This window comes from Leptonychotes weddellii, chromosome 15 (assembly GCF_054177405.1).
Source record: "Leptonychotes weddellii isolate Sample4059 chromosome 15, ASM5417740v2, whole genome shotgun sequence".
NCBI classification, from domain to species: domain Eukaryota; kingdom Metazoa; phylum Chordata; class Mammalia; order Carnivora; family Phocidae; genus Leptonychotes; species Leptonychotes weddellii.
Genome location: NC_138383.1, coordinates 7,462,908 through 7,534,282, shown reverse-complemented (window position 1 = coordinate 7,534,282; position 71,375 = coordinate 7,462,908). Strand labels below are relative to the sequence as shown.

At 50.7% G+C, this 71,375-nt stretch overlaps 2 long non-coding RNA genes across 3 annotated transcripts; both read right to left on the bottom strand.

The window, feature by feature from the left end:
* Positions 1–27,341: 27,341 nt before the first annotated feature.
* On the bottom strand, positions 27,342–32,610 carry LOC102733653 (uncharacterized). Its single transcript, XR_014140399.1, has 3 exons — positions 32,506–32,610; positions 29,857–30,015; positions 27,342–29,043 (listed from the first exon to the last, which is right to left on the bottom strand). It is a non-coding gene; the product is annotated as an uncharacterized LOC102733653 (long non-coding RNA).
* Positions 32,611–32,622: 12 nt separating this feature from the next.
* Positions 32,623–69,709, bottom strand: LOC145717289 (uncharacterized). 2 transcript variants are annotated; one of them, XR_014140406.1, is made up of 3 exons: positions 41,377–69,695; positions 35,688–41,155; positions 32,623–34,856 (listed from the first exon to the last, which is right to left on the bottom strand). It is a non-coding gene; the product is annotated as an uncharacterized LOC145717289 (long non-coding RNA). The 2 variants fall into 2 exon arrangements; XR_014140405.1 differs by lacking the exon at positions 32,623–34,856 and having other exon boundaries at positions 39,181–41,155; positions 41,377–69,709.
* Positions 69,710–71,375: the final 1,666 nt, after the last annotated feature.

Here is a 71,375-nt window from a genome sequence, read left to right as displayed (position 1 = left end):
GAAAGTGTACCTCTTTAATAATTGTTTTATCTGGCAAATTGACTTTTAACCTACCTGTTTTCAAAAACCATCTGAGAAAGAGGATATTGAAATAGACCTATAACAAGAGATCAGATTAGTAATTTAAACCGCCCCCTCCCACACACACAAAGTAAAGCCTGGAGTCAGATGGCTTCCCGGGTGAAAGCTACCAAACATTTAAATCTCCACAAATGCCTAACCTTCACAAACTCTTCCAGAAACCTTGTTACCAAGACAAAAGAAAGAAAATTACAGAACAATACCCCTTGTGAATATACATGCAAAAATCTTTAACAAAATGCTAGCAAACCACATTCAGCAACATAAAAATCATAGTACACCATGACCAAGTGTGATTTTTACCCCCGGAGGGCAAAGTTGATTTAACATAAGGAAATCAATCAATGCAATTCACTATATGAATTGAAAAAAAGAAAGAAAAAGAAAGAAAGAAAGAAAGAAAGAAAGAAAGAAAGAAAGAAAGAAAGAAAGAAAGAAAGAAAGAAAAAGAAAAGCTACCTGATCATTTCAGTTGACACAGAAAAAGCATTGGACAAAATCTAAAACTTTTTCCTAACAAAACACTCCACCAACTAGGAATGCAAGGAACTCCCTCAGCCTGATTAAGGCCATCTATGAAAAACCCACAGCTAAGAGCACACTTTGGGGTAAAAGACTGGATGTGTTCTGGTCAGGAACAAGACAAGCATGCCTCCTCTCACCACTTGTCCTCAACATTGTGCTGGGGTTTGCAGCCATGGCAATTAGGCAAGAGAATAAAGGTATCCAGACTGGGAAGGAAGTAGTAAAACTATCTCTATTTAAAGTTGACATGATAATAACAAGTGTTAGTGAGGATACGGAGGAACTGGAATGCTCAGCCACCACTGGGGGGTACATAAAATGGTCAGTCACTCTGGAAACAGTCCAGCAATCTTCCCATGATTACACATATTGTTCCCATATGACCCTGGCATTCCACTGCAAGGTATCTACCCAAGAGACGTGAAAACGTATGTCCACACAAGAAAAACTTGGACACAAATACTCATCGCAACATGAGTCATAACAGCAAGAAGTAGAAACAGCCCAAACATCCATCGACAGATGAATGGATCGATAAAATGTGTTATGTTTATACAATGGAATATTATCCAGCAATGAAAAGGAGTGAAGTTTTGATACATGCTACAACATAGAGGAACGTTGAAAATATGCTAAGTAAAGTAGTCAGACACAAAGGCCACTCGTTGCATGATCTCATTTGTATGAAATGTCCACAACAGGCAAATCCATAGAGACAGAAAGTAGGTTGGTGATGGCCAGGGGCTTGGGGGAGACATGGAACTAAGGAGAGAAGGGAAACGTAAGTCCTCCCTGTGGAATGAGATGCTACATCCGAGAGATGGGCTGGCTACATTCTGGCATTCCCTCTGGACCTTGCAAATGCAGGCACATTTGGGAAACACTGCAATTTCACTGTCACCTAAAGTGGTAATGCCATAAAACCAGCATCACTGAAAATATTTAAAACAGTTGGAATACATATTTAATGGCAAATGGTGAGACCCAGAAATTTCTAACACAAGCCAGGAACTGAGAAGTCAGTCTGCCCTCCATTCCTGGCCATCTGAGTTCCCTCCACTGAAGTGCACTTGATTAACTCACGTTAATCAAGTCTTGCATTTCTAGTCCACCATGTGACTTCTGGCTCGGCATTCAGAACTCACCGATAAAATGAAAGTGGTGGTGGTGGGGGGGGGACATTCTTTCCTGATCTAAAACATGCAGCCTCAACTGCCAGGTGCAGCCACCTTGCAATCATGCCAGTGACCAGCCTCAGGACAAAGGTGACACTGGGGCTGGGAGAACCGGAGTCCCAGATGACATCATTGATCTATCGAATCGACTAGTCCTGGAGCCCATCCTACCTCTGGACTTCTTGCTATGTGACGTAGGATGAGTCCTCACTGTTTATAGGCTATGGCAGGATTTGTGTGACTTGCCCACAGAAGGCATCCTTGACTGATGACCAGTCACGTTGACTATACCAGGCTGAAGTCTGGACATGTAGCCCACTCTGGGACTGACTCCGCTGTGAGATCTTCAAAAAGTCACCCAACCTTTCTGGACCTGTTTATTCCATCTCAAACACGGGGATAATTTTTCCCATCTGTCCTTATTTTGCAAGGTGACTCTGAAAACCAATGAGAAGCAAAGGGTCTACAGAAACCTGAGTGGTGCTGGGATGTACCGATCACAGTGTCTTCCCTCTTCTATCTTAAACCCTAAGAGGCTTTGCAACACCACTTTACAAACATTACATCATTCAAACTTCACGTCAGCACTTTGAGGTGACAGTACCGTTATTCCCATGTTTGTAGATAAGGAAACAAGGTCAGACATGTTGAGTGACTTGCCCAAGGTCACATAAGCCAAGGCTTAAACCTGTGTGATCTCATTTATGGTCCATTTATCGTACACCCTCAATCACCACCCTATCAAATAACTAAGGCGCATCCATCAACAATCAGAAAATAATGACATTGCCAATTACCTGATTTATTTATTTGCTTAACTGATAACTTCTGTCTATTAAATTGTGACTACGTCAAATGGTGTTTGTGGAGCCTTAATGTTCATTACTTTGCTTCTAAAAATAACTGCTGTTGGACAATGCCTGTGATGAACGTTAATTTGCCTCTTACCCCTCCCTTCTTTGAGAACCACTCCTCTTCCTACCGCATGGAGAAAGCAGATCTGCGACAAGAGGCAAGCTCACGTGCAGAGCAAAGCAGTGCCATGCGTGTTCTGCACATGGACTACATCCTTTCCAACCTTTTGATATGTCAGTCTTTCGTTTGGGTTTAATTCTTTTGGCCCCAAATCCTTCCAGTAAATTCCTCTTTGGGCCCATGTTAGTTCCATGTGGGTGTCTATCACTTAAAATGAAAAAGGCTATGAACTCCCAGACCACGTGTGAAGAGGTCACAATAAGAGAGCCACGGCAACCACCGAGGCGGGACAGCAAACATCGCAGGATGGGCACGCACGCATTTTAAAATAGACGGATACTTAGAGGCTATCTTCCAGCTAGAAATTCACTGAGTTTTGGAAGAAGTTTTAATAAACTTGAACAAAAAAGCAAAAAAGCAAATGCTCCTGCTCAGAATCCCTTTCTGCTTACGGGAGGCTGGCTCCACTCTAGGGGGCTCGCCATAGCAAAGAGCATCTCCGTGGGCACCGTGGAAAGAAGGTAGAAGCTGCTCAAAAGGCAGAGCTGTGACTTAAAACAGCAACTCATCTCAGTGTTAAGAAGAAACTTTGAAGTTGCCTGGTGAAGTTGGGAACGGACACAGTATGACAGAGAAGAATCTAGAAATGTTAGAAAGCAAAAGACCAGGAACCGATCCATTAATGTTCAGAATGATGGACAAATCCTAGAAAATGGGTGAATCATTTCAGCTTGTAGAGCTTTTCTCAGTTGTAATGATTATTTGTCCATTTCTTAGAAGGTCTCTGTTGGTTAGGAATATCATCCAGGAGAGAGAGATAGGATGTGTTCCTTGTGTCCCTGACTCTTTAGTTTTTGTATTATTCAGGGTCCTGATAGGATACAGATGGCCATCCCAATTGTAGGGTTGAAGAGAGTTCAAGGCAGGGACTGGGCACAAGGGGACGGGTGAGATTCAGGAAAACCAGTGAGGGAGAGCACAGGGCCTCAGCACCAGCCAGTGATGAGGCTTGACCCCCACTAAGGCAGAGGACACAAGGGGAGCAATGGTTTCCAGAATCTAGAGAGGGCAGCTACACAGGGAGACCCCTCCCTGCTGACAACTGTTGCTACTTTCCTCTTATGGTCCACCTCTTGCCCGTTGTTCTGCTGGCTGCTGAATCCAACTGGAATCCAGAGGCCAAGAGAGCCTGTTGATGCCATCCAGATAGGGCAGCTCTTGGGGCAGGGAGCAGGGTGGGGAAGGGTGGAGACAGGATCATGACAGGCCAAGGGAAGAGATCCAGTCCCCTGTTTCCCTCATCAGGGAAGCGTTAGAGTGGAAAGCTAGTGAGTGATGGCAACCCTGACTTCCCATCCAAGCTCTAGAGCTCCATTTCCAACTGGCTATTGGGCAGGTGCTCCTTGGTGTCCTGCTGGCTTCTCACAGCCAACACATCCAAACCACACGGCTCATCTTGCTGCTCAGTTCTGATCCTTCGCTGGACCTCCTGATTTGTTATGTTTCTCCAGCTCTGTCCTCCCGGCCACCCAGGCTAAGAGCTCAGCGCCCCTCCATGCTGTGGTCTCCATGGTTCCTCACCTCCCGCCATCTTACTGCTCACTGTCTTGCCCACCCTTTCTTTTCTTGTTTGCTTCTGTCTTGGAGGATCTCCTTCTAACTGGTTTCCACATTGCTAATGTCTTCCCCTTTAAATGCATCTTACACACCATAGCCTCATTAGTTAAAACTGAACGCAGATCTTGATTCATGTGCCCGTGACTTAACTGACCCAGCCCCTCCTTGTTACCCAAATATGCTCCACGCCTGCCTGCCTCAATTTCTCCGCTAAAGCTTTTCCTTTGCCTGGAGGACGGACCACCCTTCATCGTTACTTCCTGGAGCCTAACCTCCCTTCATGCTACCAAAGATTTTGATCTTTTCCCTCCTCCACTCTCCTAGGATATTTTGTTTGTACTCCTCTTAGGGCATATAACCCATTCGACTTTATATAACCCTAATCCATGAGAGTTCTTTCCTCTTTTCCTTACCACTTTGTAAACTTGAGGGCAAGAATCATGCCCTATTCATTCCTATAGATGTCCCTAGTACCTAGCGGCTGGCTTGGTGTAGATATTTAATACCCACACACTGAATGAATGGATGTGACTATCACTTGGGAGATTTGCCAAGGGCCAAGGGGGCAATATATTTCTTGGTCTGTCTCTCTGGTCTCCACAATAATACGGATCAAGTACAGCCCTAATGAGCCCCACAGTGATTGTGGTGCATATGACTAAGCCCATAATATACTTGAACTGCTTTATGGAAGCACTTTTCAAACAGCTTTATAGCACAGCCAGGCACACGGGGTTGGGAATAGATATCTAGAGATTTATTGGATCATTAAATGAACTGGACGACAATGGGCATTGTGTTAGTCTACACAGTGAGAGAGGGACCCAGGGCACCTAAACCATCCCCACGGTAAAAATCAGCCCTCAGGCTCCATGTCATCTGCAACTCACCAAAAAGTGCCCCGCAAGGTTTGGATGAGCCAGCGGGGAAGAATCTGAAAGGCTCGAGTCCACGACGGTGGGTGTAGGTGGGAGGAGGATGGGGGCAGGGGTGGGGAGGAGAGAAGAGAGGAATTGTCAAAAGTGCAGTGATTTAGTGTCTGTCTCTTTCTTCCTCCCGGCCTCCCTCCCTCCCTCCCATCACCCTGCCTCCTGCACAAGGAACTATTGAGAAGGGATAGAACAAACGCTCCCTTATGCAGCTCCCACAGGCGGCTCTGGGTTTGTCCGAGACAGCTGCCTGTAGCACGCTATGGTTACTCATTACCCGGGTCCCCAGGCAGGAAAAGGAGCAAACTTAATAGACCCGAACTAACCCTCCGCTCAAATACTCGGGCCGTAAATAAATAAATAAGTCAGGTGTACCAGGACTCCGGGGACGGGGTGGGGGAGGGGTGGCGGTGCCAGGGGACGGGATGGGAAAAAAACAAGAGTCTCTGGAAGGCGAGGGGGAGGAGGAGGAGGAGGAGGAGGAGGAAGGCGGACTCCCTCTGGAGAAAGGACAGAGGGGCGCTTGTGCTCGTGCCCGTCCTTGCCTGCAGCGCGGCCTCGGGTCTCCGCGGGCCACTCTTGCGGACCTTGCAGAGAATGAGGACTTTGAGCGAAGAGAAAAGAAAGCCCCATTTCGGCCGCTGCCAGGCCCGGCCCTCTGCAGCCCGGCTTGCTTCCTGAAATTACCGACGGCCACCACACTTGCTGGTGGTGGCAGCTCTGTGAGGTGGAACAGGAGCTTTGCTATCCTGCGGACCCCCAAAGCAGAGGCTCCGTCCTCTGCCACCACGATGCCCACTGAACAGATGGGGAGGGCAGGGGTGGATGGAGAGGGTGAAGGGATAAGAGGTGGGGCAACGGTGGGCGTGAAGACAGCCGTGCCCCCCAGTTTCAATATATCGATACCACTAGTTCTCAAAGGGGGCATCTCTCCCACCCCCCCATCGCCCAGGGCCCATTGGGCAATGTCTGGAGACAGTTTTCATTGTCACCCCTGGCAGGGGGGTGGTACTAGCGTCTGGTAGAGGCCAGGATGCTGCTCAGCACCCTACAACACAGAACAGCCTTCCACGAGACAGACTGATCCAGCCCCACACGTCCCGATGCTGAAGCCGAGAAATCCTACTGTAAATCTCCACCCCAGAGCCCCGTCCCCAGCCGCGGGGATTTTGTAGATGGCATCCGTCAGCCCGCCAGCCCAGAAGAGTTCCAGAAACCCCCCTCCCCGCCCCGTTCCTCCAGGGTGGGTGAGGGAGGAAGATGCTAGAACCGCACGTGCGGTTACGCATCGATCTCCTTCGGAGTACCTCTGGGAACCGAACCAAGGAGCAGACCCAACCCCCACCCCGGGGGAGAGGAGGCACACATCGGTGACAGCATCGTTCGCAGTCACTGTCTGATCATTTACCAGACTGCCCAAGGAATTTCGGGACCAAGCAGGTGGGTGTGGCCACCTATCACTTTGTCTCCGAGTCTCTGCCGACTCTGGGGGCCCCTGAGGCTGCGATTGCGGTTATTTTTTTTTTTTTCCTACCGAATCAGTTGCTCCCTAGACAAGCAATCTCACACGTGACTCTCACCCTCACGGGGGCCTCGATTTAGTAAAGTCAACGTGGGCAGGGATGGTCCCCAGTCACCCTCGCAAGACCACTGCGAAGTTTAACGAGCTCCCAGCAGACCTCCTACCAAGATGAAGCCTGACCCAATTAGTGTGGCCAAGTGTGCAGCAAGCGTGGACAACATCAAGGGCCAGTATGAGAGCTGTTCTCCAGTGTGGCTGTGGCCACCGAGCGTTGGTGGTCCAGCACAAGCCTCAGCACCTTCCAGGAAGACCATCCTGCCCAGCTGCCCCCGGGGCAGCCAACCTGCTGCCGTTGGGTCGATGCCCCCATTGCCCTCACGCCAGGTCCTCAGAGGTGTGTGCGCGTAGGCGGGAGAGGGTGATGCACAGTGTGCGCACGCGGTGTGTGACATGTATGTTCGTGTGTGTTGCATATGTGTGGGTGATGTGTGCACGTGTGTGTAGGGCCACAGAAGATAAATGTCAGAACAAGAGGACCAAGGAAGACTCCAGAGAGAAGACTGTCCTAAAACATCTCCGATGGGTACCTTTGGGGACACAGGATATCTGGAGCCTAGAAACTCCCAAGAAAAGGCTTGTCCGAGTTCAATGCCTGTCTCTGCTACTTTGGAGCTATGTGAACTTGGGCAAGGTGTTTAACTTGTGTCGGATTCCATTTCCTCATCTCTATAAAGGGATAATAAAATCGCCTACCGTGCGGGTTACAGGAATTAGTGAATCTATGTAAAGTACCCAGCGCTGGGCTCGTAGCAAGCACTCGGTAGAGGGCAAGCGTTCTGATTATCACTGCTCTGGGGGAAGGGTTCTTCTTGGAGTCTAACCTAAGGCAGCCTGCTCCCTTCCCTGCTTCCCAAGGAAAGCCCCTCCCCCTGGGCTGATCACCATCTCTGCCTGACAGAGTCCTCTCTGACTCCAGTGGCCTTTCGGTGGAGATGTCAGACCCCCACATAGCAGCTGGGGCATCTGGTCCACCTGGCCCAGATGCATAAAGGAACAAGGTAAGCTGATGACCAACCTGCCACCTCTAGGGCCCCCAAAGCCTTCCCTGATGGCCCATCAGACTGCGGAGAAAGCCTGGCTGGAGCTTCCTCCCTTATGCCTACAGGTGACGCCTGCTTCCTAAATCCCCCAGATGCCCCGATGACGACAACTTATTGCCACCATAAAGCAATGACGGGCCACTATCACCATTCAATCAGCCCCGCCTGCCCTTCACCACCGGTTTGTCAAAGCTGCCCCTCCCTTCCCCGTTGTTAGCTCGCCGCCTGCTTATCTGGGGCTGGAGACAGAAGTCTCTGGTTTAATTGTGGCAAATTAATTATTGAACTCCGCAGCCTGCTCCTCCCCCACGCACACGACAATAACCCCCATTCAAAGCCAAAGTGGAATTCGCGGTCATCATAGACTAGCCAGGGGGAGCTCGTTCAGTCCCAGCCCCAGAGGGGGCTCGAAGCAGTGGAGGGTAACTCTTCCTCCATGAACCTCTCCCAAACCTTCTGTTCCAGATACCTCCGTGCAAGAGCGACTTTGTAACCACACAGGCTGCATTAAGCTCTTGCTTGCAAATCAGTAACTGATATTACCGTAACTCACCAGTGTATTTCCGTGGATCTGTATCAGCCCCTGAGTCTAGTTCAGAGCACATGCCTAAACCTTAATCCATGATGAACGGGTGAATGAACACAGATGTGCATCCTTTCCAGCTCAACTTCCTTTGTTGAATGAGAGTTGACAGATACAAAATAATATACACAACTCACTGCATGTACCTGACAGGCACTGTTTCCAGCCATTTTTTTTCTCCTAACTCTGAGGTAGGTATTGTGGCCATTAATTTCTACTCACCGATGAAGAGACTAGGGACTCTTTTTTTTTTTAAGATTTTATTTATTTGAGATAGAGCAAGTGAGAGAGCAGGAGCAGGGGAGCCTGTGAGCAGGGAGCCTGACATGGGGCTTGAACCCAGGACGCTGGGATCATGACCTGCACCGAAGGCAGACGCTTAACCGACTGAGCCACCCAGGCATCCCTAGGGACTATTTTATAAAGAGGTTAAGTCACGTGCCCAAGACCCCGGTGAGTAGCAAACCAGGATTCAAACCCAGACAGAGTCCACACACCTACAGATCATATCCTCCCGCTTCCTGTGTGGATGTTGTTACTCTTACTGCAACAGTAACAGGAGCACCCAGAATCTACCACCCAGCTTAATGATCTAGAGCATGACCAAGACCACTGCTATTCCTTGCGCAGTCCTTCCCAGCTGTCCAGCAAGTTAGATTGACGTCTGTACAACATGGTGGGCTCAGGGTTCCAAAAGAGAGTCCAGTGAGCAAGGTCTGTGTCCTTCTTCCTGCTCCCCGGACGGACAAATACACCGAATTCTGTTTATTATTCCCTTTATTTTCATTGCAATTTTAACACATATGTGCGGATCTCTAAACGACATGCTACTCTATTTTGCTGTTGAACCTCATTAAAATAGTCTTATGTTCCATGGAGTCTGCTGCTTTGTTACCCTGAAGTCGTGAACATATTTTCTGAGATTTTCTTCTCTGTTCCTCTACTTTTTATGTGTTTCTTTGCTCTAGCACTCCTGGGGATAATCTATGCTGTCTTAATTTATATTGAAGGATATATTGTTTGCAAGGCTTTACAGTTTATAAAAACAGTTCCTCACCCATCGGTTCTTTTGGGTATGTAACCCTTAGTTCCTCCATTTTCTAGCGATGTGGAAGGTTCTCTACAATGAGGACCATAAAATAAAAGGGGACCCATGCTGGCACAGGGTTTCTGGGCACTTTGGGCCGACTGGGAATGTCACTGGGCACCCAGGTCAGTATCTCTTGGATGTTTCACGGATGTGAGATGACAGACAGCACAGGACTGCAATGTGGTTAAGACTGGGCTTTGGAGGGGTGCCTGGGTGGCTCAGTCGTTAAGCATCTACCTTTGGCTCAGGTCATGATCCCAGGGTCCTGGGATTGAGCCCCGCATCGGGCTCCCTGCTCTGCGGGAAGCCTGCTTCTCCCTCTCCCTCTCTCTGCTGCTCTGCCTACTTGTGCTCTCTCTCTGTTTCTCTCTGTCAAATAAATAAATAAAATCTTAAAAAAAAAAAGACTGGGCTTTGGAGCCAGCCTCGCCTGGGCTGAATCTCTCCGTATTAGTGTAAGTTATTGGCACAACAGAGTTACAAACAGTGGAATACTATTGTCTTCCAGTAACAGGCATTTATTCCCACATTTGCAGGCCTGCAGGTGGACTGTGGTTCTGCCAATCTGGGATGGACTCAACTGGGCAACTTGACCTGATGTTGCCTGTTGGCTGAACTTGGATCCTGGGCTATGGGTTGAAAACTACAGTTATCTACTGCTGCCTAAAACACCACCCACAACTTGATGGCTTAAAACAACAATTTCTTTCTGATGATGATTCTTGGGGCTGGCGGGGCAGATCTACTGATCTTGCCTGGGCTCACTCAGGTGTCTAGGGTCCAAGGTGGTCTCACTCACATGTCCAGCAATGGGTGCTGGCGATCCTCTGGGGACACTGGTTTTTTTTTTTTTTAAAGATTTTATTTGTTTATTTGACAGAGAGATAGAGAGAGAACACAAGTAGGCAGAGAAGCAGGCAGAGGGAGAGGGAGAAGCAGGCTCCCCGCAGAGCAGGGAGCCCGATGCGGGACTCGATCCCAGGACCCTGGGATCATGACCTGAACCGAAGGCAGCCGCTTAACCGACTGAGCCACCCAGGCGCCCCATACACTGGTTCTCTTTCACACAGCTTCATTCTTCAGTAAGCTAGACTGACGTTTGTGTAACGTGGTGGGCTCAGGGTTCCAAAAGAGCGAGAGTCCAGTGAGCACGGTCTGTTAAGGGCTCTGGAATCCACACGTATCACTTTGGCCACATTCTCCCGGTCAGAGCAAGTCACAGGGTGGCCAGCCCAGGTTCAAGCAGGCAGGGCAGTAGAAATAGGCTTCCCCTCTCGATAACACAAATGGCAACTTCACATTACAAAGGAGCATGGATTCGGGGTGGCATGATTCATGGGATGGGGCAAGGCAGAGAGTTAATTATCAACATGATCTACCACAGTTGGGTTCAGAACCGCTCCACTTGTGTTTTTCTCTGGATCCAAGACTGAAGGGCCCGTAGCGACCTGGGATGTGCTCTTCTTGAGGTAGACCGCAGGAAACCAAACCAAGCCAAACCTTGAAGCCTCCTTCTCCTGGCATGGTCGCTAACATTCCATCGGCCATGGCAAGTGATATGGCCAAGGCCAACATTCATGGTGCAGGAATAGTGGGAAGGGGTGGGGGTGTATATATAAACGACACAAGAATCCACACTATGATAGGCCCTCTGCAACATACAATATTTAGTTCTTGCCTGAAAAACATGGGGTAACTCCTCCCTTAGAGGGTTGTTCCAGACAGAGTAACTAAATAAACTCATCCTGGTTTGCCTGGGACTCTCTTGGTTTTACTTTTTTTTTAATTTTTTTTATTTATTCATGAAAGTCAGAGAGAGAGAGAGAGAGGCAGAGGCAGAGGGAGAGAAGCAGGCTCCCCGCCTAGCAGGGAGCCCGATGCGGGACTCGATCCCAGGACCCTGGGGTCACGACCTGAGCCGAAAGCAGACGCTCAACCGACTGAGCCACCCAGGTGCCCCGGGACTCTTCTGGATTTAGCACTGAAGGTCTCATACCCCAGGACATCCCTCAGTCCTGTAGGATGGTTTGGGGACTAACAACCTCAACAACCCCCTCAATCCTCCCAACAACCCCCAACTAGGTATTATGACGATGATGATTATCCACATCCGATTCTCCGGAACGGGAAGCAACTTCTCAGCAGTTATGCACACAACCGGTGGGAGAACCTCTCTCCAGCTGCCCCACTTCTCCCCAAACCCCTACCTCCTAAGCCCTTCCCTCCTGAGGTCCTTCCTCCCTGGTCTTTATAAACGGCCCTCTGGAGGAGAATAGGTGCTTCGTAAAGAGAGAAACTGAGGTCCAGAGCAGTTAAAGGGGGTGCTGGCTGATGAGGAATGAGGAGCTCTCAGGCCAGGGTGGAGCAGAGAGTGACACAGGAAAGAGGAGGGCTAACCTCTGGAAACAGAGGGGCTAGCCTATAACTAGGTGGAGTCCCCAAGAGACAGGAAAGAGGATGCCCAGCACAGCTTGGCATGGTCCACTCACTGGCCAGGCTTGGCTGGGAATGGCTGAACCTCGCCCCTGAGTTTCCCACCTTTCCATAACTTCAGACCTTCAGAAAAGGGCCCTGTGCTGACCCGCTGGACCAGATCCCAGTCCTGCCCTCCCTCTGACTTACCTGCTGTGTGACCTGCAGCCAGCTGTCCAACCTCTCTGGGCCTCAATTTCTGTGTTTATGAATCAGCTTCCTGACCTCCCAGGACTTAGGGGGAAGGTGAACAAGACAGCCACCTAGAGCCAGGAGGCACCATTATAGATCATCTGGTCACCACCTTGCAGGTGAACCTCCAAAAGGGATGATATGTTATATTTTTTTCTTTAAGAAATGATAAAAAGGAGGCATGTTGTAATGGAAGAGCATTGAATTTGGAATCAGAACACCGGGTCCTGGTTATGTGCTTCCATCTAAAAGTTGCCCATCTTCTTGAAGCTATGGTTGCGCTTGAGAGTGAATCACAATTCTTGTCTTATGCCTTAGTCACTTCAGGTGGCTGTGACAATGGGGGGGTGGGTGCTTAAACAACAGACATTTCCTTCCCACAGTTCTGGAGGCTGGAAGTCTGAGATCAGGGTCCCGGCATGGTCAGGTTCTGGTGAGGGCTTTCTTCAAGGCTTGTGGAGGACTGCCTTTTTGTGGGGTGCTCACATGGCAGAGAGAGAGACAGAGCACGATCGAGCAAAATCTCTCTCTTCATCTTCTTATAAGGCAATCAATCTTACTGGATTAAGACACTGCCCCATGACATCACTAAACCCTGATCACCTCCCTGAAAGCCCCATCTCCAAATAATAGTCACACTGCGGGTTAGGGCTTCAACACACGAATTTCAGGGGCAGAATTCAGTCCACGGCACCTTGGGCTTCTCACTGTTGTTGGATCACATACGACAGGCACGTGACCCAGCTTAGTCACCTGAAAGGCTCACCCACGCCAGAGAGAGGCGGGGTGTGGGGCCTCACGGGCACATTGGTTAAGTGGTGAGTGCACTGATTGGGATCGAACTGATGGGGCCGGGGGAAACGATACTAAAAAGCACTCATGATTTCCCCAGTTCTCTCAGGGAGTCCCAACTCCCAAGGCCTGGGATTGCCACTCCTGAACCCCTGTCCTGGACCCTTCTGAGGGCATCTAGAGGACAAACACCTTCTGATTGGAATATTTTCCAAATACTCAACATCTGGAAGGAACCTGTAACAAAGGCCCCCTTTGTGTAGCCAGGAAACGGGCTGGCAATAAAACAGTGCCAGACCCCACAGAGCTGGGAAGGGCAGGGGTGCGGAGTGGGTGAGGGAGGTGGGCAGAGGGTAGCAGGGGCAGGGGGCGGCGAGGGAGACCTGGGTGAGCTTGAGGTCAGCAAGAGGTGTGCCCAGGCCTATCAAACAACGAATCGATACGGGTGCTTCCCGCTTGCTTCCCACGTGCTGGGTGCTGATCTAAGAGCTCTGCTTCTAGCACCTTCTGCATAGAAGAGAAGATGGAAGAGGTGGTCACAGGGAGGGAAGCAGATGTATCTGGGAGACTGTGCGCTGTGGTACGGAGAGAGCGAATAAAGCCGACAGGTAGTGGAGAGATGCAGGCGTTCACACAACAAGACGGGAACATTCTTCAGGTCTGGACAGGGCAAGGCAGAGGAATCATCATTGCTGGAATGTTAAAAGGGGACACTGTCCAACTTCGCTTCTATCCAGCTTCCCCCCCACCCCACTTCCTTGGAACCCTGTGCTCGGGGAACAGGTACAGTCTCCCCCCTCCCACCCCACCCCGCAGAAACCTCCTCTCCCTTTGTTCTAGCAGGTGGCCGTGCATCCCTGTCTGCACGCCCCCGGGGGTTGACAGGAGCCTGTAATAACAGACCATGCACGGAACGCTGTGGCTCGTCCCACCCATCCTGCAACAACCAGGCGCACCCCGCCTCCGGGCCCCATGCGCCTGCAGCTCCCAGGCATTCCAAATACACCACCTGAGCCTCCTCTGTGCAGAGCTCCTTGGAGACTGAAGGCCTCTTAGGCCCCAATCCCTGCCAAAAAGCCAGGGAGGGAGCACTGTCTCCTGCTTCTTCCAGAAAGCACCTGACCATCAACTCAGGCAGCGCTTACGGAAGCTCGCAATCCTGGGATTGGAATGAATCTCAGGGATCTGGTCGCAGATGGGAAGTGGCTGGACCACCGGGGGGAGGGGCTTATTACAAATAGATTCCCAAACCCTGTTCCAGACCCATCCAATAAGGAGGGGATGGCGCAGGAACCTGGGAATCCGCATTTGGCAAATTCTATGTCCTTTTTTTTTATTAAAGATTTTTATTTATTTGTTTAACACAGAGAGAGAGAGCACAAGTAGGCAGAGCAGCAGAGAGAGGGAGAGGGAGAAGCAGGCTCTCTGCCGAGCAGGGAGCCTGATGCGGGGCTCAATCCCAGGACCCTGGGACCACGACCTGAGCCGAAGGCAGCCGCTTAACGACTGAGCCACCCAGGCGCCCCTCTGTCCGGTTTTTAAATGCCCATTCAAGTGTCAAGAGCATTGGTCCAGATCATGACCCGGCTTCCAGGAGCACTGCATTTACTAATCGAAGGCACATGGTGCTTCATTCGATTCTTAGACACCTCTAAGGCTGCTCCTTTCTCAGCATTCACAAAGTCAATTCTCACTTTCATTTTTTACATCTAATCCCACCTGCATAAGCCTCCTTCCCCCGGAAGCTTATTGAGCACAAACGATACGCAGCGCAAGTTCACCGCCTATGATCTTAGTTAACATTCAAGGCACTCCTCTGAGCTACGTACAGGATGGAGGCTGCTAGAGAAACAGGAGAAAACAAGGAGGAAGGAGGTGACAGGAAAAGGGGGTTGCAGAGAGAAAACATTCCATAGGCACCTGGCTCTGGGGAAGCAATAAGCGGACTCATTTTTGTACAACCAGAGCACAGAGAGTCATCAAAACTCAGAACCACCGTATCTGGAAAAAGAATCTGGAAATTCTACTCTTGGCTTTTCCAGACTTCCTTGCGGCGAGGATTGGCCATTTTACATATTTCTGACCAAGGAGGCGTTACAGGGAGACTGCTTCTAGGAAATCTTTGGCTTTCCTAACAAACGGGAGGGATGCTGCTGGTGTTGACCTCCCCTCTCTTCTTGCAGCCTTGGATAGAGTATTTGTTTCCAAGGGCTGCTACGAAGAATGACCACAAACTTGGCAGCTTAAGACAACAGCAACGTCTTCTCTCACGGTCCGGAAGCCAGACGTGCAAACTCAAAGTGTCGGCAGGGACACATTCCTTCCAAAAGCTCTAGGGGAGACTCCTTCCTTGCCAAGTTCAGCTCTGGGTGGCTCCCGACAGTCCCTGGCTTGTGGCAGCATCACTCCAATTTCTGCCTCTGTCTTCACGTGGCCTTCCCCGATTTCTGTGTCCTCCTTTCTGCTGCTCAAGCTTTCAATAAGGCATCACCAGACATTGGGGGAAAGTCCCAAGTAGGACAGACAGAGACCAAAACAACAAAATGGGGTAGAGGGAGAAGAAAGAAACCCAGAAGAAACTGAGGCAGGGAGTGGAAGAAAACAAAAACATAATAAAACCCACTAACTCCTTTCATTACCACCCTGGGAGAGACAGAAGACAGTATTGCATCCAAGAAGTGAGGAGGCCACACGAAGGTTTATCACGGCAATATGAGCTCTTGGAAATGAAAAATGTGACTGCAGAAATTTAAAGAAAGTGGCAGAATTGGAAGATAATGTTGAGAAGCAGAGACAGAGAAGGACATGGTAAATACAAGAGGGGTGATAAGAAAGAGGGTCGAGCCAGGAGTTTCAAGATCCACCAAATAACAATTCCAAAAGAGAAACAGAAAAAACTGAGGGCAAGAAAACTGTGAGACAAATAATTTAACAAAACGGACACGTTTCCAGGGTTGAAAGTTTCATGGCAAGGGCCCAGCGTGATGAATGAAACCAGATCCACACCAAGAAGCGGTATCACAAAATTTCAGCCCATTAGGAATGAAAAGGAGACCTTCTGAGGAGGGAGGTAGGAGGTGAAGAGAGGAGGGAAAGAGATCACGTCCGAAAGACCAGAAATCTGAATAGCGTCCAGGAGCAGGGGCCCTGAGCAGGGAAGGGAGCATCAGCAGGGCCGACCTCTTTCTGGAGGCTCTAGGAGACAACCCACCTGCTTGCCCCTCCAGCTTCTGATGGCCGCCCGTAGTCCTCGGTTCACCATCCCCTCCACCCTGAAAGCCTGTGATGACCAGGCGAGTCTTTCTCAACTCATCCCTCCAGTGTCCTCCCCTCCAATTCCAATCATGTGGACCCTTGTGGTGAACCTGGGCCCATCCTGATAATCCAGGGGGATCTCCCCATCTCAAGGTCAGCAGACCTTCATTCTGCTGGCAACCTTGCTTCTCAGGCCTGTCACAGAAGATACTCACGGGTTCTGGGAACTAGAACGCAGACATCACTGCCTATGATCCTAGGCATGTTGCGGCTTTGTACAGAATCGGGGTCACTTTGTTGAGAAGAGGAAGAGTGGCTGTCAGGCAGGCACGTGCTGAGGATTCCAGCGTGGTGTGGCAGGGGGAGGCAGGGTCCCCAGTGACACTGCGGGACCCCTGCTCCCATCCCAGGCTGAGCCTCGAGCAGGCTCCCAGTTACTCGAGAGAAACATCTCCTTATTTGGTTAAGACACTGCAGGGAGGCTTTTAGCCTTGAACCCAGACGTGAGGCTAAGGGAACTTTCACTTTTCAAGGTAAGAAGTCAATAGATAGTATCCTAAATAGGGAGAAATGCCAGGACAAGCACGGTATTGGGAAATCAGAGGTAAATATCAAAAGAAACATATAATTGGAATTGAAAAAGGTGTTTGTGGGGAGCAGATTCACCGTTGAGGAAGAACAGGGCAGAGCATGACTGACTCCTTACAAATGTTGTCACGCCATTTGATTGATTAAGCGTTACTTACCTGGTACTTAATAAACTAACATTTTCATTTTAAAAATGATGAAAATGGTTTTACACACTTATGCCGACAACCCAGGAGGTTTCAGGGTGCCTCCCTCTCGACGGCGCCCAGCGCCCTACTGCTCTCCCTTGAGCTGGAAAGGGCAGGGAGTCAAGACAGGATCCAGAGTTTCCTGGTCCCCCACGAGATGCCATTTTTAGGAGCAGAGCTCAGAAGAGCAAACTAAGAGAAGAAAAGCCAGGGGCCGGTTTCCAGGGAGAGGAGAGTGACCACAGCCGTTCCTCTCTGCACATCTGCGCCTGGCCCTGGGGAACACAGCCAAGATCTTAATCACCCAGCGTCGCTCCGGCACGCCGAGCATGTAATACACCTGTCTCCACCATCAGGCAAATGAGCGCGCTCACAGGCAGAGGCCTGCCCTGCCAAACAATGCTCCCCTTTGTCCCCGCCCAGAGCTCAGGCTTCGCAAGGAAGCCAGATCCATCAGCACTTGTCAGGGCCCTCGATGAACACAATGCAAGTTATGATCCACATTCTCCAGCAAAGCCCCAGGCTTGCAGCAGGCAGCTCTCCCTGACACGCAAAGTGTCAGTCAACCTAAAAGCCCGGGGTGGGGACCTGGGTTGGGGTGGGGCTAAGGGGAGGGGGGCGCTGGGCTCTGATCTGCAGAAGCCAACCAGGGCCAGAGAAGGTGCCCCTGAAACTCTGACACATCCTTTCTCAAAACCAGCCCCGAGACAGCTGCAGTAAGAAAAATCATTTTTCCAGGCGAGACGAGGGCTCCTGTAGCTACGGTAACAAACATGATGAGCCATGATGCAGTGCGCACCCCCAGCTCCTGTGCCTGGCAGTTTAAAAAGAAACAACCCTGTCTGGGAAGAGGGAAAACGGAAGGATAAATTTCCAAATGAGATTCCCTACAATAACCAGAAAGGTGTGCCACTGTCCTTTGCAGCCAGAGAGGTGGCAGGCTCTACAGAAGCTGGGGGACTTTGTGGCCAAGGAGAGCCTGGAGGGAGCCGGTGTGGCCGCTGTCCACGTCAGGATGTGTATTTCCCGACAAGTGCTGCAAACCATTCTTGGCTGTCTGGTTCTGTCCGGTGCCCCCTCCCTGCCCACTCTCCATCCGCATGCTGGCTAGCCACTTGGCCCGGAATATACAAGCGTTTTCCTCCGGCAAACAACTGTTCCGCTGCGGACTCCTAGCTGGGCTCTGGCACTCAGCACAGAGGGAGGGACAAGCAAGGAGGGGTGTGTTCAAACGTGCTGTCCCTCTGGGTGGGGTCATGGGCACAGGCTGCCTAGGCCATGGGGGCAAGGCAAGTTCAGGGTTAGGATTAGTGCTGCTTGCCACACTCCCTGGGTCTCATTCCCCGCACTTACCCCCTCAGGCTTATTTAGGGAAGGGAGATGAGCCAATGAATGAGTTTTGAGAAAAGCACCGATTCCTTTCGAAATATAGGATATGTGAGCTAAATAATATCAGGTAAGATTTTATTGTTTTTGGCCAAAGGCCACCCACTCAACTTAAAGGGAGGGAATAAGGTATCTGCAGTATTTAAAGCAAATTATATAATGTCACTTTTTGGGGGGTATAACAATGGTATCAGGGTCACGTAAAAAATAAATCCTTTCCTTTTTTGAGATACATACTGACCTGTTTATGAATAAAATGACACAAATGTCTGGGATTCCCTTCCTTCCTTCTTTTTTTTTTTTTTTTCCCTTCAAAATAATGAGGAAGACGGAGGTGAAGGTGGCCAGACAGGTTGGTGGCTGCTGGAACGGGCTGATGGATACAAGGGGGTTCATGACACCATTCTGTTTACTTGAGGTGTAGGTTCAAAATTCTCCATAATAAAATTTGAACAAAAACAACTTTTAAGGTAGCAGGAGGGGAAGAATGAAGGGGGGGAAATCGGAGGGGTAGACGAACCATGAGAGACGATGGACTCTGAAAAGCAAACTGAGTGTTCTAGAGGGGAGGGGGGTGGGAGGATGGGTTAGCCTGGTGATGGGTATTAAAGAGGGCACGTTCTGCATGGAGCACTGGGTGTTATACACAAACAATGAATCATGGAACACTACATCTAAAACTAATGATGTAATGTATGGGGATTAACATAACAATAAAAAATTAAAAAAAATAAAAAATAAAAATAAAAGATTGAAAACACAGAGGAAAGACTAAATCTGCCAACATAAGACTTCCATATGCATCGTAAAGCAAATGATCAGATCTGGCCTTGCTTTGAAACTATAGCGGCTAAAGTAGACTTGTTATTGTTGTTGTTTTAACCAGACGGCAGCAAAAAGGTGAGTCGGCTCCCGCGGGGTTGGACAGTAAACCACTCATCATTTTTGGTGGGACTGAACAGCAACACCTGGTGACATTTACTCTCCAAGTACTTCTGCTGTAGCACCAGATTATGTCACGGCAGAGATCAGATGCACTGAGACCGTTCCCAAACACGGGACACATTTGGTCAAAGCTGCAGGCATGGTTCAGAAGGCGGCTGTCACAGAGACTTATGAGCAGGACGAAAGGCAGCCTAGCCCGGCATAATGGCGGCAAAATCCCGTGTAATCACCTAGCCCCCCTCGGCCAAGCATCCCACATAACCTGAAGGACCCTGTTATCATTTCTGTGGGCTGTCTGCAAGAGTTCCACTTTCAACTGGTGCTCTGCTCAAGTGGATGTGATCCACTGAATCTTTTCCTCTTGCTGTTTTTATTCTTAGTGGATTATGCCGGCGGAGATGAAGATTAGAAGGAATATCAAAAATCACCCATCCATTCCCTGAATTGTCACAGTCACATCCAGACACATAGGTGCTCTTTCTCCTTCCCATTGGCGAGATCCTACCCTCCTTTGCTTCTGTAGACATCTCATCCCCCAGGCTGGCTCGATTCCTCTTTACACCTGCCGACAAAATCTCTATGAGGAGTGGTGCTAACCAATTCACGGGGCACGGGCAACACAGCAAGTCAATGACCCAGCGAAAAGCAAGACATCGGGCGCTTGTGGGTACCAGCCCCAGGGGCCAAACAGGTGGGACCCGCCTCCCCCATCAATGAAAGTGGGCAGGAAAGGAAAGCGGGTCTCTCGGTGGGAGGAGCCGGTGTGTGGATGGCGGTGGCAACCCTGGGCACAGAAGGTGGTATTGCCCAGGCAGTCCTGTGCCCTGCTTGTTTGCTGCACTTTTCCAAACCACAAAGCCCTGCTTGGAGCTCCCCTGCCAAGGCTGGGCACGATCTGCCAGACTATCAGCGTTGTCATCTCACACGGACATGCAGTCAGCGCTGTGAATTCTCAGGGAGCTGCCTTCAAGGATCCTGCCTTTGCCCACAGCCATGATGACATCTGGCCATTCAGAGCTATGGTAGCACATTTCTCCAATGGTGCCAACAGTCCCGGTCTGGATCCCTGTTAACGTCCCTCTCTCCTTCCTCTTTACCCTGCCCCTTCTTTCCCAACCCCACCACAGCCCAAACCCTACGATGAGGTTAAACCACCCACCCATCTTCACCCTTGTCTTTCAAAGCTGGGAAACGGATGTTCAGAATGACAGAGCCCATTGAGGAAAAGCTCGAACCCTGATGGCTGTGTCATCCACCCAGACACTGTCGCCGTGGCTGGTGCCTGGGTCTACCGAGAGCTGAGAGAGGTGGGCGCTCTGCCTGGTGGAGTTGTGAAGATGATGAGGGGAAAGTGGCAGCGGAGTTTTCCTGGTTTGGAAAAAGAACTTTTCAGCACCTGCCAAGCTGATAGGTTTGCCGAGAAATTTACATTTGCCAAGAATTCTACATTAAACAAACACACACGCCTACCTCACCCCTCCTCCTAAAGATGCATAACCTATTGGGTAAAGAAACAGCTCTAGGAAGGAGGACAATATAGGTTCACAGACCTTTCTAGTTTCCAGAGCATGGTCCACTTTAAGCTCTGCCAGATGACCCAAAAGTCTACGCATCTCACATCTCCCTGACATTAAAGTTTGGGTTCCAAAGCAAGAAAGTTAAGGCTTGATTCTGATCTACAAGGTTTTTGTTGTTGTTGTTGTTTTTATTAGAGAAGTCTATTTACACAAGGGGTGAATGTACAGAGATATACATTAAAAAAACCCCTGGGAGGTTGCTAGGTCTATACGCTCTTAAAGGTCTGGTAGTAGACTGGTATTTGGTGATTGTTGCCCCTGTGTCTCCCTTCCTTCCCTCCTGTCTGCCAAGTACAGTCAATGGCTGAGACACAGACGACCACTGCCATGAAACATGTAACAGGAGCTGATCTGTAAAAGCTTCTAGACCAAACTAAAGAGAGTGACCGACATTCAAGCATCTCAGCCTCTTCCCATGTCTGTAGGGAAACTGTTACCTGGACTCTGAAGCATGTCTACTTAGCCCTGCTAATGAGAGAGGATGGGGCAGGAGGGAGTAGACTGCGATGCTTCTCCCCAAGCACTCAGCATCCCCAGTTCCTGCCGCTGGGGCGTATAAAGAAGTCGAGAGTTGGTCACAGCTCTGACCCACAGTTCTGGGGTATCAGCCCATGGACATCCCTCCGAGGAGGGCAGAAGGACCAGGATCCCCAGGGCTCACGGGGGACAGTCCATCTCTCCAGGTGGGCACCCTTGACTCCAGCCTCCCCCCTACTCATTCAATCTGTCCAATTTTTCACTGCACACCACTCTTAAGTGGATATGCGAGAGAATAAAGTCATATCCTACCCACGTGGTCTTCTGTGCCATGCTTAGCCTGACTGATGAAAAAGACGACCATGAACCTATGAAATCAACTCATGTGACCTAGTTTATGAGTCCAGAGAACATGGCAAAGGTGATAGGATGTCACTCCTGTGATTCTGCTACATGTTATAAGACTCCCTCTTGCTAGCACACTCCCGCAGAGGCCGGTGTGATGAAGTAAGCAGCCATGCTGGGAAAAGCCCATGGGCTAAGAAATTGTGAGCGGCCTCTAGTAACCACAGGTGGCCCCTCAGAGCTAAGGAAAGCCCACAGCCAACAGTCAGCAAGGAGCTGGGCTCCCAGTCCTACAACTGCCAAGAACTGAATTCTGCCAACCACCCACACGTGCTTGGAAGTGGACTCTTCCCCAGTCGCGCCTCCAGAGAATACAGCCCAGCCAACATTTTGACTACAACCTTGTGAGACCCTGAGCAGAGGATCCAGCTAAACCATGTCCAGACCCCTGATCCAGAGAAATTGAAACAATAATGTGGGTTGCTTTAAGCCACACAGCTGGTGGTAGTTACATAACACTAGCAAACTCAGACAGTGACCATCTCCCACCAAGTTACTAAATATGAACAATGCCCACATGGAAGGAAATCTATAGATTCATGAACCATTTCTTTAAGAGACTGAGGTCTTTTTTCTTTTAACCTATATTATGGACTTGCTAGTAAGTGACCAATTTTACATCCCCCATAATTTCACAGAGTAAGTTCAATCAGCATTTTCATTGAAAGAGCACAAGGGGAGCAGGTTCCTGTTCAAGAGAAACTTTGATGAAGAAATAGAAATCTAAGTACTAATCTTAAAACAGCTGATTGTTCTTTGCGATTGGACACCCTCCACAGTGTGGTAGTGACCAGCGTGGACTGCAGACCCAAGTGCATATGCAACCCTAAAGCTAAAAGGCAAGGTCAGAGAAGGGGGTACACCTCCAACACCCCTAACTGCACACCTAGAAAACAGAACCAAACTATGCCTAAGGGTCTCCCCTTGCTCTGCATGCTCCTGCCAGGCTTGTCCTACCTTTTCCTTCTTCCCTGACACATCCTGGACTTCTTGGAGGTCATGGCTCGCCATCAGCGAAGGGACTTAAGCCTGACCTTAAACCCCATCCTCACCAACTCCAAACACTCTAGATGCATACCCCTCCTTGCTAGACAACAAGGCCACTAAAAGACTCGTTAACGTTGTGGTTGCAAGTCTGCCAGAGAGGGGCAAATACATCAGAGGAGATGCCACACAATTTCCGATGGGATCTTTTAATCGGGGGAAGAAGCAAGCGGTGCTGGGATACAGGTCCCAAGGTTTACCCTGTGCAAAAAGAATCCTAGGCCTTTCCCTGGGCCTACATAATCCAGCTGCTCTTTTCACTCATCCATCCACCTACGGCTTCCATGTCTTGGAAGAGAGGGCATAGCTAAGTGCCCTAAGGACACTTGAGGATCCTGAGGCTGAGCAACCCCATCAGAAGCCGCATAGATCTCAGCTCTTGGGGACAGACGGTGGCCATGCGGGACCCCTTTGCTATCAAGTCGCTGGCAAAGCCCAGGCACTGTCAAGAGGAGGAGAACTAGAAAGGAAGAGGGTTGAGTGGATCCAAAGGAAGGCTTAGGGTTGCTGTTTCCCGCCCTCGCTCCCTGCAGCCCAGGGCCAGCCTTCCTCCTCCTCCTTCTTCGGGAAGAAGGAAAACACTTCTTCCAGGTGTAGTTCTTTCTGCTCCTGGACAGAGCAGCACAATTTTGAGTAGTATTCCTCCTGCCTGTGAACACAAGTCCACCCCTTGTCACAGCTGCAGGGGCTGGGCTGGGTTAGGAAGATGATCACAAAGTGAACTCACTCAATAAAACTCCCGAAGTTCTGGAACCTCTAAGATCCCCTAGCATTGTCAGGCAGGGTCAATTACGGCTCGGGGTGTACTTACAGAGGTGAACTTACCTTACAGCCAGCGAGGCAGGCCTGAACCGCAGGGGCGCTGGACTCAGGTGCCCCTTCCAAAGCCCTGTGCCTAATTGTGTGTGTGTGTCCTTTTATTTTCCCCAGAGAGCGCTCCTCAAATTGTATGCACTTCGGATCCCCCCAATCGGGGTCCACCGCTGCAAGGGACAAGCCTGCAGACAACAGAGTCCCGGGAAGCCGGCGGTCTCTTCCGTGGAGCCCGAACGGCCTCGCTGCAGCCTAACCAGGCGAAGGCCTCGCGAGTTCGTTGCAGGCGGGCAGCCGAGAGGGGCGGGTCCCAGCGCGTCCCGGGAGCCCCGCCCCGCGGCCCCGGCCCCGCCCCGCGCAGGTAAACAGTCGCCCGCAGCCCGCGGAGCCCGCCCGGGGACCGGCCCCGGCGTCGCGCCAGGCGCACGGGGGAGGCGGCCCGGCAGGCTCCCAGTGACCCGGCGCCCGCCGCGCCCCGGGACGAGCGCCCGCGCAGGCAGCCCAACCTCAGCTGGCGGGGCAGGCGGGTGGCACCTGCGGGCCGGGCGGCTGACCAGGGCACGTAGCCAGGGCGGGGGAGTGCACCTGAGACCTGGGGAGCCCAAGCCTGTGGCTTTCCAAGACCCTGTCGCGGGGCTCGGCCCAGGGGCGCGTAGGTAAAAATGGGTGGAACTGTATACACTTAAGGTCTGTGCCTTTGTTATATATATATACCTCAGTTTAGAAGGAAGGGGGGAAAAGAACGACCCCTGGGCTCCCAAGTGCTTCCAACTTTCACAGATTCAACCATTTATTACATGGTGGACGGGTGTAGAACGTTGCACCTGGAAAGCTTTAGGGAGCAGGGTCCGGGAAGTCACTTTCTGCCTCCTCCGTGCAAAGCAGAACCAATCCTGCCACTGCCTATCACCATCTTGGCCAGAGTAAGATTTCCTGGATCTCACCTTCCTCGTCAGCCAAGTGCGGCAATCATCTGGAAGTCGAGCTTTAAAGGAGGCGACTAGGGCACATAGCACCCCGTCTGGCCCACAGTCTTCACCTGATGGCCTTTTGGTCCTTCCCTCGGAACAGCAGAGGAGAATGTCTTTGATAGGTCCCCAGAGAAGATCCAGAGGCTAATACCTACCCCCATCTCTCAATTACAGTCACCTGGAACGAAGGGCCCATCAAAGACAAAGCCTTGAGGGAACAAGTTTCGGCCATCAAACAGTCAAGGACATGAGGACTGAGAGGCAGTCCCCTCAAGCAGTGCATAATAACAGCTTAGAGAAAACACACTTGTAAGCTCCAGTCCTGAAATATGAGCTCAAGGAAAAGACGGAAACCTAGAGATCTCTTATGACAGTTCTTAAATATCCTCTTACCTTTTGTGTCCATAAGGCTGAGAAAGGTAGAAAAACAAATGCAAAATTTGATCCCCATGTTTGGCTGAATATCTGTGCTGATGGTGGCTGTGTTTTCCATAGAAAGCATCGGTCAGGAAGCAGTGGGACCCAGAAAAGCAAAACAGAGATATATGGGAGGATTTGGAAACCTTGGAATTTTCTGAATTCTAAATCCTTAAAGAGCCTCCTTTGTCAGCTGAAACACACTGCCCTTCCTCCGGTCTTCTGAAACACTTCTTGAAGACACTGTCATTGCTTTGCCTGAAGGAGTCACCCTCCAAGAGAAAGCCAGTTCTCCGCATGCACTACCCTGTATCGTCTCCGGAAATGATCAGAGTTATATCCCAGCATGCCTCCAAAGGAAGGGCAATGGCAAACTCAAACCGGGGAGAATAAGGATTTGAAACCAACATTACTTCAGGATTTTTCTTTCTTCTTCTTCTTTTTTTTTTAATTTAAATTTCAGGTAAATGACAAAAATGTGTGGCTTTTTTGGGTCTTTTTTTAAAAAATTAATATATAACGTAGTATTTGTTTCAGGGGTACAGGTCTGTGATTCATCAGTCTTACACAATTCACAGTGCTCACCATAGCACATACCCTCCCCAAGGATTTTTCTCATTTTTACTGATAAATTGGGGGGGAATATGGGTAGGAATAGATTTTTAGGATGCTCAACAGTGGAGGGAAGAACATAAGTCTAAATGAGTCTCAATTTATTGACATACAATTGTTACAGAGGTCCTAGGGTTACTGTGCTAGCATGAGAAACATAGGACAGCAGGTGATTATCCCTAAAGTATTGAGTGTCATGTGTGACCCAGGCTGTCCATTATGTATGGGTCATCTAACACACTCATAAAATTCCATTGCTAATTGGAAATGGTTTATACGGACTAGGCCCGGACCCTGAGTGCTGGTGATGTTCCAAGGGCACCCACAGACTACTTAGTTGAAGACTGATTACTTTGGACCTCTTCCATTGTGGACGAGGCACAGATTTCACCCCACTGAAGCAGGCTCATATATCTGGATTTGCAGTTGCTTCCCTATCACTATGGCATTCTATGTGACGCTGCTTCTGACCATGGAATTCACTTTACCATCAAAGAGGGAAGGCAACGGGTGGATACCCTTTTGATTTGAGCCTATCACCCAGGAGCAGTGATTTGTTTTGAACTGTGACTTGATTTACTGCAGATATGGTTTCAGGACTAGCTCTGAGACAGTATCTAATGAAGTTGAGATACTGTCCTTTAAAACAAGTGTTCAGAACCAGGGATCAATACGTGGGGCTGTTTCTCCCAGAGCCAGACTAAGCAGGTCTGGAAGATGGGGGAGTGGGGATGGTGCCTGCTCCATTTTACCTAACAACTCACTCTCTTCACCTTTGGACCCCACCGGTTTAGAGGTTTTGAATCCAAAAAAGGAATGCTCCACTAATGGGGGAACTGGCAATTAGGGTAGCTCCATTTGGAAAGGGGAAGTATGAAGTTTCAATTGCATGAGGGAGAGCTCCATTATCTAAGCAGAAAGCTTTGTTTAAAAGTGAACAGAAAAATCCGTGTGTGTGTAGATGTGGAACAGCAAAAGAGTGAGACTAATAAATGGAATAAATTTGTTTTCTTTCTTCTTTTGGGTCTCCACTATCTGAACTCATTCCAAAATTTGGAAATCCATTTTTTGGTGAGTCTTGGTAGGGAGGCATGACCAGCTAGTTCATGGTCATACATGGACACAGGACGGAAGCTCTGCCAGCTTAGATGTTACTGCCCAGAACTTTGAACGTGGAATGAGGACACAAAGAATCAGGGTCAGTTTAGAGTTCATCCCCACGGTGGTGGTGGTAGAACCAAGGAGAAGCAGTTTGAGGAGTGGTTTTCAGTCCAGGGACCAGCATCGGTGGCACCCAAACCGAGCTGCTTTTGAGATGCGAATGGGTCGTGGTCCCAGATCTCTAGCTTTCTTGGATCCAGCCCATTTTCAAGATTGTTTCTCCTATAGATTTTATGAGCTCCCAAAAGCCTTCCATTAAATTCCTGTCTAAGTTAGCTGGAGTTGGATTTGTTGTTGTAAACCATGAATCTAACTAGCCTATCTCATCTGGGCTCTTTCCTTGGCTTATACTAATATTAGGTAGGGGAGATGTTGGGACTAACTTTAGTTAGCTCTTATATTATCAACCCTGGCAAGAAGCGGCTTGGAGAAGGACTGAACACAGCTCATCCACAATAATATCCCCTTTATTGATATTAATCACAGTTATGAGGTCTTGTCCATCAGAAAGTTTGCATTATGTAGAACTACATACAAAGACATAAAAATACACATACACTAACCACCAAACCCATTAACTTCAACCAGTCAAAGCCCCTGAATGTCTTCCATTTTGATCATCAGTGCTCCAGAAGAACATACATAGACCCAGCATAAGGTTGGCTTTTGAGGTGTCAGAGCATTTACAGAGCAGGGTATTCACCCCTGGAAGCAATTCAACATGTAAACTCAGAGGGCAGGCATTGATAAACACAACACCTGAACGCCTGGGTCTTGGGCTGCCTGCCTTAATGGCAGAGCCCACTCAAGGTCCCACATACTTCTTTGACCAACGAGGACAGTAGGCCTTACTTAGCTCTGTTTGAAGCAGACAAATTATATCACCCCTACTGGAGAAACTATGTGTAGGAAAGAGCAGATTGGCTTCTAGTCTACTTCAAGTCATCCTTTGGAGTCATTTCAAGATGATGACTTGGCTAAGATTTACCCTACAAGGGGAATGTAAAAAATGTCTCTTTTTCTTCCTACGCCTTCTTCCTTCTTCATCCTAAGCTCTCCGGCCAAACTCCAGCAAAGCTTGCGATAGCCTAAGGGTTCAAGGTGAGGTTACAAGTCACATGGTCAACAGGGAAGGACCTATTGCAGATTCCCAAATGTCTTTCTCTCACTTAGGTTAGCTTAAGTGGCTCCCTCCATAACTACAAAAGGATTTGAGTTCCAACCATCCTCTGGTGTCCCCAAGTCTCTTGGAAAACTGAAGGCTATAAATTTATCGAAATAAATGTCTAGGGGATTTGGACACCATGACAAACCCCTTTGCTCTGGGATCCATAGAATGCAGAGGTTTCTAATCAAAGCTGCATTCACACTCTGTGTTCACAGTTGTCTGAATTCCCTAATTCCCTTAACATCAATAGTGTCAATTTTGCCTTAAAAAAATAAAAAATGAAAGAAAAAGGCTAACAGATTTCCTTCCCTTTGTGTCCCCTCCCATACAGCATCTCCTTCAGGGGATGCAGAGGAAGGCATATTTTCTTGGGCTGGCTGGACCTTGGAGAGTGGGTTGCTATGTTCATGACGTTCCAGTTCCGGTCTCATGGGTAGATGATCAATGGTGAACGATCAGGAGGGACAGATGAGAGATGTCCTGGCCATTCTGCTCTGAGTCACGAGGCAAAAATGCTTAGGAAGCTTCTCTCTTGGTAGCTTGCTCCTGTAGGTGGTGACCTTGAGAAGCTGCCACTGAGCCCAGTGACGGAGACTGAAAGTATGACAACAGAGATTTCCCTGATCTGGGTGTCCTTGGTAATCCCACCAAAGAAAGATTCTATGCAGTGGCCAAACAAAAATATGGAGTTCCGTGACACCTTGACATTCTAAATGAAACCAAGATCTCCCTCCAAAGAAGAGTAAAAACTGTCTTACTATAATCAGAGTCAATCAGGATAATGAGATGAAAAGGAGAGAAAGGAAAAGTGTTTTAATGTAAAGGAAGAGGCTTGTGGTCCCATTGAAGCCAACCATTGCAGTTTCCTGGTGCCATTTTTCCTGGGGTCCGAAGCATCTCAGCACTAGCCCAGGCCAACATCGAGGGACATCATCACCACAAATCCCACAATGGAGGCCCAGGAGGCCAGTTTCCCGTTACCACTAGGAAGGAAGGGAAGGAAGACCTTAATGCACTCTGGGACACCATCCAAGCTGAAAGCATCCTCTGTGAAGTCCAATTCCAATAGAAAGTACACCACTATGATTAATAAGAACAATAATATTGACAAGTAACACTTCTTAGGGCTTGCTAAATGCCAGGCAAACTAACTCATGTAACCCCAAAGGATGATCACATGAGATCGGTAGGCACTGTCATTATTCCCTTGTTACTGGTGGGGAAACTGAGGCATACAGAAGTAACTTGCCCAAAGATGCCTCTCGTGGCTCTGGAATATATGCTTGAATAATACAGAGTGGCAATTAAATTCTTGATGATATTACTGAGTCTGACCTTTTAATCTAGCCTCAACATCGTTCTGCTATAAAAACCAAATGAAACAAAGAAAGCAAGCCCCTACCCCCTGACACCCAGCCCATAGCAACACAATGAGACTATGATGGATAGCTTTGCCTATCAGAGCTCACCTCTCCTCTCATTGCAGCCCCAGAAAAATCCACAAAGGGACGGGTGGGAGAGAAAGGGACAATACACAAAATGGGGCTAATCATCTGGATTAGGGGAGTGTAGATGCCCCTGCCTAGGGTCAATGGTCGGTCTCTCCACCCGCCCTGCTCATCTCTTTCGTTTCTGAGAGCACATTTGAGAAGGGGATGGGGATGATCCTGGGAAGGGGCCGGAAGGGGTGGGAGCAAAGAAAGGAGTAACAGATGAAGAAAGAGAAGATCTGGAGGCTGGGGCCCTGGGACTGGGAACCTGGCCAGGGGGAGATGAGGGACGGTTCACTCTCCAACCTGATCTGAGCCTCCGGGATGATGTCGTCCATGACCACATAGACCATGGCGCCCGCAGCAAAGGCTAGGGCGTAGGGCAGGAGGGGCTCAGCCAGCACCACGGCAAAGGCGCCCAAGACCCCGGCCAGTGGCTCCACCATGCCGCTCAGCTGCCCGTACCTAAGGAGAGACCAGAGACACGTGCCACCAGGGGAGGGTCAAGCGGACACGCAGCCAGCATGCTCAGACTGCTGACTCAGCCCCAGAAAACAGACGCCTTTCCTTCCGCGTCGTATCTGAGCCTGGCAGTGCAAAAGGACTTCGCTGTGTTTTCAGCCACCGCCTTCTTCCCCGACCTCCTCCGACGTGGCAGGTGCCCCCTCCCGGGTGTCCCGTGGGGTTTTAAGTTGTCCCCACTGTCTGTTTTCCATAACAGCGTTATTGAGATCTAATTCACATACCATAGGGCACACCCATTTCATGTGTACAGTTCAGTGGTTTTAGCATAGTCACAGGGTTGCACAACCATCCCCACTACCTGGTTCCAGAACATTCTCATCACTGCAAAAGGAAACCCCATACCCATGAGCAGCCACTCCCCATGCCTCCCTCTCCCAGCTCCCGGCAACCACCGATCTGCTTTTTTGTCTCTACGAACGTGGTTATTCTGGATATTTCATATAAAGGGACTCATGCAATGCTGGCTTATTTCATCTCGCATAATGTTCTCAAGGTGCCCCCATGTCGTAACACAGTATCGGCGTTCACTTCATTCCTTTTATGAGTAATATCCCGCTGTACGGACACACCACGTGTTCTCTATCCATTCGCCAGCCGATGTCGGCGTTGTCTCTTGACGGGCAGGACACTGGTTAGGAGTGGTGCGGACGTTTCCCAAGGACAGCTGTGCCCGCTAGGTTTGGGGGTTCGGGCCACCTCTGCACCCCTTCCAAAGGAGCTGCACCCACGCCCCTCTGCTGACGAGGTGGACCTACCTGGCCAGGTATCTCCTGAGGGCTGGCCCCCAGTACCCCCATCTTGGATTAAGGTGAGATTTCTTCATTTAAAAGAAGAATCCCTTTATTTGAGCAGGTGGGTCTCTGTTGCTTGCAATCCCAGAAGCCCTGATGAAAATAGCAGCCCACGTGAGCCCTGAGGCTTCAGAGAGCAGGAGAGAAGCTGGTACCTGATCCCCACAGCTGAGCCAAGCCGGCTGTTGGGTTGAATACCAACAGACAGGGGAGCTGGGACACCTTTCCCACTATTCCGGGTGTGGGCATCTGGCAAGATGCACCGCCCGTGAGCCTCAATCTCTCTGTCTGTAAAATGGGGGTAGGAAACCCGAAGTGCCCTGGGGCATTTCCCTGTCCAGCTGGCCTCCCCAGTGACAGGACAGGGCTGTGAAGCCCCCCACTCCCCCCGCTTCTCCCTGGCCAGGAGCAGACAGCTGGCATGGGGGAGACACTGTCTACACTGCAGGACCCTCTAAGGGAACACCACTTCCTGACTTAGGCTGTGTGCACAGGTCGGCAGACCTCTGCAGCTCTGCGGTGTGGGTACAACTCCCAGGCTCGGCTTTGTCACTTCGGGGAAAAAAGTGAGTTTGACGTCAAGCCCAGACTGGACTGAGAAGAAAAAAAGTTCAGTCTCGGGGTCCAGACGCTGAGCACAAGGCCCCCCCGTTCCCTCACCTCCCGTCCCGTGGTGCCCCTCCTGTACGAAACAACAGTCACAGCTTTGGGGCTCCCGGAACTCACATTCGAACCACATCGCTAAGGCCATTTGCCCTGCCCTCACCCCGTCCTCTGTTCCGTAGACTCCAACAATGGAGAAAGAGACAAGAGAGGGTAAAATAAAATAATTTAAGTATGAGTAAGAACTTGTAAGTCATAAGGTCCCATAAAATGGAAGGCATTTTTCAATTGTTGTTATTAGCAGTCTTTTAAAACGCCCTCACTGTACATTCTAGAGTGGCGATTGTTTTAACAAAGAGGTATTCTGGGGCTTGGAGTCCTGAGTTGAGGGACAGATTAGACTTCTAGTCTCGGAGTCACCACCGAGAGCTGGTCATCTGACACTCTGGGCCACGGTTCTCGCCTCTGAAAACTGAGGACTCACCTTACGTGTCACTGAAAAAGTAACACTAAGGAATAGACTAGAAAGACCATGGGGACTACAAAAACACGTTTTCTGAGTGCAAGAGGCATCACCTCCCGGACCCTCCTGACACAATCCTGGTCTTCACGTTGACAAGGGTTCTGAGCCAGGCCAATGTAATGACTCTTGGAGACAGGCTGTGGTCGGATGGGCCTACGTAAAGGCGTGTGACATTGCGAGTAAACACTGGTTTACTTCCTACTCGACAGGGAGAAAACCCAACACTGAATGGGCACGGCGTGGCTACACCTGGAGGCATTTTGAAATAGGAAACATGACCACTGGGGCTGGTTTATGTAAAGGTCGAAGGTCAAGAGATGAGCTTCTTGAGCTTCCTTCTACGCCTGGGGGTGCAGGATTCAAACAGATTGTTGGCATTTTAGCAGAAGCTCCAGGGTCACTTCCAGGTCAGAGGAGGCGCTCTCGGAGAAAGAAGCCCGTATGAAGGACTGCTCTGAGCTTTACATCAGACACAACCCCGGCCTCTGAGAGCGGACACTCTGGAGCACTTACCAGAAGGCTCTCCAGGGGGAGAAGCCAGCCCCTCGCAAGGGGAGGCTGACAGCCAGGCCCTCTGGGAAATTCTGGATCCCGATTCCAATGGCTAAATTCCTGAAAGAGGAAGAAGGCACATGAAGGCAACACCTGCCCACACACACACACACACACACACACAGGACCCCCTGGCCTAGACGCAACACCGTCCTTGGGTGTGGGAGATCCAGGTGAGACCCATGACAGGTGCAGGAAGGAGAGAGTTCAGGGCCTGTGTGGAGGTGCAGGGCACACGGAGACGAATGGGCTGATGCAGACCGTCTACCCCTTCCTGCTGTCCCTGGTCCCCAGGGATGCTCGATCTTTATGGGGCCGCAGTGAGCAGAGAACGTGCTGGCTGGGCATGAGGATGACCGGGGTCTGCCCCTTAGCCGCATAACTTTGTGCAAATCATTTACCGTTGGACATCTCAGATCCTTAGGAATAACACAGCCGGGCTTGCCCAGGGATGGTAACCTCTCCCAAGAAGGACTGCTCATGGCCATGTGGCCCAGTGACCTCATGCCTGTAAAGTTCCCAGCACGTGTGAGGCGCTCAGTACATTGTGGTTTTATTCCCTGCAGCATGGAGATGGGTACATGGCATTTTATTGAGAGGCAATCTCAGGAACGGGACAGGGGAGTCCTGAGCAGACTCCAACAGGGACACTGATCTCCTGGGCTCGGCTATCCCGCCGACCCTGCTGGTCTGGCCCGGGCACCACACTTCTTTGGGCCCCTGCGGTGCTCACCGAGATCCTCCCTCCTCTGCTCCTGCGGGACTTAGAGGGGCTGGGCTCTGGGAACTGGTCAGGCTCGAGGACAAACTGCCCACTATCTGCAGAGGGTGAAAAGGGCCAGCCTTGGGATCAGGGTCAAGAGTCTTACTTCTCACTTCTTGGGTCCCAGGTCTAGGAATCCAAACCCAGCTTTGGATAATACCGGCCAGCCCTGCTCGAGTCACAGGATCCTATAAGCTCCCACCAGCCCTGGGCACAAATACAGCTTGTTCTAGAGGCTTCTGCTATCCGTGTCATGGGGGCATTTGAAATATATTTCTTTTTAAGAAATGAACCTTAAGGGTCCATTTGCCAATATTTCATTGGCCCCTGCCCTGCCTTCTCAAACAGACCCTCAAAGGGGTCATCCTTTTCCCGACACTTTTCCAGTATCCCCTCCCCACTCCCAGATGGATAAGTGGATACAACCTTTCTTGACCTTTTGCAAAGCCCTGAATCACGGTTTCTTTCATGAGGAAGATCAGAGTGTCTGGCCAGTTCTAGTACCCCTCTCCTGACCGTGGAAACAGCCCTTTGTGGCGGGCTCGGTGCCCACGGCCATCGCCTGCCCCGCCCCATGCACAGGTAGGCGCACGCCGTCCCCCCAGCCTAACTCCAGAGTGGCCAGCCCCATGTCACCAGCAAGTCAGAGGTGGGGCTCCCCGTCCAAAGTCCTCACGTTGACACAGTACTGACCGCAGCCATGCACCAGGCGGGCTGTGGAAGCCTCCTCCACGTCCTGTCTGGGAGCCACCAACCTGATAAGCAGCACAGAAACCCCATTCTTCTATCCCTGGCAAGCCACATTACCTCGGCCCCACCCTGGCTCTGGCGTGGCACTTCCAGCCCAACCAGGTGCCACACCCTCGGGATCCTGCCAGGCCGTCCTCAGCAGGGCACCACCTTGCCAGGTGATCACCACATCTCCCCTGAGTGCTCCTGGGCTCCTTCACCCCCCGACAAGGTCCAGACTGCGGATTCTCCGCCCTTCCCATCTTCCTGTATGTCCCTTCTTAACTCGGCTCTGCTCTTCACGTGCATACACGTGCTCGCCCACCGCGTCCCCCTGCTCCGCTGGATGCCCTGCATCCGTGAGACTTCAACTAGCTAGGGGAGACTCAACAGAAGGACTCGGTCCCCTCTGCACCCCCTGTTCCACTTCGTCACTTGCATCAGCTCGGGACTGAATTAAAACCCAGAGCCCTCGGCCCTGGCCATGCACTAGCAAATGCCGATGCCTGGGCCCACCCTCGAGACTCCAGTGAATCGCTATGGTGTTGGGCTCCAGATCCGCAGACTTGGAAGAATGAGCTGACGGCACTGAGAGCCAATGACCTAAGACATCATCAGAGTGGGTGAGGACGAGGATCGTGGCCATGGCCACCTCCGAACCGGGAGCCCCTTCCCTGCTATCCTGGCGCCCAGCAGCATGGGGGGGTGGCCCCAGGTCAGAGCTGAGGACACCAGCGGCTCCTTGTGAATGCACCAGCTGGCCTGCAGATTGGGTCCTTCCTGTGCATGAAACCCGAACTGGGGGGCCCTGGAGGGGATCCTGAAGAACAAAGAACAGAAGCAGCAAAGTGGGGGTGATGCTGGGGAGACAGACTAGTAACAGCAGAGAAGAAGAGTGTGGCTTGCAGGTGCCCAGGGCGAAGAAGCAGAAGGATGGCAGGGGCTCAGGCTGGCAGGGTTGGTCCCTTGGCAGCAGGAGCTCGGAGCTGACTAAGCAGGGGTGGGGGCTAGAGCAGCAGGCTGAGCTGCAAAAGGGCAGCCTTCCAGGAAGGAAGCCCCAGATGCACCCTCCCTCGTGCAGCCCTACTCTGCTCCCCCTGGGCGCCTGTGGAAGCGCATCCCCAGGGAGCGGGGTTTGGTGGGCCATCCCCTCCTGCGTTCAACTTTGGGGACGGAAAGCCCAGATGAGAGGTTTCCTTTCCAGGATGGGCTATGAAGATTCCAAACAGGGTTCAAAAAGCAAAGGGGAAAACCCAAACCTTGGCCTTCCCAAGACAGTGAAGCTGCTGTGTTCTGTGTTTTGTTCTTCCCGGAGGGAGCACAAAGACACCATCACCAGTCTAGACTGTGGCAAACGAGCGGCAGGGAGGTGGGGACGAAGGGCTCATTAAGAAAAGAAACCACAAGCTCTCCCCTGACAGCACCCCTTCCCTTTGGTGTCAAGCCAAGCCCCACAGTGATCTGTCACCTGAGCCGGACCAGGATTAACAGGGAGGGGAGAGAAAGGCCAGCAAAGGACGTCTGTGGGGAGAGCAGGGGCAGGGAGGAGAGAGGGCGAGTGGAGAGCAGGTGGGTGGAGGGGGGCCGGGGCCTGGCAGGTGCAATGCTGGCCCTCCCGGCTGCTAGTTAGGAGGGGCCTCCCTGCCCTTACCTTCAGATACCGCTGATCCCAAGAGATGAGTGACGAGAGGAAAGGCAATGCTGGTGGGCAGTTGTTTCTGCTTTTTCTTAGAGGCCTGGAAGCAACTAGAGGCCTAACCCCGTTTCCCCTCGACCAGGCCTGGCTTCTCATCTGCATCTTCCTCCTCCTCAGCCCCCAGAGTAAAAGTCAGAGAACATTCGGGTTACAGGGTCGTTGGAGGCCCCGTTGTTCAACACCTTCATGGTTAAAGGAGGAACAAAGGCACAGAGAAGCTGCATGTCTTTGGAGATGGTGTGACAGACAGACCTGGGGGGGGACGCAACTCGGCCTTCACTTTGTCTGCGAACCAGGCACAAACTCCCCTCCTTTTCGGGGTTCTTCTGTGGACAATCGCTGTGAAGTGCCGCTCACAGCTCACAGCCCAGAGCTGGTCCTACCATTAAAAATTGCCCGAGGTTCCTGAATGAGGCGGCACTCGGGCTCTGCTGTTCCCCACACCACCTGGTGACCTTCCCAACCCCATACGAACTTCTTCTCCAACTCATGCTCCTCAACCTTCTCGATTCTGTGACCTCCTCCTGGTCACAAGGCCAGCAATAGCAACTGACAGCCAGGTGGGAGCCCCCTTTCAAGGGGGACTCCGAATCCACCACTGAGCCCTGGCCGCGTGTGAGAGCTTATGTCATATGTGAAAAGAGATGTGGAGGGAGGGCGCCCCATCATCTTCAAGGAGTTTACAGTCGAATCGAGGGCAAAACCCCTGCCTACAAAGAACTACAGAATGTAGTCCAACTGGCTCAAGGCCGTAAGGGAAGCACAAAGCCCGCACGGAGAACATTCCAGTAGAGGAAGAGGATCTGAGACAGAACGTGACATTCAAGATGGACTCTGAAGGATGGGGACCCCTTTAATGGACAGAGAGAGATAAGGAGACACACGTCTTGTGGGAAGAAGGAACAGAGCAAGCCAGTGTATGAGATGGTAGGCCGGGCCATCCAGGCCTTCTTTCTTGCCCCTTCCCCAGTTCAAAGCCCACACACACACATGCACGCACACAGGACATGCGCAGAAGTCACAGCCCAGCTCTCCCAGACATCAGACTTGTAAAAACCATTCCTACGCACAGGAAAGCATCACAGTCCGCTGAGTCTGCTGGCTTTCGAGGGCAAACCTGAGTGCTTAGTGCCCCGGCCTCAGCCCCACCCCAGGGGTCGCCCCAAAGCCAAGTGTGGGGATGCACCCCAGTGGTGTTCAGCCCACGTCTGGATGCAGACTCCCCTGCTGAATGAGATGCCTGGAGGGTTCCCTTGAGACCCATTTATTGGCCATACCCACTCAGACCTCTCACTTAACATCTCGGGCCTCGAACTTGGGGAGAGCTTTCAGCGTGTGCCCTGTGGGCAGCATCACAGAGCACACAGTCCCCATGCGATGACCTGTGGCCAAAGTCAGCTCATCTCTCATCTCCCATCTCCAGATACTAGGCCTATCAGAAGGTGCCTAAGGTCCCCCGGCTGGAATAGAAACGATCATAATCATCCCTGCCATTTACTGCAGGCGATGGAAGGGTCAGGCGTGGTTGTGGGTGTTTTACACGTAGCAAACCCTTAGTCCTCTCTGCCACCTTGTGTTTCCTACCCTTAATATCCCCATTTCACAGATGGGGAAGCTGATGCACAAGCAGCTGTCCCCAAGGTCACCCAACCACAGAGTGACAGTGGTCACATACTTCGGGTCCTCTGGGCCTCATGCAGACCCATCAAACCATCCCGGGCTCCGGTGCTGCCTTATGCCCACTCAGCAGTGACCTGCGGGTTGGGCCCACTCTGGAGGCAAGGGGAGCAGACCGGATTGAGGAGGTGTTAACCAGAGACCTCCAGAGTTAAGGGGGTTGGAGCATCTCTATAGCCGGGGTCCTCAGCCTTGCCACTATGGACGTTTTAGGTCAGATCGTTCTTTGCTGTAGGGGCTGTCCCGGGTACTGTGGGATGTGTAGAGGCATCTCTGGTCTCTACCCACCAGATGCCAGGAGCATCCTCCCAGTCCTGACAACCGAAAATGTCTCAGACACTGCAGAACATCTTGGGCGGGGGGGGGGGGTCTAGGTGGCAAATCACCCCTGCTTGAGAACCACCGACCGAGAGTAAGCAACAGCTTAGGAGAGCTGACTTCTTCACCAAGTATCTGAACACCAGAAAAAATGATTTGGACCCAGCAAGGACAATATCTGATCTCATTCATCTCATTTGAGAATTTCTAGGCTCGGCAGAGTTGAGTCTTCTCGGGAACTTAGCGGTGGCAGGACAGACTTCTGGGATTCAGGGTACACTCAACACTGGGAAATGACCGGGCCTCTGCTCCCTCATTCCTAAGGCAGTAGCTCTGGGACCCTGGAGTTGCACGATTCTGGGGGAACCGTGCACATCGTGTGCTCTGTGAGTGGAACCCCCCGGAGTTGTGCAATGGGACATTCCTGCTTGAACCCCAACCAGAGGTTATTGCTCAGCAATGGGTTTAGTTCTGTGGTTGGAGGCGAGGTGTCCCCAGGGAGGCTACTACGGGAGGGAGAGTCAGCGATTTCCCTGAGAGTTGGCAGGTGAGCGTCCTTGCAACCCGCAGCGTGCTCTCCAGGCTATGTTCTCTGGCCCGCCAATAATGAAAGGAGAACAGCATATTCCTGACAAGCCCCGCTTCACCCGGGCCCTCAGATCCTCCCCTGGGCTGCGAGCGTGTGTGTTCTTGTGTGGCAGGCCCTTACATACTGTTTTGATCGTTATCTTCCTGCCCTGAAAGGCCTGAGTGTTCAGGCTCAGCGGTGACATCACCAGCTTCCCACTCGGGCTGCCACTGGAGGTGTTTGATGAGCCTGCAGGTGGGAAGGGGCTGGATGCTCCCCGCGGGGCTGCCGGGGCCCTACCTGCTCCGTGGAGCTGGCTTAGCACGGAAGGGATCTTCCCCCACCCCCTTTGCTCGGTTTTGGGAGGCTTATTGCCCCAGGCTGGAAAGCCGAGATGACCCATCCTTTCCCTTAAAGTGGGCGGCCATTCTCAAAGAGAGCGGGGAAGAGCCCCAGGAAGTCAAGCCACAGGCAGGGTGGCGTAGGAGGGTGATTCAGACCACCACTGCACACCTCTCCTTGAGGAATAGCCTCCTGGGGCTGGAGGGGATCTCTCACTGCCCAAGGGACGCCCTGGGGATCCTCACCTGCCAAGTCTCCCAGCAAATAAGTCAGTCCTCCCTACAGGCCAGATAAGAGGCTGCCTCCACATGATTTAAAAGCACCTGGGGGTATGGACCCCAGAGCAGCGTGTTTCCATACTCATAAAAAGGCTCTACCAGGTTCCTCGTGGCTGTATCAGTAGCCCCCAAGCCAAAAATTAAGCAAACGCCCATCAAGGATGGAATGAATAAAGCGACGGTGGTCTGTTCCCCCCGTGCAATAGCGTTTGGCAACGAGAACGGACGATCTACAGCTACGTGCAACAGTAGGAGCATCTCAGAGGCAAAATCATGAGCGAAAAAGGCTAGACACAAATCATGAATTCTGTGGGCTTCTAGTCACATAAATTCCCCAAATGGGACAAAACCGAGCTACGTCTTCTTATCTGCTAATTGATAGGAGGCGTCAGAGGCCAAAAGCAACAGTTGATTGGTGAGTTCTCCTTTAAAGTAATTGATTTTTAGGGGCGCCTGGATGGCTCAGTCGGTTTAGCATCCGATTCTTGGTTTGGGTTCAGGTCATGAGCTCAGGGTCCTGGGATCGAGCCCCACATTGGGCTCCCTGCTCAGGGAGGAGTCTGCTTGTAGATTCTCCCTCTCCCTCTGCCCCTTGCCCAGCTCTATCTTTAATAAATAAATAAATCTTAAAAAAAACCCTGATTTTTAAAAACAATGCATTCTAGCAGAGAATGCAGATGCTCTCAAGGTAGGACTTCAGGTCCTGGGTGGGGGTCACACTCTGGGGACAAGAATAACTTCCTACTGCCTTTTAATAAAGACGTTTTATCGCAGCTGATGTACATGCAGAGAAGAGCACATACTCTAAGAGTTCTGCTTGATGAATTTTCAGAAACTTACTGATCATCACGAAACCCACACCTAGCTCAAGAAACAGAACATGCTTAGCACCCCATGAGCCTCCAATCCCGGGGTCCCTGCTCTCCAAGAGGAGCCCCTGTCTTCACTTCCAATAGCTCAACTTGGTCGTGCCTGCTTGGGGACATTCTGTGAATAGTTTAGGGGGCCCTACAAGACCCAGGTGGAGGATCCCATGAGGGTTATGCGTGCTGAACACTTTGCAAACTTGGCATGCGGGCGGTGTCCCCCCAGCCATAGGTTTGGAGACCCCTCGGTGTAGGGTCTTTCCTGGGATACCTCTGTTCTTCCCCCTGCCATCCTTCACTCCAGTCTCTCATTCGCTGATTGCTCCAGTCACTCCAACTGCAGGATCAACATTTGAGGGGAGGGGATGCAACAAAAACATTTTGTTCTCCAGCACAAAAAATACCATTGCAAGTCACTAAAAAATTTTCCAGCATTTTGGTATTTTCTTCTAAAGAGCTTTAAGTAAGTGCCTTTATAAACATTTATTCTTTCTTTCACTTAGGGGGTGTAAGTTCATTTTCCATTTTGTAGACAGAGTAACCAAGGTCCCACAAAGGGGGAGGTGATAATCTGAACACGGCATGGGGTCACTGCAATAAGGCAACCTGTGCTGGGTTCCAAGCCTTCCCCATACGCCATCTCTGTATAAAACCATGGAAGGCGGGGAGAAAAGTGGCCAGTGACGGCTTCGGGGAAGGAAGACCACAAACCTTGATGTCATTCTTGGCCACTCTCTCTCGCTCCTCACACACAACCTGACGGAATCCTGGGGATCTATCCTCCAAGCCTGTACAGATCCAGGCACTTCCTACCCCCTCCACAGCTACGCCCAGGTGGGGACCGCCACCTTCTCCTGCCTGGTCTCCTTGCTGTTCCCACTGCCCCTCCCGTTTGTTCCCTCCACACCTGCTCCCTGGCTTGAAACTGCTGTGGCTACCCCTTTCACCCAGAGGTAGAGCCCAGGTCCTTCCCCTGGCTTGCTGCGACCTACATGTCCCTGCCCTCTGTCCTCTCTCTGACCCCCTCTATTCCTCTTCCCTGGCTCCTTCCACTCCAGCTGTCTAGTCTCTCTCTCTACCCTTCTCTCTCTGCATGCTTGGTTGCTCCTGCTTTGGGTGTTTCTACTGGAATATTCCTCCTTGGCTATCTGTGGCTATCTCTGCACCTCTTTCAAGACGAGGCCATCTGACTTTTCCAAGGCTAGGTCATAAAAGACATTGTGGCTTTCGTCTATGTCTCTCGACCACTAGCTCTGGGGAAAGCCAGGTGCCATGGTGTAGGACCCTCAAGCGGCCGCACAGAGGCACCCATGTGACCGAGGGCCTCCAGCCAGCAGCCATGTGGTCTGCCATCTTGGAGGCTGGTCCTCCAGCCTTTATTTATTTATTTATTTATTAAAGATTTTATTTATTTATTTGAGAGAGAGAGAATGAGAGAGAGCACATGAGAGGGGGGAGGGTCAGAGGGAGAAGCAGACTCCCTGCCGAGCAGGGAGCCCGATGTGGGACTCGATCCCGGGACTCCAGGATCATGACCTGAGCCAAAGGCAGTCGCCCAACCAACTGAGCCACCCAGGCGCCCCTGGTCCTCCAGCCTTTAGATGAGTATAGCTCCAGATGACTCCTTGACTGCAACCTCAGGAGGGACACAGAGCAGGGGCCACTCAGCAAAGCCACTCTCCAATTCCGACCCCACAAAGAACACGACATAATGTTTACTGGTTTGAGCCACCAAACTTTGAGCCATTTGGTTATTCCACAGTTGTAAGAGTCACCTTCCCAATGAAATCTGCCCTTGTCCCCTTATCTAAAATTACAAACCATCCAGCCCTCCCATTCCCCTTTGAGCCTAGTCGATTTTTCTTCTCCTCTTCCTTCTTTTTTTAAGAGCAATTCCTACCGTCCAACATACTGTACAACATACTCATTTTTCTTGTGTATGGTTCGCTCTCTCCCCCGTGTCCGACCCGGCATCAGAACAAGCTAGGAATCTCTGTCTGTTCACCGATGTGTCCCAAGCACCTACAAGAGTGCCAGGTGCACAAAGCCATGAAACAGGTATGTGCGCAGATGCGGGCCCGGGAGCCCCAGCAAGGCCGATGTCTTGTCTGCTCCCAGCTGCAGGTCATCAATCAGCAGCGAGCATGTCCCAACTCCCTGGGCCGCGGTGTCTTCTGCTCGAAAATAAGGAGGCTGAATCGGGCGACCCATAAGCTCTTTTCCAGATCCTAAGCTCTGCGATTCCTACACAAGGGCGGCTTTGTGGGCTCTCCAGATTCCCGGGACTGCAGAGACAGGCCTCCCCGTTTGCCAAAGCTCATTTTCCTGGCCGTGCACATCTGGAAAGCCGAAAAACAAAACCATCGCCTTGTGCACATCTGGACAGCATAAACCAATCACTCCAAGAGGAAACTCCGAAACGGCTGCTCAGCGAAAAACCGCGGTGCATGCCAAAGGAGAGGGGCTGAAAGGCTCCTTTCTTTTCCACCCACAAAACAGTCTTCTGGGCACGAAGCTGGAGGCTGAATGCTCTGCCGCTGAATACCATACGCTCTCAATAGCCTTCGACTTGCAGTCTCTGTCACGTTGCTCTCTCTGCCTGGCTCCTGGCCAATGCAAAACTTAGAGAACAGGGATTTTATTCCACCCCCCAACTCCCTTGTTAAGACCAAACGATACCTTCACTTATCCTTGGGGCATGTGGACCGAGTTCAAAGCTGAACACCACCTGCTCCTCCTCCTGCAGGGAGAGCAATTGAACAGGCCAAACAGGGAGCTTTGAGCTCTGGTGAGAAATCGCGGGCAATTTGCATGCCGTTCTGACTGCAGCTGGGCAGAGAAAGCCGCCTGTCAATATGTGTGCTGTGGGACAACTAGCCCGGGCCCCCAGAACAAAGAGGAATGATAGTCCTTTGCAAATGAAATGAGGTTCAGGGGCTCTGAACCTCCTGCTATCTCTCCTCGCTAGCAAAGATAAGCAGTGCAGGGAGTGGGGGAGAGGCAGGGAAACGTGCGCTTCTACCCATTTCCAAGTTCACCGCCAGTGATGTCAATGGCTTGATGGCCAAGACAACTTGGAGCACGGGAAGGCTTGAGCTGCAACTCAAAGCGTGTGCAATGAGTCAATCTCGTGCACACTACTGGGGACACTTGCAAGGAGTGGATGAGGGTAGGTGGAGACCTGGGGGTTAGGGGGTGTGGTCATCCCACACTGTCGTTCCTTAGAGGTCTCTTGTGGGTGCAGGTGAAGAGCAGGAGCAAGACCCAGAGAGTTATGGTCCTGAGCCCCAGCCCTGGACCCTCACCCTCGAACCGCGGCACCTCTCCAAGACTCAGAACACTACATCCATGAGACCACCGCCTTCTGCTCGCAAGTCTGACAGCACTGAGAGCTCACGGCCCACAGCTCACAGCCCGCTGCCTCTGAGTGCACGCTGATGTGAAGAAATCCAGGCGGGGCGCTGGAAAGAAATCTAACAAAAAAGAAATCTTTTCCTTCCCTGTCCTGGCCAGCTGGGGATGCTGAGCTTTGCTGCTGGGAAACCACTATGTCTTCTTGGCTTCTCAGCAGGGATGAGGGCGAGTGCAAGATGCATGTCCATAAAACCAGTGCCAACGAGGTGAGCTGCGGATCATCATCAGCTGGGAGTTTCTGCGCATGCTACCAACGACACCAAGATGGGGGCGAAGCCACCCTCATCAGCGCCGCTGCTTCTAGAAACAGCTGGTGCTGCTCACAGAGGTGCCTGGCTAACAGCAACCGTGGCAAGAGCACTAAACGGCTCATTTAATAAGCTCCTGCTTTGCACCAGACCCAGAGATAAGTGCTGTTGATGAGTCATCTCATTTTACTCTGGCAATGACCCTACACAAGAAATGCTAGTAACCCATTTCAGAGATGCAGAAACTGAGGCTTAGAGAGAGGGTGAAGTGTCTCTCCCAAGTTCATGAGCCCCCAAGTAGCTGAAATCCCAGCTCACATCTGCTGATTCTAGAGCTCATGGGCTTCACCTCCACATGCTGACCCCCACACTCCTGTAGGAACCTTGCAGAGCGAGGGTGGATCTTCCTGTGATCTCCGTTTATGAGGGGTAACCTGCGATTATGGGCAGTATTTCACACCATGAAGCCGCCTGGTACCAATTTTCCGCTGCAGGGGTTAGGGACAGGGGCCTAGCACAAACACTGTAAAAGATCCCGTTGGTTTAAAATATTTATGTTCTTTAATTATGTGTAAAATCAAAAGAGGTTCCCAGTATTTTCAAATGAATGGCTGGGTTCTGACACATACCCAGCATCCTTTTCTCGGTCAGTAACTATAAAGAATTCCTTGGCTACTATATGTAGATCTCAGTGGGCTCCAAATGGATGCCCCTGGGGCCATTCCCAAGGTGCCAGGAATCCCTAGCCTTCCTGGTGGGAGGAAGCCAATGAAACCCTCTCATCTCTGACCCCTGCGCTCTGTCTGAGGGATAACTAAGCAGTGCGAGTCCAGAGTGAGGGGAGGGCATAACCACAGGCTCTGAGAGGGCACAAAAGAAGGAGAAAGGGCTGAGAGTGTCCATCACACGATCATACCAAGAGCTGCTTGGTCCCCACCCGAGGAATCACTCAGGGACACGGGGGGTTTAGAGCCCATCCAGTCAGAGCTGAGACTTAAGGATCATCCCATGTGAATAGGAGATTATGGAGAAACTGCCTTCCCCGCTGTGTCCTATCCAAAACAGCCAGTCCTCTGGCCTCTTCAAGAGCACCCATGTCATCCAAGACAGAGAGGCAAGGAAACTGCTTTCCATTAAAGGAGATTAAAGAAACGTGACAACCAAATGCAATGCCAAAACCAACAAATAAAACATCAGCAGACACATCTATAAAGGACATTCGGGAGTGATTACAAAAATTGGATAGGGTCAGTGTACTAGATAATTTCATTAGATCTATGTTGAATTTCTTGGGTGAGATAATCATTTTGTGGTTATGGGAGAGAATGTCTTTATCCTTTCTTTTTTCCCTCGAAGTTAAGTAGGTTGCTTTGCTCTGACACTTCTCAAATAACTTAATATACAAATTTAATCATTCATCAAACATTTAGAGAGTCCTTACTATGTGCCAGGTACTCTGTATTTTTTTTTTTTTACTTTTTATTCTGAAATAATTTGATACTTACAGAAAAGTTGCAGAAATAGTACAGATTTCCTGTGTCCCCATCACCCAGAACAACAGACAACCACGGGTACAACGATCAAAACCAGGAGAATAACATTTTACATCGGTGTGAAAAAGAAGGAAGGATCCCCGTCCCTCCCCCTCCCTTCCCACTACTCCCTGTGAGTAATCAGTCTTCTTAGTTTCTGGTTTATCTTTGTACAAATGAGCAGATACATCTCTATTTTATTATCTCCCTCTCCCCTCTTTTTTTTACATAAATGTTAGCATACTACAGATGCTCTTTTTCACTTCGCTTTTTTTCACTTAACAGTATGTCCTGGTAATCACCCCAAATCAGTTCACAGAGCTCTTCCCCATTCTTTGTTACAGCTGCATACTACTCCACTGGTGGTGTAGTGGAGTTTATTCAACCCCATTTAGGTTACTTCCAATCCCTTGCAATCACAAACAATGTTGCAATGAACACACAACCTTGTGCATGTCTTCATTTTCACAGTCTTAGAGGTATATCTGCAGGGTAGATTGCTAAGGGCTGCCCGGATCAAAAGGGAAAGGCAAATGTAGTTTTGCTAGATGTTGACAAGTTTCTCTCCAGAAGGGCTGTATCCATTTGCATTCCCACCAGCAATATAGGAGGGTGCTGGTTTCTCCACAGCCTCACCATAGAATATGGTGTCATATTTTAAAATTGTGCCCATCTGATAGGTAAGAAATGCTATCTTGGTGCGATTTTTTTTTTTCTTGGTGCTACTTTAGTTAGCATTTTTCTAATTAGAAGTGAGTTTCAGCATTTTTCCCACATGCTGGAAGGCCATTTTTATATTTCTTTTGTGAATACTGGTCATGTCTTTTCCTCTTTTTTTTTTTAATCAGAATGTCCTTATTCTTAAAAGATGCAGCTGAAGTATATAGAGGTGAGGGGCCCCGAAATGTCAAATGGTTCAGTGGGGAAGAAAAGTACATGTGTGTGTTTGTGCATGTATATTTATCTATCTATGGAGAGAACAATAGTCTTATTATACACACACACATACACACACACAGCCCCTCCCTCTCCACATACACACAAAATGAGTCAGTCGTCAACACACCACTGCGCTCCCTCCCAAAGCCGCAGCAAACACACTCGGTCACCCAGCCTCCCCTTCTGCCTTCACGGCTTCCACATGACAAGTCACCCTGGGAAGGACTTCAATGCCGACAGGCTGGGCACGTTCCCAGGAAGCCCGGCAAACTGACAGAGCACTCGGGTGAGCCACTCCCCCAGCCAGATGTCCCCTGACTCCTGGTATCCCATCCAGCCAAGGTCTTCAAGGTGGGCCTCCCGTGCCTGGTCACTCCCCATCAACTTTCACAATGTGTGCCATGATTACTTACTTTAAATCAACCCACCTTTTGTCCTTCAAATGCCCTTTTAAATAAAATCGTAATACCTTCGCAAGGGGAAAAAAAACACCTGCCTTATTTGCCTGACACAGAAAAGTAACTGCAGAAGTAAACATGTTGAAAGCAAATCAGAAATAGTGAGTAGGTGTGGATGTGATGTAAATCTAGACACCCAGATTTGGTGTCTGGGTGGATGGTCCAGTGAGGGCCCCTGGCCCCCTGCCACTTGCTGAAGTCAAAATCCCAGATGGAAATTCCTGATATCTTTTTTTTTGAGGGGGGAGGGGTTCCCAGTACAAATAAAGTCTAAGGAGGGCTTGAGACAGACCTCCTTAGAAAGGTCTGTTTTCAGGGCTGGCCCTTTGCTGGCTTCTGGGAACCTGATTGAGGGTGTCTCTCCGTGCCCAAACTGTTTATGCAAATCATATTGTTCACGTCGCACACCTGCTTCACTTCTGGGAGTCTGGAGTTTTAGTATGCAATAGTCAGAGGGTGCCTATGTGACCAGCCCCCAGTAAAATCTCTGGGCACGGAGTCTCTCATGAGTGCCCTGGGTAGACAAGAATTTGCATGTGTTGTCACAGATTCATCCCTGGAGGAATTAAGCACACCCTGGGAGCTGGCAAAGGAAAGGACTTCTGGAAGCTTGTGCCTGGCTTCCTCCAGACTTTGCCCCACATATGTCTTGCCTTTGCTGATTTGGCTTTTTATCTCTTCCCTATAATACAACTTATCTGTGAGTACGACCGAATGCTGAGTCCTGTGGGTCCTTACACTGAATCACCCAATTGGTGTGGGCTTGGGGACCTCCAGTGTAAGAAGTAACAGCGGTGACTGTGGCTGGACCAAAGGGAAGCTGCACACAGCACCCATCACATCCTAGGGTTGCGAGTGGGAGGCAGCCAGGGTTCCCGACCTTAGTGGATTGGAAAGGGGGGCTAAGGGCTGAGAGGGCTGGTGGACTGGAAGAGGCTCAGTACATGAAGCCCAAGGCCAGAGGTCACCACGGGACCACAGGGACCAGCAATGGAGGCACATTCGAGAAAATGCCTGACACCAGGTGGGCCCGTCACATCACAGAGAAGATCAAAGGAGAAAGGACAGCATCCCACCAGATGCTCCCCTTGGTCAGGAGAGATCTAATGCTGAGAATTCAGAGCTCCTTTAGGGAACAGGAAAAGAGGGAGGGGGAGTCTCAAATTGCCCGTGTTTATAACCCAAGCTGAGCACATTTAAGACTAGAGGTGACAGGATGATCTTTAAATGGCACATGTTTACCATAGGCAAATGAAGGCTAAATTCATGGACAAGAGAGGTTCTCAAACTTGAGGGTCCATAAGAATCACCGAGAAGGTTTGTTAAAGCACAGACTGCTGGGCCTACCCTGAGCATCCGGTACATACGAGTGGGGCCTGAGAATATACACTTTGAATGGGTGACATTGAGCTGCCAGGAGCCACACTTTGAGAACCACTGACACAGAGACACAGATTCACACATCACAATCAGAATGAACGGGCCTCTGCAGCGTAGGAGGAAGAACGGTCTGCCCCAAACTGCGTGAGCGGCCCTGGGCAATGAGACTTTCATGAATCCACCCCTCCAACGGGCAGCAGCTATGTGGGGAGGCCGGGCTCGGGAGAGGCTCAGCGGGGAGGTGGGCTCGTCAATTGCCCCAGTGAGGCTGTCTTGGCAGAGTTCTGGGGAAACAGAAATGTTCTAGAGCCTTCCAAGAAGATGCACGTGCCCGCCCTGTCTCAGGCGCCTGCAGCATGCAGACAGTAGCGGGATATCCCAGCCCAAGCCAGAGTCCAGATGGGACCCTTCACACCCATGGGATGTTGGCCCTGCTGGGGGGATTCTCCCAGCAGGTGGGCATGAGTTCTGGGCTCCGGGAAAGGCTGCAGACATCCAGAAGAGGGACAGTCCCTCCTATTTCCTCAGACCAAGCGTTTTCAACTGGAGCTGACTCAGCCTCCCAGGGGACATTGGCCATGTCTGGAGACTTTTCTGGTTGTTACAGCGGCGTCCGGATTCCTGACATCTAGTATGAGGAAGCCAGGAATGCTGCTAACCATCCCACAGCACACAAGCTGGCCCCCCGCCCCCCCGTGACACAGAAGTCTCTGCTTCGAGGCGTTAGAAGTGTGGAGGGGATGAGAAAGCCCACTCTATACCTGTGCATGGCAGGCTCTGAAGACGGGAGGCACAGCATCAGCGGCGACTTGGGAGAGTGGGAAGACGGAGCTGGAAGGTCTCCATCCAATTACTGAAGAGTCCTTAGCCATGCTCCTTGGAGGGTGGCTAGGATGCAGTTAGCTCAGGAGCCCGCACCGTGGTGCGTAAGGAGGGAGGCCGCACAGGAGGTCCACAGAGGGCCTTTCCCCACCACCAACACCAACACAGAGACAATGTCACCACCCACAAAGCCCAGCCGGGCCCACTGCCCTCCTCTCTAAGCCTGAATTCCAGGCTCATTCCAGCTCCTTTTCCCTCCACGTGCCTCAGAGCAGGGACAACCATATCCATCAGCTCACATCCCGTTCACAGATGGAGTGAGCCCGCATAGAAACGGCATTCTTGCAATACAATATTTATACCTTTTCTGAGCTCCCAGCAGGTTTCCCTATAAAGCTCTGCTGTAAATGGCAGGCTGGGTGCCCGCTCAGCTGACAAAAGCCCATTTTACTCAGCCGTTAATGGCTTCTGAGTATCTAAGTCCCTTACGGCTTACGTCAAGCTTGTGGGGGAGGTCAGGAACTGAATCACTGTTTAGAACATGTTTGTTTTCCCTCTGAACAGTGGGAAGGCAACAGGAAAGCACTAAAGAAATGAGTATGAGAGAGAACGCGGAGACGGGAGGAATTCCAAACTCCAAGGAGAACATTCCTCAGCTGCTGGGGTCACGAGCATGAAGCAATTCAAGGATTCATCAATCCTCAGTCACCGCTGACTTCCTCTTCTCTCTCTCAGCCAAGTCAGCTTGCCGACTCCAAAGTGCAAACCCCCCCCAGAGAATCCATGCTGCAGGGAAGGGCAGGAGCTAATGGAACCGGAGAGGGACAAGCAGGTCAGACGCTGGGCCTCTGGAGGGTTTCCTGAGGGAGGCCGGCCAGGTGTGGAGATGAAGCCCTGTGTTCGTCAGGACTCGAGAGGCGTGAGCAAGGGGACAGTGGCCTGATGTGAGGTGGGCTCGGAGGGCCCCGTAAGGATTTTGTTTTTTAATTGTGGTAAAATTCACATGGCATACAATTTACCATCCCAACCATTTCTAAGTGTACAGTTCGGTGGTATTTAGCACATTCATAATATCGTGCAACCACCTCCACTACCGAGTTCCAGAACATTCTCATCACCCCGAAAGGAGACCCCACACTCATTGGCCGTCATTTCCCATCCCCCTCTCTCCCCAGCCCTGGCAAGCACTAATCTGCTCTGTCTCAGGAGCATAGAAGTGGGATCATACACTACGTGACCTTCTGCATCTGGCTTCCTTCACTTAGCACATTTTCAAGGTTCATCCATATTGTATCGTGTATCAGAACTTTGCTCTTTTTTTTTTTTTTTTTGGTAAAGATTTATTTCTTTATCTGAGAGAGAGAGAGAGAGCGAGTACATGAGTGCCAGGGGGAGGGGCAGAAGGAGAGGGCGAGAGAATCCCAAGCAGACTCCCCTATGCGGGGCACAAGTGAGAAAGAGCCATTTTCCCTGCTGATATTTTCCCTTGAAATCACAGGTGAGCCAAGAGCAGAGCCCATTGCAGGCAAGGCGGGCGCGTGAAGCTGATTTTGAACTTCTTCCCAGCTGGACTACGAGAAACTCACTGGCCTCCAAGAGCTTTTCATGGGCTCTTTTGGCCGAGTGGAGCCCCCGTTATGTCTGAGGGAACCTCACTTCCAGCCTCTTGCCTGCACTGGGGCTGTATGGCTCAGCGCTTTGCCTCCAAATGGGAGGTGATTTCCACCCTAAAGGAAGCTATTCATTCAAACGGAGCCTCAGCTGTCTTGTTATCGGTCCCATTATTTATATAACTGCCTGACTTATGAGTCAATCTCAAGCACAGGGTAAAAGTTCAAACCTGAATAACCTAAGACCTATAGCATTACCTCGAGGCACAAACAAAATGTCAGCAAAACGAAACAACATGACAACCGTCCACCGCCAGAACTCCTCGCCCCTCTGCAGGGGCTGGCGTCTGTGAAGGGGACTCTCGCCCACACTCTTTACAAGGAGCCATTTCCATTCCCGCTCTGTCCTGGGAGCAGTGCAGGAAAGGGCAGGCACCAGATCCTCAGACGGAAAGCGGGCCACGTGGCCAGGTCACCAGTGGATTCTCAAGAAGGCTTTACTTCTTGCACAATCTTCTGGGTGCCCTCTACATTCGAATTCACCACAGGCGACTAGGGGCAAAGGCCCCACTGGCACCTTCCCGTGTAGCCCGTTTTCCATAGGTCCTGGTTGGCGGGAAGGAAGGATGCGCCAATGAACGCATCAGACAGACACCCCCACGGAAGAAAGAAGAAAGCCAGTCAGTGCCATGATTGCTTTGGGTTTGCTGCTGCATTTCTTCAAGGCAGATCTGCATAGTGGGGAGGACAGCAGGGGATTTTGCACCTGGCACTTGGCCTATAAAAGCTCCTCCTCAGAGGTAAAGGGTTGATCTGGGGGAGAATCCCATTTAGGTAAACACAGAGCCAGGAAACCAAAGTGCAGCTGGTAGATTTGCCACTAGAGGATGTTCTCAGAGTATCTGCAACTCCATCACTTGCATTGTCCTAGGGGAGCCTGGGCCCCAGGATTCCTCTTGGAAATCTTGGCGGCTTAGGGCTTAGCCTGGGAAGAGGAATAGAGCCATCCCAGAGCTTAAAAGATTTCACAATCAAACTTCCGAGGGTAAACATTTGCAGTGACTCCCAAGAGAGATTTTCTACTCTAGCTCTGGCCCCCAAGGGTCATTTCCTGGAGCTCTGCTAACAGCTCGAGATTATCTGCAGGCTGTGTCCAAAAGTGGATTTGTCAGCCTCCCTGGACAGCTCATGAGTCAGAGACCGGGTTCCTTTACCTACTCCCTCGCCTGGGAAGCATCTGGACTCACCACACCAGAGGTCAGCGGAACATTTAGGGCACCACATCCTGGTGAAGTCAATGGTACAAGTGTCCGGCTTGTGGTCTGGAGGCTCTGCCCCGGCTCGTGGGACAGGCAGACAATTTACGAGCGAAGTAACACATCATAAAAGTAAGCAGCAAACACTAAGGAGCCAACAAGCCAGGACAGAAGACCTTTCTTTCTGACCAGGGAACCTAACAGAGCCACCACCCCAGGTTGGGGGTAGGCCTGCACGGCCAGTCTTGACAACAAGGGTCAAGGACAACTCAGAGGACTTTCCTCCAGACCCTACAACGTTACTGTAAACCTGGCATTTTGCTGCCTGGGTCCCCAGCAGCTGGAACTTGCCAGCATATTTGTGGTACACAGAGTTGTCCCAGGCCACCTGGGGGGTGTGTGATGACTCATTAAGCTCATGAACCACCTTGTGACCTTTGATTCCAACTAAACTGATGCAGGATGGACCAAGCAACGGATGGAAGCCATGCTGAGCAGGAAAAGGCTTCTATTAAACCCTGCTGCACAGATATTCACTCATTTAGCCGACAAACATTTACCGAGCACTTCCTAGGTGCCCCATTCCATGTTCTCATGAGGGCAGGAAACACACAGTAAAAAGCCAGCAAGCAAACACTTCGACGCAGGGGACCTGTGGTCAGGGCTGGGAGGGACAAGGCTGTGGGAGCCGATGGGGAATTTCAGGGAGGACCTCACGGAGATAGGGTGGCCAGAGTCGGACTCGGTGAAGGGGTGAAATCGAAACCGAGAGTTGAAGGATGAACGGGAGGGAGAAGCAGTTTAGAGAGTGAGCATTAGGGAAAATGAGTGCTCCCCACAGAGGGCAAAGCAAGAACAAAGGCCTGTAGGTGAGCAAGATCTTCATGTTCAAGAAATCTGAAGATGTTCTGAGTATCTGGAGTCTACTGAGGAATGGGGGGTGGGGGTGGAAGTGAACTTGAACTTTATTCCAAATGCAAGGAGCCCCAAGAGGATTAATGTCAGGCACGACGGGGTTGAACTAGACCTCTCAGACGTTTTGGCTGGCTTCCCTTGTAACACCTACAGATGCACGTTGGTCAGTGAGGGTCAAGGATTGATTTAGGAGCACTGGCAACTTTCTGATGTTGAAACAGCCAGATTTCTGTTTTCTGCATCAAATCTTTTTTTTTTTTTTAAGATTTTATTTATTTATTTGAGAGAGAGAGGGAGAGACCATGAGCAGGGGGAGGGACAAAGGGAGAGGGAGAAGTAGACTCCCCGCTGAGCAGGGAGCTCAGCATGGGACTCGATCCCAGGACCCTGACATCATGACCTGAGCCGAAGGTAGATGCTTAACTGACTGAGCCACCCAGACGCCCCTTCTGCATCAAATCTATCCTTGCTCCCCACCTGCAGGGTCGATTCTCGTCCCCAGGGCCATTACCAGTTTACCACAAGATACACTTGGGAGTTTCCAGTCCAATAATGTGAGATTCAACATCCCTTCTTTGAAGTTCTGCAGAGAGGGCACCTGCCTTTATTCTAAGCTTGAGTGAGCCCCTGCGACCCAGACCCATCGCCAGCACGCTCACGGTCTGACACAGGGATTTTGGATTGGTGCCTCACCTTACTTGCTCTTTGTCACCTGCCCCTCCTCTGAGAGCCCCAGCCCCGTTAGACACAGTCCAATGTCTAGAATCCTGCTATGTGGCAACAACACTTCACAAGGCCGACTCTGATCTGCCCGCATTTTCAAATAGCGCTTGATCCTGGATCCCACCGTCATCACGCTCCACCCGGCTCCAGGACGCCAGGGGATGTGTTACTCTTGGCTGGTTCTTGCTGATAAAGACACTTGTAGCCTCTCCTGCCTGTGGCCCTTCCTGTCGGCACCTTGGAGGGCCCTTTCCTCCAAACAACGCCTTGGATTGGCCTGGCATGTGGAGCCCCCTCTCCGCACGGTACCTGGGGGCTTCTGTCCATGGAGGAAGGAGGCTGACTCCCAGGGCCAGGCCTCTGTCTACCTCTACTCCAGTGGCCGCTGTGAATGTCCATGGTGGCCCAAGATATAACTACCCAGGGTGCCCACCTGAGATACTAGCCTTCAAGTTTCTAAAGGGATTTTGAAAGCAGACTGATGGCCGGCAGATTTCTCTACTGAATGGGCTCAAGTTGCAGTAAAGGGGGTTTAAATGAGGGCGTCCTTGAAGCAGGGGCATAACGGGACTCCCACAGGTAAGCAGGTCCATCCCTCTGCTGCTTGCCTTTAAAGGAGTGCTGAGCTGCCTGGCCAAGCATCCATCCCACTGCCTTATGGCCAGGCAAGTAAGCCTGGCTAAAGGAATAAACAAATCCTCTAGAAGCTTCTAGAATAGCTACTTTCCAAATTCATGAGGCTGGGGAATCCTTTTCTTCAGATGAGTTCTTGGGTAGGAGCACAATATTTAAAACAGATGAGAGCAAAGCCCGGCTCCCACTTCCGCCATGGAGATTTTGGATCTCTGTGGGACCCGGTGTGCAAACTCTGGCTGAAAATGCAGAGATGCTAAGCAGCGAGCCACGGCCCCCGTGAGGGTGAGGCATGGAAAGGAGAAGGTCCGCAACGCTAACAATGACGGGGATGACAAAACAGTAACAGAAGCCACCTTCTACTGAGTGAGTGTGGCTCAGACCGAGATAAATGCTCTGCGTATTCTGCTGTTGAGCCTCCAGATCTTTCCAGTGTGTTACTCCAGTTGGACACAAGCAGAAACTGAGGCTCTGAGAGGCTCAGTGACGTCCCCAAGGCCACACACCTCCTGGAGAGCTATGGCCCGCCCCTTGGGGTGACCCGCTAAAAACCAGTGGCATCAGAGGGCCCCGTGGTGTATGAGGATTGCATGACTCCACTGAACAACAGCCCAAGCTGGCCTCAAACGGGGAAGAGCCCAGCGGCTTCAGAGGCCACTTGAGCTGGTTGTCAAAGGCTCTGTGCTGATTAACTGTGAACTTCAGAGAAGACAAGTGTGCATTGACGCCACCGATCTCTCCCAGGCCTGTTGGGGCCTGTTTCCGCCCTCTGAATGAGGAAGCAGTGCTTTGCAGGCGCCCGCAGAGCAAGAATAGGCCCTAAGATGCCTGAATGAAGGGCCCAGGGGAAGTACAAAGTGTCGCCATTGTCGGCGACGGAAGCCGTGCCAGGCAAGGAAAGGGCGGCCCAGCAGCCAAGCGTTACTGCAGGAAAGGGAAGAGGTTAATATTTTTCTGGGCAAACAATGCAACTTTTCTAACTGCAAACCCCACAGCCGTGACCTCATGCTGGACAAGCACCTCAACCCAGGCCAGGCGTGAGTATATCCACAGCTGGGCTGCCCTCCACCTGAGAGCAATACCCCTCTCTGAAGGCTGCTTTCCAGACAGTGTGCATGTGTGCGTGCGTGGGTGCGTATGTGAGATACACTAGCTGCCCCCTGGATGTCCCCTAGCGGCTCCCCGAGTGTAACAGGGCGTCAGCTAGCAATGGGAGGAGATCGTTAGGGCAGAAGCAGCTCACAGATAGACTTCACAGTGGCCTCTTAACAGCCAGATTATTTCCCACAGGGCAAGGGATGGTTTCAGGCATGCTAGAGGGGGCAGGGAGGCTGACAAAGCACAGCCCTGGGGAGCAGCAGTGCCGTGGAAACCTCCAGAGCAGAAAAACCAGACCAGACATTCCAAACACGCAAGGGAGCGTGCCCTTGGTGGGAAGGGCCAAGTATGGAAAAGGTCACCCCATTTTATGTGAGATCTTGTCTCCGCACATCTTGAGACCTCCTGAAGCCTCGTCTCAAAGGAGTGATCCTATAAATGGAGATTCTAAGTGGAAGGGCAGCCTAGGGATGGGGGAGCACCTGGGAGCTTTTTCAAAACGTGGATGCCAACTTCCTGGGGATGAAGCCTATTGACCAAGTTCCCCAAGTGATGCAGAAGTGCAGTCCTCACTGAGGCCCCCGTGGGTGGGGAAGAGACAGAGTTGAGCCTTCAGCTCAAGTCCTGGCTCACCCATCCCACAGCAGTGACCTTGGGCAAGTCACTACCTTCCCCGCCCGTATCTGCTTCTCTCTGTGTACAACGTACCGCACCGTGTCCTAAGCATCCTCTATATATCTGTATACATCTCTACCTGACCTTGGATCTAGCCTTTCTGAGATTTACTCTTTTTTTTTTTTTTAAGTGGTAAACTAGTCCAACCTTTTGGAAACGGATGACCGGGCAACCCACCAACAGACTTAGATACAAGGGTTAACACCAAAATTATGTATTAGCCAGAAATGCAAAAGCTGATTTTTTTTTTTTTTTCTTTTTCCTCGGAACACTTACCTTCTGGGGGCTGGATCAAACACTGTTTGCAGCTGAAACAGTGCCTGAAATAATGTCAGCCACTGAGGATTAATGTCGCCAACGTCACAAGAGTAAACTGGTGGCATTTTTGAGAATTACTCCCCAGTGGAAACTAAATCTAAATAAAGTCAGTGATGTCACTTGACTCACCCTTGACTCATGCTCACGTGCAGACGTCTTTTGTTCGTGGAAGTTTTCTCTGCAGCATTCACAGGGCCCTGAGCACCTACAGGTTTCTGGACCAGACACTTCCCTCCCAGCTAGGACACTGTCAAAATGGGGTCAGTTGGGCTTCGAAGGGGGTGTGATTCCTGGCCTTGAGGAATCAGGGGACAGGGGAACAAACCTCTCGCACCGAACCCAGGAGCCGACTGCAGTCTTTCCCCCTGCCTGCCTCGACTGCATGTCTATCCATCCATGCTGAGTGCATTTTCGTAAAACTGTTCAAATCCTTGGGCCACGAGATAGGGTGGGGAGAGAGAGCAGAGCAGGGATGGACACAGGTACTCAGTGTCCGCAAGCCGCTGTGCACACGGCCCGAGGAGGGGTGCGGGGAGAAGGGGAGCAGAGAGAATGTCATGGCCTTTCCTATCAGCGGCTTGCTGCCTCACCCGCTCTCGGGGCCTGAACTGGGCTCTGGCCTCTGCAGGGTCCGCTTCCTCAGGCAAAAGCTGTCTGCCAGGAAGGGGTGGTGGTAACACGATTTGGGTCCACCCAGCACTAAAAGAATATTAAATTCCATCAGCATCCATGGGCTTTATCAGATGCCAAATATCTTCATATAAACCAAACATCTGGATCAATTTTAAATTAGGGAGAGTCCCCAGATGAAAAGGGAACAAAACAAGGAACAACCAGAATCTAAAGCAAACCGCCCCCGACGCCCTGCCCCAATCTAGGTCAAAAGGCAAGCCTCCCAATTCAGCAGGTACCTCGACCGCCCCTCTCCTGGGCCCAACCTGCTCTCTGGCTGCCCTCAGCCCCAAAAGGGTGTGTGAGCACTTGGCTCCCCACAGGCCCTGCTTTTCTCCAAATCTGTGCAGGTTGCCGACCGACCGTCCAGCATGCTTGTGGCCTGGGGGACTTCCTTCCTTCCTTCCCTCCCTCCCATCTTTAATCCAAACACAAGGGCTCCAAGACCCACAGAACCGCCCCCGCAAAGCGCTCTTAACCAGACGCGGCCCAGATGCCGGGAGGGTCCTGGCCTGGAGAGAACTCATAAACATTATTAAAATATTTTATTTAAAAATGAGATCAGTAAACTGTCTGCTCCTTGGGTGGTCCTAGAGTAGCAAGCATCTTGCTTTCCAGAAGTGTGGTAGATGCTGCATTACCTTAGGAAAACTGCTGCGTCCTCAGGAGCCCAGTGCTCAGTCGGAGACCCCGAGCCAAGGGAACGCCAGTCTTCCCTGCCCCGGGCCCGTCTCTGCCACCCACGGCTGCCACAGCCGTCTTCCCCGAGCAGACTATTCCTCTGCTCAAAAACACTCCATAGCTCCCCACTGTCTACATCAGGGGTCGGCAAACTCTGGCCATGGACCAAACCTAACCTGTCCTGTTTTTGTAAATAGAGTTTAACTGGCACCCAGCCACACCCATCCATTTCTACTATTTATGGCCGCTTTGGGGTTAAAAGGGCAGAACTGCATAATTGCCACAAAGCCTAAAATGTTTATTCTCTGGCTCTTTTAGAGAAAAAGATGGTCAGCTTGCTGTGCCCTCCTTCCTGCTCTGACTCTTGAGAGGACAGTCTCAGTCTGTGCCATGCTCAGGGAGTTTGGAGGGAAGGAGAGGAAGAAGAAAGAGAGAGACACAGAGACAGAGAGAGAGGATGTGGTGTTGGGGTCCTCGGCCTGCAGCCACTTGCTTGCTGAGATGTGCTGGCCCCCAAGACCAAGACCCGTGTCTCTAGGTGCTGTGTGGCCGACCTCACAAAATCCACTGCGAGGTCACCCCTGGGCTGCAGAACATGCACATTTAGGCTGAAGATAGTACTTCATTTGGAGATTGCATCGTTTTCTTGCTTATTTAAACCGCAGTCGGAAAAGTTGGAATTGGTTCCTTCGGGACACTTCCCTGAGCTCTGGTATCCTTTGCAGCTTCCTGCTCTGGTTCCTGTTTTATGGGCTTCAAAGGAACTGTCTCCTCAATGTCTCCCAGATACCACAGTCCCTGTGACCTCAGCTGCTCGTCACTCTGCTACCCCTGGGGCGCCTCCAGGGCACTCCCCTCCGTGGCCCTCACCACTGCGGAGCCCCTGGTTTGGTAGCTGACCTGGCTTTGAGGTTCCTCAAGAAAGAGCCAGTTCTGTGGGGTTATAGACCCTGAACCGGCTGCAACTCAGATCCCCCCATTCTGGGAGCATTCCCCAGACCCACCCCTGGTCTTTCCTTTGTTCTCTCCTCCCCTTTCCTGGGTCTGGTACTGAATTCTTTGGTTCTCTTTAGAAATCATGGGAATGGCCTACACAGAGGTCAGAGGTCAGGAATGCCAAGAAGGGCAGAAATGGGAAATCTACTTCTGATTACTGTACCCACTCCCCCCTCCCCACCCCCACAGGCCTCCCCTGAGTGCCAATCTAAGTAGAGTCCACCTCCACCACTTATCCCATGTGCTCTGCCTCATTCCCGGCTTGATTTTTGTCCTCGGCATGTTTGTCCACTATCTGGCACATTCATGCTCGTTTGTCACTGGTCCCTTCACACTAAAAAGAAGGTAAGCTCCTTGAGAGCCGGACACTTCCTGGGTCACATGTGGCTGGGTCCTGGGCCTGGAACGGTGCCTTGTGCCCAGCGGATGCTTGGCAAGTCATTATTGCTCAAAACATCTTTATTCCAGGAGAATGTTGCACAAAGGAGGGCATGATGGGCTGCACGCTGGTCCCCAGAAAGGGACACCCATATCCCAGAACCCCGTGAATGTGACCTTATTTGGAAAAAGGGTCTTTGTGGATGTATTTAAGTTAAGGGTCTGGAGATGGTATCGACCGGGATGATCTGGGAGGGCCCTACATCCAATGACAAGTGTCTGTAGAACACACACAAAGAGGAGGGACACACAGAAAGAAGAGGAGAGGGCCACGTGAGGACGGGGGCAGAGACTGGACTAACGCCGCCAAAAACCAAGAGTTGCCTGGAGCCACCGGAGTCTGGAAGAGGCAAGGGAAGATTCTCCTCTAGAGCCTTCGGAGGGAGGGCGGCCCTGCCCACACCCTGAGTGCAGACTTCCAGCCTCCAGCACGGGGAGGGAACACATTTCTATTGGGTTAAGGCCCCCGGTCTGCGGTAATTTGTTACAGTAGCCTGCGGAGACTAGTCCAGGGCGGTGGGGGATGGGAGGGGGCATCTCTAACACCTGGATGCCAGGTGTGGCGAAACAGACCTTGGTGTGGGGCAAAGAGTCTGGGAGGAGAGACAGATAATAATTAAGGAGAGAGTAAAGTATATATAATTACAGCCTGTGAAGGGCTAAGAAGGAAACAGGTTGGCTGGTGGGATCAAGAGTGAATGGGGGTGGGGGCGGGGGTGGAGGGGAAGGCGGGGCCTTTCAGAGATGCTGGCATTTCCGTGGGGGTCTCAGGGATGGGAAGGAGCAGCAGAGCTTAGGCCTGTACCTGGGTCCCCACCTGGACCCCACCCTTAGCCCCTGCCTTTCATTGCTCCTTCCTTCAAACCAACCCCATTCTCCACTGCCCTGACAGATGATCTTTCCAAAGCACGAAGAATAACGGCAACTATTTCAAAGGTGTCCTACCAGGAGAGCTGCAGGATGGGAGGTGGCTGATATTCATTCCCACTCTACAGATCAAAGACCCAAGGCCGGGAGCTTGAAGGACACTTGCATGGTTACACCAAGAGCAGACTCCAAAGCCTGTTTCTCTTCCCGCGGGGCTTCACGGACATTCCTCACCAGATGCTTGTCTCAATCAAGAGCCTTCAGGGGTTGCCCACTGCCTGGCATAAAAAAACCCATACTCTTTGGTGCAACCTCATTGCCCCTAACTCTGTGATTTCCATGGAAAATTTCTTCTCATCTACTGCCATTCCCCCATGAAGAATTTTCCAATTTACCCATACAGACTTACTCGCCTCTTTTTAGCACCTCTATAAACTTGCTTTTATTTTATTTTTTATTTTTTTTAATTTTTTTTTTTATTTATTTGCCAGAGAGAGAGAGAGAGAGCACAAGCAGGGGGAGTGGCAGGCAGAGGGAGAGGGAGAAGCAGGCTTCCCGCTGAGCAGGGAGCCTGATGGGGGGCTCAATCCCAGGACCCTGGGATCATGACCTGAGCCAAAGGCAGGCGCTTAACGACTGAGCCACCCAGGCGCCCCGCTTTTATTTTTTTTTAAAGATTTTATGTATTTATTGGAGAGAGAGAGAGACAGAGACAGAGATAATGAAAGAGAGAGCAGAAGCAGGGAGGCGAGGGAGAATCAGGCTCCCTGCTGAGCAGGGAACCAAACGCGGGACTCCATCCCAGGACCCTGAGCTGAAGGCAGACGCTTCACCGACTGAGCCACCCAGGCGCCCCTTTGAACTTGCTTTTAATAATCACATTGTAAATTATATTACACATAAAATATAATAATCTTGTTACTTTACCATTGCCTATCTTTCTGAGCCCCGCTGCGTGTTCTGTACTGTCCTAGATGCTTTACATATATTATTGGCTTATTTCTGCTGCAGCCTTGCGAGATCTGCTTCAGCATCTGCATTTTGTACACGGGACTTAGGACCCCGGCCTGAGGCTGGCGATGACCACCTGCACCCCGTTTGTGTTCCACGACGCTTTGCCCGCAGAATTCCTGTCTGTTTCTTCCCCTAACGACGACATCCACTTTCACATGGCCTTTCATGGTTTTACAAAATACTTTTGTATATGTACTTTGACTGCAAAATCTTCCCTGACGGCCCCTAGATGAAGAGTCTCTCAACGTGCTCCCAGTAAGGGCCCAGGGTAAGGCTGGGTCGCAGGAGGGAGGCGGGAAGGACTTTGGCCCACTACCTCCCACAATCACCATCCGTGCCCACTGCCACCATACCAACTCACAGAAACCAAAAAGCCAAGTATCCAGAACAAGGAGCTCGAGACACCACAGGGCAGAGCCCTGGATTCGATCTCCCCAGCTGAGCCCACCCTCCGAGAAGCCCGGAGTCACGGCCAGGGACGTGTCCCACGGTGGGGACCAAGCCCCTGAGAGCAGAAACCATGACCCCAGGATCCCAGGAGCTCCGTAAATGCTCTTCTGTCTGACTGGATCTCTACGTGGCCATTGGGATGATGGGCCTGGGAAGGAGAAGACACAGGGCACGACGTTCTGCCAAGGTCCCTGGCCATGACCCCGGGGCCGGCAATTTATTAGCAGACAAGAGCCATATAAGCTCTGCTATCACAGTCACAGACTTGTCCGGAAACAATGCCGCCTTTCACATTGTTTTCCGCCTGCAACAGGGGATTTATAAACTGAACTGGGGACGCCTTGTTCTAAGTGGGCCCGGTTTAGGAGTATCCTGATAAGATAAACACAGATAATGGCCTGCTGGGGAGGGGGGGTGGTGCTTTCATATGTGTTTCCATGTCTGCATCTCTGCACACACAGCCTGACATTTGGGGGCTGCTTCTCAGATCAAAGGGAGAAGAAGGGAAAAAAAAAAAAGCCGCTTTCTGGATCTCTTTCCAGAAAGGAAGTTGGATGTAATTATAAGATGTTCGGTTTGTTTCTCTCTAAACAGCCCAGAAATAAACTGATTTGGTTATTCCCAAAAGGAGGGGGGCTCTAAAACTGTGTCCAGTGCGTTCAGTGTGGTGAGGCTGGGTCGCTCTCGCCAACAACCGTGGAAGCTGGGTGATGCGCGCATGGGGTTTATTACAGTAGTCTCCCGTTTTTATGTATGTTTACACATTTCCATAATAAAAGCAAAAAATAAAACCAGGCGAATTTGGCTAAATAATTACTGAAGCTGGTGATGGGCATATGGAGATTTATGATAACATTTTCCTTCCCATATGTTTGTTTAAAACACTCCAGGGTAAAAGGGGGGGAGGGGAAGGACTTCGGCTGAAAAGTAATGCCTTAAAACCCCTTTCCTCATTCATTCATTCATTCATTCAACCAATATTTCTCCGTGCCACATACTGTCCTAGGTGCTGGGGAATGGCGTCGGACAGGACAGGGGGTCCCTGGCTCCTCAGAGAGCTGACATTATCCCCAGAGTGTAAATATTCCTCCAGGGCGAATATCTGGGTGGGCTTCCCCAGCAAGGAAGGCTACCCTCCTCCTTTGGGGAGGATCTGTGGTGGGGAACGCGATCCCTCCGGACTTTCCTGGGGGTGAGGGGGTGGGGGCAACTCTGGCCCGGCCTCTCAGAAATCGTCTGTTGCAACTGAGAGTTCTGGAGCAGGACAGAGGGGAGAGGCTTCAGGGAGCCCCCACACTTGAGTTGGGACCTGTTCATTCATGTCATTCACCAATAACAGCCATCCCCCTGAAGCCGAAAGGCATTTCTGGGGGGGGGGGTCCAATGCACCTCTCACCTTGGGGGGCCATGCTAGCAACGCTCAGGACACACAGCTATCTATGCTGTTTTTAAAGGTCTCTGGGGATGGAGCGACCCCGAGATCGAGGCTGGCCAGGGCGGCCAGGGCTGCGAACATTCTCAGCTTTGGAGCAGGGGACAAAAGCCTTCTGTGTTGCTCCGTGCTCTGTTAACTGCACCACCCGTGATTCATCTTCACTGGCCCGGGCACGGGCAGCTGAAAGCCTGGAATGACCAGATTTCTGGGTTGCCACGTATGTGCAAGCTTCAGGAGGCCGTTTCCAGAATCTGGAGTCCCACACCTAACAGTCAGTCCACGGGAAACCCCGTGGGGGGAGTCAGCCGGCCCTGGAGCCCTTCCTCCGATATCTTACCCAAGGCCACGCAGAAAATAAGCTACGGGGTCTCTTCGAGGACAGAAGGTCTTGGGAGAGGAAGGTCAGGGATGTGGAAACCCCGGTTTCAGGTTGAAGGTCTCTGGGGCCCTTCCAAGGCCGGAGCACTATGGTACCGCCGGCTTCTCGGCCAGGAGAGAGGCACGGTTTGGGCCGGCTGCTTTTTTTTTTTAACTGAGAGCTCCTATTTTGCATCTGTGATTGTCCTCATGAGTTCAACTGGGACAGGGAACTTGGTTCAGGTTTTCTTGATAGTTTTCCATCAACAACTAGGATGGAGAAGTGACGCTAAGTCTCAGAATCATAAATCGTTCCTCTCTAACTGGGGGAAGCTAAGGTGTCAGTGGGGACGTCTGACTGTTTATATACATCACATCAAACACCTAGAGGCATTTACTGGATTCTGAGCATCTCCTCGAAGACACTACCAAGAAAGTGGGGCTGGGGCTGCCAGGGGAGGGGCCAAAGGGGTCAGGATGGCACCGTCCCTGCCTTCGGGTCCCACGCAAGCTGAGCAGGCCAAGCAAGTGGGGAGAGGGCAGTGGAGCCGATGTGTGGGCCCCCCCTGCAGAGCTGGAAGCCTGGGGCTGCCGCTCGGATGTCCTGGCACAGGGGGGAGGGACACTTTCACATTCTATCCCAGCGGCACAGCGTGGAAACTTTGGAAGAACTGGCCACATCTTGCCGTTCTCATCCAGATGTTTGGCAGGATTTCGGCATTACCCACAATGCCTCCCAGGAGGTTAGAGACCTGGAATTCTGCCTGGAGAGAGGGAGGCACAGAGGACGCTGGCCAAGCCTCTGAAGTGTGGTTCTTCAGGAGACTGGGAACAGCTGCTCCCTTTCCACTGGGGGAGGGCATGCAGAATGGTTTCGAGGGGTGGCTAAGCAGGAAGGCCTTGAGGCCAGTGAGGGCTCTTTCGGGAGACAGTAAGTTACGCCTTTAACGGAACATAGGTGTTTCTTGGTGTGAACGCAGGACTCATTTACCCTGGATGCACCGATCCATGCTCTATGCGTTTACACTAATTTGCACGTGATTTCAACTCTGTTCTTCTGAGTCCGAGGATAGGAGCCTACTGTTTTTGATTTAACCAGCACCTGGCGCAAGCCTGGAGCGCAGTCGGCCTTCAAGCGTTGGAAGGATGTACCACCTACGGCGGTGGTTCTCAACCGGGGAGATCTGCCCCACCCCCAGGGGACAGTGGGCAGGGTCCAGAGACATCTGAGGCCCCAACAGTGGGACCCTGATAGCTGGTGCGTAGAGCCCGGCGATGCTGCCCGACAGCCTCCAATGCACAGGCTAGTCCCCATGACAAAGAACGATCTGTCCCAAAGACTGATGGAGCCCAGTTCTGGCGATCGCTTTTGCACACAGGCCTGGGAGAGGGTGTGGATTTCTCCTTTCCAAGGAATTTTAGGAATGGATTCCAGCTGTCCTTGTGGGTTTAGGAGTCTGGGGCTGGGGGGGGAGCGAGGGAGACTAAAACGGGCCACTTGGTCCCCTGAGCTCCGCGTCACCCTGCGTCGCCAGGCTGCGGAATGTCGCGTCTCCGTTCTTCTGCCTCTTCCTCCCGCTCAGATTTATTGCCCAGGTTTTCCCCGAAATGTTTGGGGGTTTCCATCAGCAGTGGATCCTGTCCAAACCGTAAGGCAGTGAAAAGTCCCTCCCGTGGAACTCATGCTCCTGTTGTGTCTATGCTCCAAGAGGGAGAGAGGCGACAACACAAGGCCTGTGAATCAAAACCAAATCCCTCCAGGCGCAAGCCCCAACCTGCAGCCACTTTCCCGGCCAAGTCATGATGTGCAGAGCTGATGGCTTTTTCGTTAGAGCAGTTCTGTGGGGGGCAAGAGGTGGGAGGGCTGTTAGGATAAGAATACACAGTGAGCAAAAGAACGCCTCTGAAGGAGCATTTTCCTGCCAGGGTGGAGGTGACACCACCAGGGGTGACATTCTTGGGTCAGGCTCTCGGGGCATCTTTACCCCACAGGCCCCGGTCATGCCTGGGTCTTGACACCAGGCCTGTGAAGCACACAGGTTCAGAGTTCCTTGCTCCGAACTACTTTTCTGATGTGCTAAGTAAAGTAGCTTTTCTAAGGCCAGACCGAGTCCAAGTTTTTAAATTCCTCTCAAAAAATGGTGACATTCCGTTGCCAACAAGATAGACTCGGGGCTTTTAGACACCAAGACCCAGAATGAATGCCTCGTACCGCAGTGTCTCTTTGAGAGAGGCTTAGAAATTAATTTCTGTTTGGTGACCCCCGGACAGAGGAACCCACTTCATAAGAGTAAAAGCTATTATTTTCACTGCAGAGTGCCTGCAAGATGTAAGACACTGCTCTGAGCATTTGACATGTACTAACTCATTAATATTAATATAAAGGAGATCATCTTATCATCCCCAATTTACAGATGGAGAAACCAAGGCACAGAGGTCCTGAGTATCTTGTTCACGGCCACCTGGCTAGTCAGCGGCAGAGCCTAGACTTGAACTCGGCTCCATTCTGGGCTCCAGGACGCAGACTATGATCCTACTCTGGATGATGGGTATAATTCTGGTTCAACTTGTGATATAAGTCGGTTTAATCAGACCTCGGAGCTACTGAGAGGAGATGGCCTTATTTCTGTTGGACTTGAACCTGGGAGGTTCACAGGGCTGGAGCTGTCAGCAGGAGGCTATCTTGCCACCAACAGAGAACCCGAGAATCAAGCCAACGTTGAGGACGGCAGAGCTGAAGGAGAGAAAAATAAGCAGAGGCCTGATGATATCATTGATGCTCCTGGACCAAACCGTGCCTGAAGCTGGCGAGAATCCCTGGAGTTTTCAGCTCTGTGAATCTGTTAATTCTCTTTTTAGCTTAGGACGATAGGAACTGTGGTTCTGTTTCTTACAAATGACATAAATGAACACTGAAAATATCTCATTAAAACAGTTGCACAAGTACACTATGCTGGTTGGGAACAGAGCGAGGAAAAGGTTGGTCCTCAAGATCCTGCTCCCTCTCCCCACACCTGTACATGAAAGGAGAACGCAGACTCTAGGAAAGCATAGGGAATATGGTTGACTTTATGTGAACCGTGTTGGTAGGCAAGGTGATTATCTGTGGATGTCATTAGTAAATTCATGGGATTCGTTACTGTGTGTTATTCATTGAGCTCTACCGATTGTCTTATCCACAGCCACATTGTACCCTTGATACCAACTGGCGTTTGCAATTACAGGCTCTGGGTGACAGGTTGGATGGATAAGAGTGGATGGCCTGGCCCATTTCCTCTACCTGAAGGTCAACATAAAGGGTCTGGCATCCTAGCAGATGGAGAGCTAGTCAGCTCTGTGGCAAAGGCTGGGCTATGTGTCCCCGGCATGTTCGCTAAAGCAAAAAGCTCTTGCGTAGGCCAGTTATTTACTTTATGAATTCCGGATTGAGAACATACAAACAGAGTAAAAATCAAGCAACTCATGACATCTTCCCAGTGATTCTATCCTCCATATATTGTTCAGCCCCCAGAAAGCCCTCAGCAATTTTCTGTTCCTCAAGATGCATGGTCACCAGCTCTGTGCCCTCCCTGGGCAGTCTAATTTGGATGTGAGGGACCGGCGGGGCAGATGGGGCCCCAGGTGTTTGTGGGCTGCTGGAACTGCCAAACAGCTGCCTGCCGACACCCTGGGTTTCAGATGTGGGGCATCACTGTTTGTTTCCCTGACTGAATTACTCATGCCTCATTTGTCCACTTCCCTGAAACAATCTTTTTGGGATGCATTTGGAAACCCGAGTCTCTGTGGTTTGTCTGGGCTGGTTTCTATTTGTGGAGAAGGAGAGTTTGCTTGTCTTGGGCGCAGAGAAAAATGGGTTCTGCAGAAGTCACGATTCTCTTGGTTTCCTGGAGGGGCTCCGGGAACCCGGATTCCTCACAGAATGCCTCTGGTCCCTCTGGGAGCTCCCAGTGGAACATAGGGGGAAATCTTGCCAAATCTCTAGTGTCCATCAGTGATTCTCGATTCTCCGAGAATGTTCTGGCAAAGAGAGATCAGGAAACACACTGCAAACATAAAGGGCAGTGGCAAGCAAATAATTACCAAGCCTGTTGGTAAACAGACCCAGAGAAGACAAACGTATTCAGCTTGTTCACTCTTGCCTGTCAGACAGAATTTAATACCATCCTGTTTCTGTTTTTCTTCTCCCCATGACCCAAGTTAGAGCTTGCTTAATTTCTGTTTACAGTGTGGGTCTCATGGGGATGGAGGGAAAGAGAGGTCTGGCCAGAGCAGCAGGAGGGGGAGGGCAGGGGGAAGGACTCACCTTCCCAGGGAGAACGCCCTATAGACCAGTGGGTCTCAAGCCTGAGCATAAAAGTCACCTGAGGAGCCCAGGTCTAATCAGAATCACTGCAGCAGAGGACCTCAGTGTCAGTATTTTAAAGCCCCAGAAGATCCCAACATGCAGCCAAGGTTTAGATCCACTGCTTAAGAGCAACGCTATCCAATATGGCAGCCATGAGCCATGTGTGGTTACTGAGCATCTGAAACATGGTAAATACAAATTGAGATGTGCTGGAAGCGGGAAATGCACCCCAGATTTCCAAGAGTTAGGATGAAAAAGAGAATGCAAGCCATATCATCATTAACAATTTTGTTGCATTGAACTACATCATCAACAATTTTGTTACGTTGCTTACGATTGAAACAATGCAGGCCCTGTCCTGAGTGAGAATGTGTGTATGTGGATGGGCAGGAACATGTGGGTGGTGCTGTGGGGCAGGTCAAAATCTATAAGGAGTCACTCGAGGAAGAGAAAGACAGAAGACAACCTTACATGTCCTCAAGACAGCATCATTTCCATTTATATGGAGCATATATTCTCAATCATCTCCCTTGGCACACTCACACGGTATGCTTGTTCTAGCATATCAGGGTTAGGCCATGGCTCATTTTCTTTCCACCAAAGAAAACATGATTAGGAAGGCAAAGGCTACAGCTTGGAATGATAGTTTCCTAGCAAAAGATGAAAGTTCAGCTTTGAAAATTCTTTTTATCCATTCTTCTCAAGCATGGCAAAAAATATCCTCAAAGTATAACTAGTTTAAATAATAAAGTTTTCATCAGCAAGAGGCAAGTCAATAGAATTTAAAGATAAACACATGATCACTGATAATCTCTGCACAACAATAATGAACCATATGGTAATAATCTTGTATCAGACATGGTGGTCAATTTGTGTGCCGAGTCCAGTGTCGGGGACCAGTCTGCTCCGCCCCAGTTCCCTGTGATCCTGCCCAAATTCTGAACCTTGGCAGAGAATTTCTTGAGCAATTTCTCAGATGTGATGGTCCATTTTATGTGTCACCTTGACGAGTCCATGGAGTGCTCAGTTATTTGGCCAAATACTATTCTGGTTGTTTCTACAAGGGTGTTTTTGGATGAGATTAACATCTAATTGGTAGACTAAAGCAAATTGTCCTCTATAATGTGGGTGGGCCACATCTAATCAGTTGAAGGGGCTGACTAGAAGAAAAAATCTGACCCTCCCCAGAGTAAGAAAACATTCTCTAGCAGACTGCCTTTGGACCAGAACGGTACCATGGGTTCTCACATCTGCCAGCCCGTACTGCAAGTTTGGACTTGCTAGCTTCCATAAGCACATGAGCCAATTCCTTATAATAAATCTCTCTCAGTTTATGTACACATTCTATTGGCTCTATTTCTCTGGAGAACCATGACTAATGTAACGTGCCATTCCTAAAGTCTCACCTGCAGCTGGTTACCTCCTTACATCAAGAATGGTCTCAGGCTGCTCAGAAGTACAGACTCAGTTTCTCTCCATGGCGGCTGGGCCCACAGCAGGTGCAGTGCCCATGTGCCCCTGGCTAGACCCACAGCAGCTGCCTGGAGGGATGAGGAATGCAACTCGGAAGCATGGGGGAGGTGGGCTTGGACCAAAGAGGCAGGGGATGAGAAGGCATTATGAGATAAATCACGTGCACATTTCTTCTCTCACCCCCTCTGCACCTTCCAACAGTCAGTTCTGAGACTCAGCAGTCCCATTCTGTCTCTTTAAAGAAGCGCTTCATAACCATGCTGGAGCATCCAGATTTACTTTTTTGAGAAGCTACGACCAGCTCAGTCTCAGATTTACTTTCCTGCCTTCTTCATGCCATTCACTTCCTTTTCCCCCTCGCTCTTGCTTCTCTGGGAGTACACCTCCCAATCAGTACATTTTAGCGTGTAAACTTTGCCTTTGGTTCTGGTTTCTAAGAAATCCAGGCCAAGACAATCAGACTTTTTCTTTTTTTTTTTTTTTAAGATTTATTTATTTGTTTGAGAGAGAGAGTGGGAGGGGGCGCAGAAGGAGAGAAAGTCTTAATTAAGCAGACTCCCCACTGAGTGCGGAGCCCAACATGGGGCTCGATCTCACGACCCTGAGATCATGACCTGAGCCAAAACCCAGAGTCAGACACTTAACCGACCACACCACCTAGGCACCCCAGGCTTTTTCTTTTTAAAGTCATTGGCTTAACCAGGAAAGAGCTGAGCTCTTTTTTGTTTGGAGCCCAGAATAATGGGATCAGGAGTGGGAACCTGGTCCAAGGTGAGCTGATACATAGACTGGTCCTCAACCTGTTGTTTAAGGTTCTTCCTGAACACAGATGAGCTGAGCCACATATCTTTTCTCTTAGAGTTAATTAAAATTTGACAAAGAGAGGTGTACCCAATGAACAGTGGTTGTTGGATAAAGAAATTACAGGCCAACAGCTTTATTGAGCTGTGCACAAAAAATGAAGTATGTGAGTATGTGCGTGCATTTGAGAGAGAAAGGAGGAGGAGAGGAGGGAGAAGGAGGCGGCAGGAGGAGGAGGGAAGGGAAAGAGGAGGAGGAGGAAGGAGGAGAAGGAAGAAGGAGGAGAAGGAAGAGGAAGAATAAGGAGGAGAAGGAAGAAGAAGGAGGAGAAGGAAGAAGGAGGAAGGAGAAGGAAGAAGGAGGAGGAGAAGGAAGGAGGAGAAGGAGGAGAAGGAAGGAGGAAGGAGGAGGAGGAAGAAGGAGGAAGGAGGAGGGAGGAAGGAGGAAGAAGGAGGAGAAGGAAGGAGGAGAAGGAGGAGGAGGAAGGAGGAGGAAGGAGGAGAAGGAAGGAGGAGAAGGAGGAGGAGGAAGAAGGAGAAGGAAGGAGGAGGAAGGAGGAGGAAAGAGAAGGAGGAGATTTCCTAGGCCCAATTTAAGTTGTTTATGAGGCTGTGGGTTTTCTTGCTCCGAATTTCCTGTGTCCTTTCAATGAATGTCCCTTTTCCCTTGAGCTAGTTTCTGATCAATCTGAATTTAATTCCTTTATAAGTAACCTCCTTTTTCTATCTGGATGGGTTTGTGACATTTTATTTATTTTTGTAATACAGAAAATTTTCCACGTACATCTAACTGTGAGCTTCTTTTCATTAAATTCACCTGAAATGTGGTAAGTCCTCCCACACTGCATCCTCAGATATCCACCCCTCCCCCCGCCCAGTTCCCAGAAGTTGTATTTTTAATTATACTTAGATTGTTGTTCCTGTTCAAATGGATCTGGCTGCTTCTTTGGGAACATGTAGAAATCTCAGGGTGATCTGTCCTGCCAACTACACCAATTATTTACCCTGTATATCATTTTAATCTATTGTTTCCCTCTTCTCACTTTTTTAAATAGAAAGGCAACATGGAGAGAACATTCACAGGATGGCTTGGATCCAGTTAAAACCTTGGATATGGCCCTACAAGAAAGCAGTGTTTGTGATTCTGAGGTTTGAGTTTTCAGTCTGCTTTGAAAGGTTTCCAATGCTTTGCTGGGTGATATGAGGAACCTTCCACAGAGCTTAAAGGTAATCCTCCCCTGGAAAGCTGTAGCACTTCCTTGTTTCTCCATCTACAAAGACCCTTGGTCACTTTCACATATTTAACTCAACCACAGAGGGAAACAAATTGAATTTTTTACCTTGAAAGTCAAGGGGTCACAGTTGACATGATCAGAAGCAGGATGGGACAGGCCAGGGAAATCCAGAACCAACAATATGGACAGGTGGGAGGAATGGGGAGAGGTGAGGTCAGTTGGTATCAGGATGGGATGTAAGATGAGTTAAGTCCAGGTGGGGAAACAAAAGTCACGATTCTGGGGATAAGGGGGCAGTGGAAACAGGTAGCACCAATGAGGAAAGACAGGTTAGCAGCTCAAAATTCAAGCAGACAAGAGAGTCTGAAGAATCCAGGTAAAAAGAAAGGTAGAAGAGAAGAGGCAGAATGTGCCATCAGAGCCTGGGGTGATGAGGCTCAGCACCCATGGAAAGCAAGGTGAGGACTTCTGTATCCACAGACCAGGTGGGTAATGGGGTCAGGATCCAAGCTGAAAGAATTCAGAGCCAGAGACCTGAAGCCAAGGTCACAAAGGGAGTAACGAGGTATGAGGCATAGGTGAGGGGTCTGACCGAAGGTCTCACCTCGATACTGAACATGTATCTTATCTTTATAACCACTCCTGCATTCTTGGACCAGAAGGTGGATGGGAGTTTCTGAGGGTAGGTGCCAACTGTTTTGGAGAAAGTGGAGGCTGTGGACCACACTTTTCTTAAAACAGATTAGCAATTACTAGGTCAACAGGGGTAAAACCCAAATGGTTCTCATACCCTGATCTTAATCGTCAGAT